General features: G+C 45.1%; 4 protein-coding genes and 1 pseudogene across 4 annotated transcripts; 3 read left to right on the forward strand and 2 right to left on the reverse strand.

Annotated features, from left to right (window-relative positions):
* The first annotated feature begins 4,707 nt into the window (after positions 1-4,707).
* LOC109754756 (protein TORMOZ EMBRYO DEFECTIVE) lies at positions 4,708-11,218 on the forward strand. Its single transcript, XM_020313659.4, has 14 exons — positions 4,708-5,167; positions 6,084-6,266; positions 6,605-6,754; positions 7,071-7,276; positions 7,367-7,652; positions 7,725-7,859; positions 7,977-8,095; positions 8,606-8,762; positions 8,849-9,095; positions 9,182-9,258; positions 9,746-9,865; positions 10,192-10,322; positions 10,392-10,566; positions 10,669-11,218. Exons 1-14 carry the CDS (start codon positions 4,832-4,834, stop codon positions 11,008-11,010), a joined length of 2,664 nt encoding a protein of 887 aa, XP_020169248.1. The 5' UTR covers positions 4,708-4,831; the 3' UTR covers positions 11,011-11,218.
* Positions 11,219-18,105: 6,887 nt separating this feature from the next.
* LOC109754747 (uncharacterized membrane protein At4g09580) lies at positions 18,106-20,927 on the forward strand. The gene is made up of 4 exons (XM_020313652.4): positions 18,106-18,523; positions 19,607-19,877; positions 20,063-20,233; positions 20,341-20,927. Exons 1-4 carry the CDS (start codon positions 18,363-18,365, stop codon positions 20,500-20,502), a joined length of 765 nt encoding a protein of 254 aa, XP_020169241.1. The 5' UTR covers positions 18,106-18,362; the 3' UTR covers positions 20,503-20,927.
* A 429-nt stretch (positions 20,928-21,356) lies between these two features.
* LOC109754766 (uncharacterized) lies at positions 21,357-24,436 on the forward strand. Its single transcript, XM_020313666.4, has 11 exons — positions 21,357-21,512; positions 21,887-21,935; positions 22,145-22,264; positions 22,352-22,446; positions 22,625-22,830; positions 22,968-23,156; positions 23,230-23,436; positions 23,580-23,733; positions 23,847-23,910; positions 23,997-24,074; positions 24,168-24,436. The coding sequence occupies exons 1-11, from the start codon at positions 21,456-21,458 to the stop codon at positions 24,245-24,247; spliced, it is 1,299 nt and encodes a 432-aa protein (XP_020169255.1). The 5' UTR covers positions 21,357-21,455; the 3' UTR covers positions 24,248-24,436.
* A 929-nt stretch (positions 24,437-25,365) lies between these two features.
* Positions 25,366-28,298, reverse strand: LOC109754755 (uncharacterized; annotated as a pseudogene).
* Positions 28,299-28,320: 22 nt separating this feature from the next.
* Positions 28,321-31,680, reverse strand: LOC109754763 (uncharacterized). Its single transcript, XM_020313665.4, has 3 exons — positions 31,313-31,680; positions 30,786-31,089; positions 28,321-30,701 (listed from the first exon to the last, which is right to left on the reverse strand). Exons 1-3 carry the CDS (start codon positions 31,330-31,332, stop codon positions 28,638-28,640), a joined length of 2,388 nt encoding a protein of 795 aa, XP_020169254.1. The 5' UTR covers positions 31,333-31,680; the 3' UTR covers positions 28,321-28,637.
* Positions 31,681-70,774: the final 39,094 nt, after the last annotated feature.

Genomic DNA, 70,774 nt, shown 5'->3' on the forward strand with positions numbered 1-70,774 from the left:
TGCAAAAGCATGTTAATCTACAAAAATCATGTAAAAATTCCCGCCGCACATCCAATCTGGCTTCATATCAACAACACTAACTCTACTACACAGACAATGCCCTATCCATACTACATCGACGACATCCACACCTACACCGCGACCGCTCTCCTATAATGTCGCCGAACTACCTACACCGACGACCACTCTCCAACAAACCAGCCATCTCCCTCCTTGTCGCGCTGTCGTCGCCACCGTGGTGGATATGCCACCCCTATAGATTGAGCCGCCCCAGGGAGAACCGCCATGAATGCCTAAAATCGCCCAAAAATGTAGGAGAAAGGGGAGGGGGATCTCCGATCCATACCTGCTGGAGTCGACGCCGGCCACCGCCGAACCAGTCGTCATTGCCACCGCGGTGGATATGCCCGGCAACCCAACGCCCTGCGCCATCGCCCCCGCCGCCCTCCCAAATCCAGAAGCGTCGCCCTCCGAGAGACATGAGTCAACTGAGCTGGCCAGTTGCATAAATGCTTGTCCAGAAACAACGGCTCTGTTTCAAAAACGAACACGCATGCCGCGGAAGCGGGGACGCTCTCGCCCGTCTGATCAACAGACGATCCGATGGACGCGGAGCTGGCGGACGCGCGCGCGTGATCGGTCGGCTGAAGGTAACCTTTTCCCATCTTATAAGCACCTCTGAAAGCCTGCACCGCCAAATCTTCGAGGTTGAGGAAGTCAACATCGTAATACAAAAAAGTGCGAGAACTCATCCGAAACCTATGAATTGAATCTGGGTGGCACTACAGAAAACATAACTATCCCAGCTTAAGGGAAAGAAATTTCAGGGTCGAGAAGAATGTCACCTTTTTCCTTTTGAGAACACGAAGAATGTCACCCATGTGGGCTTCCAGTTCATGGTTCGGCTATCTTTCGGCGCTGGCTAGATCGGAAGTAAATTTCACGGGCTTTATATACATCGCCAGGGCTACATCTCGCCTACTTCGAGAACGAAGAACAACTCACTTCTGGCGCTAATGCTAGCAGGCCAGCCCAATAGTGTGTATAACATACTGAACATTTGTCACATGCACACTATCTTTTTCAGATACACTTTGGACATTTTTTTCGAATACATACCGAACATTTGTCTAATGCACACGAGGTTATTACTCAAAGGCCACATGAAGTGGAATACAAAAGGGATCATGGGACTGGTGATACCCCTCCAAAAAGAATTTTGTCTAATGCACACTAAACATTCTTTATATACAAGTTAAACATTTCTTAAATACACGCTGAGAATTTTTTCGAATATATATTGAAAATGTATCAAATGAACATTGAACATTTTCAAATGCACAATGAACTTTTTTTAACACACATTGAACATTTTCACAAAAAGCTATGAAGAATTTTTTTAAGTCTCGGGAACATTTTTTAAAATGTCACAAACACTTCTTAATGGTACACTTTTCCAAAATTACACGAAAAAAAATCAAAATTGTATAAAGACTCTTCAAAATTTCACAAACATATTCTTTAAATGAAACCTTTTTTTGAATTAAATGAACATTTTTTACAAATTATGCAAACATTTTTTTACATTACACCAACATTTTTAGTTATAAATATTAAGTTTTGATAAACAAAAATTAAAGGAAAAAGGAAAGCAAAAAACATAAGGGGACAAAAAGATGAAGAAACGAATCCTCTACAGGGCCGGCCCACTAAGAGCTCCTTCAGACTAGACACGCCCTACTACATACATACACCGAAATCACTAATTAAAGGGTATTCCTTACAAAGGTCGCTCCCATATTCTCTGGTGCTCACAAGTGTTACATGTATGTCACTTATCGTAATTGGGAGCTTCTCTTTTTTCGTACATTTGTTTTTGAAAAACGTTTTATCTCTTAAGTTATGCATCCAAATCATGAACCGTTTTGACAATTGGATGTCTCGCGTCGAGATCTTTCAAAACTAAATCTCATGTTGGTAGGTTTCAATGAGTTTTTTCCCTCACAAAAAAGTTGGAATAAAAAATAGAAATAAAAACAAAACCAAAAAATAAAACCAAAAACAGGAAAAAGTGAAACGAAAAAAAGGGTAACCCGAAAGCATAGTTGTGCTTTTTTCACATTTTTTGGAAGTGCAGTTGTGCTTTTCCCTTTTCAAAAAGCAGAGATATTCTTCTATATTTAGATCATATTATATAGCTATTTCACAGGTTTTATTTACATACCTCAGTCATGTTATTTGTCTAGCCTTCAATCAGAATAGCCTCTCCACCGGTTCTGAAGATTCTTTCGGCATCAATGTGCTTTTGGAATCTTCCTATGAAACAAATAACATTCTGGAACAGTTTACGACAGAACAGGCCTCAGTAGAAAGCGAGCTTTTTTCGCGTATAGCCACCTCGAAGCCCAATTAGCGCATGGGCTGCCCCCTCAACTCAACCCTGACGAGTACACAAACTTGGTCAGGGAGCATTTAGACGGTGCAGTTAGTATTGACCACTACCACCAAGTCCATAATTCACAAATTGATGAATTCTCGCGGAAGCACAACCTATGTTTTCACCTTTTTAGGAAGCATAGCAGTGCTTCTTGTAGAAGCACGGGTTGTACTTCTTTTTCGGAGAAGCTACATCTTTTCTATTTTCGGTAAAGCACATGATGTATTTTTCCTTTTTCGGAAGCACAGTTGTGCTTTCTTCTGTTCGCGTAGCATGAATGTGCTTCTCGTGGAAGCACATGATGTATTTCTGGCGGAATACCACGGCTACCCGAGAAGAAAAGAAAAGAAAGGAAAAGAAAAATGGTCAAAACCTAGGGAAACCAAAAAAAAAAGGAAAGCAGGAAAAAATCCGATATAGGGATAAGAAAACTATGAGGGTGCACCACTGCGCAACACATGACGGAGTTTGGGCGCGGCACATGACATGCTCCAAAGCCCCCAAAATGACTTCTGCGGGAGGGAACCCGTGCTCCCTACACACATAGTGCTTCTATTCCCCAACCTGTGCGGGGGAAACAAGAAAAGGCGCACCCATCCGCACACTTTTAGGCAGCCCACTGCGTGGTTGGGCGCCCATGTTTTTTTCAGTTACATTTTCTTTCGCTTTTTATTTGTTTTAAAAAAACATTCGTGCTTTCATTTTTTAAATGTTCATGAATTTGAATATTCACAAATTTTGGCCTTTTTTCCTTTTTCTGGAAAACAAAATGTTCATAAATTCAAAAACCAATCATATTAAAAAATGCTGTGAGTTTGGAAAAAATGTTAGTGAATTGGAACAATGTTCACGAATTTTATAAAACTTTCATGAATTTAAAAAATGTTTGAAAATTCAAAAAAATCAAAAATGCTAGTGAGTAATGTTCATGACTTTTAAAATATGTTCTCATGTTAAAAAACTGTTCATGAAGTTCAAAATATGGTTGTAAGTTCGAAAAAAGTTCACTAATTCAAAAAAATGTGCTGAAGTTGAAAAAATGTCGATGAACCTCATGTTTTGGCGAATTCCAAAAAGGCGGCTGCTACAAATCATCCGACTTATTTCCAGTGAAAATCAGTCGGGTGTGTATCCGCCCGATCTGCCCCGTGAAGCCGTTAGATGGGTCAACACACAATCGCTTTCTTCTCTTCCACATTCAGCAGAACGCAAACATCATGCACAGAAGCCGCCGTAGCACCGTCATTCCGTCGCAGCACCCAGCTCGGCACCGACCGATTTGTTGCTCCTGCCTGCATCATCGCCCTGCCGCGCAGCACCGCCAAACTCGCCGCCGTCGAGTGCTGCGTTGAAGCAAGGGTGGCCACCGGTGACTGTTGTGTTGTAGCACGGGCGGCCGTCGTCGAGTGCTGCGTTGAAGCAAGGGCGACCGCCGGCGAGTGATGCGTTGAAGCACGGGCGGCCACCGACAAGTGTTGCGTTGAAGCAAGGGCTGCCACGGCGAGTGCTGCGTTGAAGCAAGGGCGGCCGCCGGCGAGTGCTGCGTTGAAGCAAGGGCTGCCGCCGGCGAGTGTTGCGTTGCAGCAAGAATCCGTCGCTGCCGCCGCCGAGATCCAGTGGTTGCATCGACTTGCTCGGCAACTCCAACCGCAGTAGACGGTACTAACGATGCGGCCGCTCCCACCTTTGCAGCGCCGGTCATGGCTGCGTCGCCGGCAAGCTATGCGGTTGCAACGTCGGCAACATCAGACGCCGTTTCGCGCGAATGCAGCAGGCCACGGTGTGTTGCGGCCGCCAGTTGCAGCACCCCCGGTGAGTTTCTCCGGCCACGAGCGGCTCACCCGGAGGCCTTGTAAGCGACGACGAGATTCAAGAGATAAGTCTGGAACGGTTTGTGGTCAAGCGTGTGGTGTACGGGAAGAAAAGAGTTGTGTGGTGAGTGCTTCTCAGTTTGGATAAGGATGAGGGGTTGGGAGCTGTGATGCGCGGGCCCGCAAGGACGCGTGGCGAGCGTTAGACGCGGCTTACGATCGTAATAGATCAGCCGGATGATTTCAACACTTCTCCTTCCAAAAATGTTCAAGCATCTAAACAATATCCTTGAATTTCAGAAAATGCGGGGAATTGGATCGGCCCACACACACACACCCCGCTTACGTGAGCCCAGAATATTTTTTGCTCAAAACAAAATTAAACGTGAGCGGTGAGCCCAACAGGGGGCCACGGCCCTCAACGTCGCTGCGTCAGGGACCCACGTGTCGGAGAGTGCGCGACGCCGGCTTCTCTCCTCCCCACAAACGCACTGCCGCCACTCGAGCTCTTAAACCCTTCTCCCCCCTTCTCGCGCCGCCGCCGCCGCCACCGCAAAACCCTAGCTCCGACGACCCCGCCGCCATGGCTCTGTCGCAGGGGCCCAAGAAGAACTACCGCTGCGACCGCTCTCTGCAGCAGTTCTACACGGGCGGGCCATTCGCCGTCGGGCGCGGCCCCCGCGGCGAAGGCGAGGGCGAGGGCGACGCCGAGTCGTTCCTCGCGTGCGCCTGCGGCAGCGAGCTGCGCGTGGTGTCGGCCGCCGACGCCTCCGCCATAGGGGAGCCCATCGACGGCGACTCCGAGGCCGTCACGGGGATCGCTCTCTCCCCCGACTCCCGCCTCCTCTTCGCTGCTGGCCACAGCAAGCTTATTAGGGTCTGGGACCTCGCGTCCCGCACCTGCATCCGCAGCTGGAAGGTACTTTTCTGATCTTCATGTGTTCTGTGGCACTTAACTGTGCTGCCTCCTGTCTGAAATGTTGCATTCTAATGCTAATCGCATCCTAATGCCTACTACAGTATTAAGGAGCTCCTCGCTCCCAATTTCATATCCGTGAAACTAATAAGACAGGTAGCTCAGGCGCAATTTTTTGCGCATGTGGAATCGAGCATAGTGTATCAATTTTATGCGCATGTGAAATTGAGCATACGCTGGCACTCTTGTGTGCATATGAATTCAAATAGGGTGGTGAGTGAATAGATGCCCGATCACCTTCTCAGACATCTCACGAATCAGGAGATACTAACGCGCCATGGAAAATCAGGAAACAGCAGTGGACCAACCTATGCTCTCCACCCGAGATATTCACACAAAACTGGTAGCTTGCTCCAGGAATTCTAAAAGCTGCACCTTCTTATGGAAACACATAATAGTTAGTTCTAGAAAATTTACCTAGCTTGTGTTCTTGGAAGTGTTAAAAAAATGTTGCAAGCATAGGTGCTAGACTCTCAGGGAGCTTCACCTCCTGATACCTGACAATCTGTTAATTGATGCTTTGCATCACAGTGTTATAAGGCATGCATATTAATATGATAAATCTAGCTTTTGCTACATCTTGCATGAATAGCTTTGCATCAATTCCTGTTTCATAGTGGTGACGGCAGTGATAGAATGGAGGATTTTCATATATACTCCCTCCGTAAAGAAATATAAGAGCGTTTAGATCACTAAAGTAGTAATCTAAACGCTCTTATATTCCTTTACAGAGGGAGTAAATGTTAACATCTTCCACAACTATAAAATGTTTCATTTCTGTATATTAGTACTGCCTTCTTTTTGTTCCTCAATATTGACATTCAAGGTATGCTCATTTGTTTTTTGTTATGTCGTACAGGGACATGATGGTCCTGTTATGGCCATGGCATGCCATGCCTCAGGTGGGTTGCTTGCAACTGCTGGAGCAGACAAGAAGGTGTGCGTGTGGGATGTGGATGGTGGATTTTGCACACATTTCTTTAGAGGTCATACAGGTGTTGTGACAACCATAATGTTCCACAAAGATCCAAAGCGCCTTCTGGTGAGTGTGATTTTGGAGATACATTACTTAAGTGATCAATTGATATCGAACTTTTTTGCTGTTGGTGCAAGTAACTCAGTATTAGCCCCACTGAGCTGTTGTTGGTTTTAGTGATATACTCCCTCCGTTCTAAATATAAGTCCTTTTAGAGATTCCAATGCGGACTACATACGGAGCAAAATGAGTGAATCTCCATTCTAAAATATGTCTATATACATCCGTATGTAGTCCTTATTGAAATCTCTAAAAAGACTTATATTTAGAAACGGAGGGAGTATTCCTTTTATTTCTCTATGTATTCGCGGTATTTACAGCCTCATTATTTTCTCGATGTCTAGTTATTTTCAGGAAGTGATGATGGCACAGTGCGCGTTTGGAACCTTGAAAGCAAAAAATGCATTGCTGTGCTTAACGCACATTTTTCAACAGTGACTTCGTTGGCATTATCAGAAGATGGGCTAACATTGCTCAGTGCAGGGAGGGATAAGGTATAGCGGAAGGATTGAAATCTGGCTTAAATTCTGTACTAGCTTATACTTTGATGGTGCATGAGTACCATTGGTTTTTCATTGCTAGACACTGGAAAGGCTGGGGTTTGAAATTGATTGTGACAGTCATAAAATAGGATGATCTTCATGTCCTCATGGGGGGATGGGGCTAGTTACGATCATGCTTTTTATTTGTCTAGACTAGATACTTTTGCATGGCTAGCATTCCGATATTTATCAGTATATAAATTGTAAATTTGCAATGCACATTTCTGTCCTGAGCTACCAACAATTTGAGTGAATGAAACGTCTGTAGGTTGTGAATGTGTGGGATCTTCGGAAGTACGCCTCAAAGAAGACAATACCAGCATATGAAATGATAGAAGGTGTTTCCTTCATTGGACCAGGGAGCGGCATCTTGGCTTGTTTGGGTGTCGAAGCGGCAAAGTTGAAGGAAAAAACGGATGGTTATTTTCTTACGGTTGGTGAACGTGGAATCGTACGCATATGGTGCTTGGAAAGGTACATTGATTTTACATATGCAGTTCTTAAATACTTCATTCATGTCCATCTGGAATGCATTTCTCAATTGCTTTTCTGGTCATTCTACAGCGCTGTCTGCGTGTTTGAGCAGCAGTCATCTGATGTAACCATCAACTCAGAAAACGAGGAATCTAGAAGGGGCTTTACAGCTACTACTATGTTGCCAGATGATCAAGGAATTCTATGTGTCACTGCTGATCAACAATTTTTGTTCTATTCTTGTACAAGAACTGATGAAGGAACTTTCCAGTTAAACCTATATAAGCGTCTAATAGGTTATAATGACGAGATTCTTGATTTGAAGTTTGTTGGGGAAGAGGAACAATATCTTGCCGTAGCCACTAACTTGGAGCAGGTGCGTGAATAATTTTATATTACAGTTCTTGTGGATTTAACCAATTTCTCACACCATTTTCTCCATTTGCAGGTCCGTGTTTATGATGTTGCATCAATGTCATGTTCTTATGTGCTGGCGGGCCACACTGAAATTGTTGTTTGCCTTGATACTTGTGTCTCTGCTTCTGGGAAGACACTTGTTGTAACTGGGAGCAAAGATAATACTGTAAGTGTGATTTCCTGCCTAAAGATACTGCTGAATTAACATACATTTTTTGTGGGTTAACTGTTATTACTCCTTTGTCATTTTTCCATTTTGGATGTAACATTTGGTATCTCACAGGTAAGATTGTGGGATATGGAAAAGAGAAGCTGTATTGGTACTGGTAAAGGCCATCTAGGAGCTATTGGTTGTGTCGCTTTCTCAAAGAAGTCGAAGAACTTTTTTGTTAGTGGCAGCAGGTTAGTTTGAAAATCATAACTGTTCCATTTCAGAGCTGATTGATATTCAATTCCTCAGTGATTAATCGTGACTCTTTTTCTAGACGTATAGTTATCTGACAGTCTTGAGAACTGTTGAGATGCCATGTTTTGGTTGGGTTTTGCATGTCTATGGGCGGGTGGGTGTTCTAAGGAAATTGACTTTGCCTTTTGGTATCGAGTTATTGTATGTAGCAGTGTAGGCATTGAACTGCCCAATTAGTCAACTGGCCAAGGGAATGTATGTAGGCAACTCGAGACCGTCTTGGTGATTCGTCATCGGTTCTAGAGAACCTCACTAGTTTTACTTGTGGATGCAAAACATGTCGAAGTGAACCAATGCTCAAGTCTAAATTCTGGAATGAGTGGAACTATTGAACACTTTCAGTCTTTCTTCACCACAGTTTCTTACAAGAATGATACTTCCCTTGTCCATTTCCCTATATCCGTTATTGCTAATGTTCTTCTAAAATAAGTTTGCCTTATTATTAGTGACCGAACCATCAAGGTTTGGACCTGGGATGATACACTCATTGATGCTGGCGGTGAAGTTCCTCTCAAAGCAAAGGCTGGTGTAGCTGCACATGATAAAGATATTAATTCTCTGTCTGTCTCACCTAATGACGGCCTTGTTTGCAGTGGTTCGGAGGTGAGATTGAGTATATGCTACTTATCTTGAAGGCTCTTTTGACTTGCCTCATTGAACTGTCGGATCTCATTACCATGATTCTGTAGGACCGAACTGCAAGCATATGGAAACTCCCTAACCTAGTGTCCTCTGTTGTCCTTAAAGGGCATAAAAGGGGCATTTGGTCAGTTGAGTTTTCCCCTGTTGAACAATGTGTCATAACATCATCTGGCGACAAAACTGTCAAAATATGGCATGTTGCTGATGGCTCATGCCTGAAGACATTTGAGGGTCATACGTCAAGTGTTTTAAGAGCTTCATTCCTTTCACGTGGAACTCAGTTTGTTTCTTGTGGTAATAAGAAATAAGCACGTTTTATTATTATTATTTGGGTGTTGGGTCGTGGTACTGACTCCCTTGTTGTGATGTCCTTACTGTAGGAAGCGATGGTCTAGTGAAGCTATGGACGATAAAAACGAATGAGTGCATTGCTACGTATGACAAGCACGATGGGAAGGTATGCTATCTAGCTCTGCTTTATTTATCATCTGTAATCTGAGCTCGGTAGATCATCCACATTTTATGATATTGTAATAACATAGTTATGTTGAAGCAGCTGAAACACTATGCTGAACTGCTGTTACCGGTTTTTAAGAGAGTTTAATAATGAACCTGACTTGTGTTCAGTCAAACAGAAACTGCCGGTATTCTGTTTCATTAGAGAGCAGTGTGATAATGTGCAGTTTGGCTGTGCGATTCATCAGCCTCGATATTTGCTATCAGTTTTTGTTAATTTGCGACTTGCTTAGCTTTATTAATCAGTTCATCTGTGGACAAAATGTATGATTTCATGAGAATTTTCTAATATCCACTTTACTATCTAACATAAACTTTAGAAAGTTAGTTAATTAGTAAATTCTGTACTATTTTTAGGCAATACATGTATTTTTCGCTTGCTGTATGCTTAGTAAGGACTCCCCAACTGACTGTCAGTTATTCAACAGGTTTGGGCACTGGCTGTTGGCAAGAAAACTGAAATGCTTGCTACTGGCGGAACCGATTCTGATCTTAACCTTTGGCACGATTGCACGATGGAAGATAAGCAGGAGGATTTCCTTAAGAAGGCAAGTGCAATATTCTACTATACTTCCAGGATAAAAAGCTTTGCATGCGAGATGCTTGTCTTTGTATATTTCTTTGGCAAACAGCACCGAATACATTTTTCTTTCTTCCTGAGTATAACAACACTGGAAACATGATCTTTGGTTCTTATAAATGGACGTAACCTTGAATCCAATAAACACTTGCAGTCAGTGGTTTGGTAATTAGATGTAGTTACCATATTCTTGAGTTTTGATGGATGCCATTTTTCGTACATGTTTCCTTCTGCGAGTGCCTATGCCTCCTTGGATCTATGTACAATGCTTATCTGCATTCACCATTGTTTCAGGAGGAGGAAGTTTTAAGAGGCCAGGAATTGGAAAATGCAGTGTCAGATTCAGACTATACAAGAGCAATACAACTCGCATTTGAGCTTAGAAGACCACGCAGGCTTCTTGAGTTATTCTCACAGCTTTGCAGGTACTCATCTTTAAAGGAGGTCACTTTGCTTTTCTTGTATATAAATTTGATATATTGTTGTCTGTGCAGGAAAGCTGATCCAGAGGACCCTATAGAAAAAGCCCTTCTTGGTCTCCCAAAGGAAGGGCTTCGCGTGCTTCTTGAGTATATACGGGAATGGAATACAAAGCCCAAGTTCTGTCATGTTGCGCAGTTTGTGCTTTTTCGGGTGTTGAGGAGCTTGCCTCCCACTGATATCCTGGAGGTACTTACCTTTTTTCTTTTCAAAGAGTTGTATTGAAGAGCATGCTGATAATCTGTGACAAACTGTTACCCTTTTCCTGAGACGTCTCATTTGTTTGTGCAGATAAAAGGCATCAGCGAGCTCCTTGAGGGCCTCATCCCATATTCGCAAAGACACTTCAGCAGAGTCGATAGACTTGTACGCAGCACATTTTTGTTGGACTACACCTTGACTCGGATGTCTGTCGTAGACCCAGACGTAGATGCGGGCACAACCAAAGATGTTACAAACGACTCGTCAATGGACAATGTTGAGATCGCGCCGACGGAGCCTGCACTAGAGACACCGGAAAAGCCGGGCAAGAAGAGAAAATCCAGCAAAACAAGCCAATCAAGCAAGAAAAGTAGCAAGAAGGTGAAGGCTTCTTCTAACGGCGACAGTAAAGCTGTTTCTGTCGAGGTGTAAACAGTTAACACTGACCGGGTCTCTCTTCGCGCCACCGATTTTGTAGCTGCTGTTGTATCTGCCGAATCATATTTGTTTTGCATCGTGACAGACACTGTACAGAATGTATTCTTTGGCGAGTCGAGAAGACATGCTTGCTTCAGGCATGTACGAGCGATCTGTTTCAGTTTTCTGATGGAGTCCACAGCTGAGCTTTTAGTTTCAGAAATTGTTGCAGGCCATCTTATCCGCTGGGTTGGTTCGCCTCCACGGAGGCAGTGCGTGCCCCAGTCATAAAGTCGCTTGCTCCACTTGCAATTGTTGGATCTGCGATCTGGACGCCGTTATGCATGCTTCATAATTCCTGTCCTAGTCACCTTTTGTGGCTGAGTGTGGATTGAGGTGGAAGTGGAGCAATTGTGTCCCACGTTTTGCAAGTTCTGATATAAAATTCCATAGCAGTTGTGTAACGTAGACCTTTGGGGGGGAAGCATCTGTCATCGCCTTTTGGTTCCCCGGTCACGAGTTTAATCGCCGGTAAAACGGTGGTGCTTTCAGTTCGGCAGCAGGAGTTGCTGATGCTGCCAGAATAAGGGTATTGTTGTGCGAATTTCACAGGACTTCGAGAGAAGCTGCTTCTGAGCCTATCAACGTCCGGTGTGATTCAGGAATGTGACGTTTAGATATGCCAGACAACAACCGATGGTCCCTCCTGCTTCATAAACACTCAACGTCGCCAGCTTAACCCCAAAGATAGGTTCTTCCACCGGCAATTCAGCATATGCCATCCGGGGTCTTTCACCGGAAAAGGAGAGCGCGTTCCATTCGGGATGCTTGGACGTTATGTCAAGCCGACGACGTAGCTTACAAAGATGTGCAACTGTTGAGCCTAGTTTGTCCATGTTACCCTACGTAAAATGAACATAGATCGCACCAAAGGAGATGCGATTTGTGTGGCATACAGGAATCCCCTGCTCAACGAACCAAGAAACACCACATGTGACATGCCCACACGAGATATGGGGTCTCAAATCCGAATTTGCTTCCATTAAAAGGAAAATTTGAACTTGAAAACACAAGTTAATTACACGAAACCACCACACTAAGGGCTGGGTTTGCAGAAACCACCGGTTCACGAATTTGTGACAAATAGCCCCCCTATATTGGTAATCTCGTTACATAAAATACTTATCAGCAGGTTATGGCGTTTTGATGACGTTTACGACAGGTGGATCCCGCTTTTGCAGATGTGGAGTAACATCTATCCCCGGACAACGTTAGACGGCAACACAGGAGACGAGCCGTTCTTGTCCCCCTTCCTTTCCCCTTCCTTTCCCCTTCCCTCTCCGCGTCTCACCTCATTTCATCTTCTCTCTCTCTCTCTCTCTCTCTCTCTCTCTCTACTATGGCGACGACGAAACCTACCAGAGACCCTGAGCCACCGAAAGAGGTTTGCGGGAGCTCGAACCCTACCCAGCTGGCACAGGCCCGGAGGCCGCAACTGTCGCTATAATACGTGGTGTCATGTGCTCTACCTCAGGCGGTCAAGGCGACTCCTACGGGGAGCCACCACTTGGCCTTGGCATTCGGCGGCTGCGAGTGTTTGTATTTGAAAACCTAGCCCTATCCGCGTGCCTGATGTCGATTTGCATTCTAGGGTTAGGGTTCAACCAAATTGGGGGAAATTTATGGATTTTTTTTAATTACCTGGTAGTACACACCTTGTAAAGTATATGAACCTTCGAAGTATTTATCCCATCTGAAAAACATCACCTCATATACTCCCTCCGTTCAAAAATACTTGTCATCGAAGTGGATAAAAAGGGATGTATCTAGAAGTAAAATACGTCTAGATACATCTCCATTTATCCATTTTAATGACAAGTATTTCCGGACGGAGGGAGTATCAAATAAATAAATGAGTTATTACAATCGTTCATTACAGACTTCACCACACAGGGTGGAACATTATTAACAAGGACACCATCTGATCTATTATCAAAGCTAAACTTTGCAATTTGATGAGTCACCACGTTGGCCAATCGATTAATATTGGAAACTTTAAAATTATTTATAAGCTTTGATATACTCATCACTTCTTCAAATCGACCAGAGAGGACCTGTCGAATTCTGCATTTGCAAGAGCTGCAGCCACAAAAACACAACCAATCTCTAAAATAATGGGATTGTGGGGAGTGATACCTATACAAAGGCATGCAAGGCAAAACAGAAATTCCGCTTCCTCCACACTTGTACAATGTCCAATAAAATCCCACGAGGAGATGATGACCTTACCATACGCGTCCCTGAGCATCATCCCAGCACTTGCAGCGCTAATGCTCTCCACGAAGTTTGCGTCGACATTGACCTTGATGTAATCAGAAGGTAGGGGTTGCCAGTTCACCTGAGTCTTCAAATGAGCAGGATCATTTTTTAATTCCTACAACGCTGCTTTACCTTTACTATTCAAATCCATCACAAGACAGGAGTGACATGATACAAATGACGACCAGTAATTAGATACAAAGCTAGCGGAGGCTAAAATGGATTCCTTTCCTTTACAAAAAATCAAATCATTTCTCAAATGTGACGCGTGCCAAAAAAATGAAAATAATTTGTTCGTACAACGTTGAGCTCAACTGGTCCAAAAGAATTATCCCAGTTTTCTCGTTTCTCATTCACCATGAAAAAACATCACACATTTTTACTTCAAACTGATTTCTACAATATTCATATCACACTTCAGATCAGATCTCATAAAGTGTATGTAACATATTGAATATGATGTACATCAGATATGTTGTGTGGCCCTGTGAACAACACCAAAAATATGACAAATAGGTTCAACCATTTCCCATTCATGATTTAATAAAATAAACTAGTAATTTTAATATTCTTATTTAAAGGCCTCAAATCAAAAGACATTGATGAATTAAGCATTGGATAAGTAGAGGTCCATTTTTGTAGAACATCAATTGATTGTTGGTTTTACAAACTAGTCATACCTACACATGCATTGACTGTATTGTATAGCTTATTTATTATAAAATTATGAGAAATTTATAAATTGTTATAAAACAAAAACTTGTTGAATTTTACATGAGTATGTGTTAAACCAAATGCGTTTTGCGACATAGTACTCCGTCCGTGTTAGCTTGCAAAAACATCTTATATTATGGAACAGAGTGAGTATATGATAAGAGAGATGAGAGAAATATTTAAAACAAGGAAATGTCTCCATGTTTTCATCATTTTTGGTACAAGCATTTTAGAGACTTTATTCTTAATTAAAATTTAAGATATGAGAGCATGCGTTTATTTAGTGATTAAAAATGGAGCATTATGAAATTGCTTGACTGGCAAACATATACTTCCCGCCTAGTTGGCATAAAATGATTTCTGCTCTTCGATGTTACTTATTCGTAAAAGGTTGTAACGAATTTATATCTTACCTAGAGACAACTTAGTAGAGAATCTTACATGATTGGAGTTGTCTAGACTATGTACAGATATTGTGCCCATTGGAAGCTGTATGGAGAGTGAGAAAATGTGATGTGGCAATAAATATCTTCGTTTCACATCTATGCTAAATATGGGTGTTGTTTTTATTTCTATTCTCTAGTTGACAGACTGAATTTGATTTAAAACATCTTCAAACTGTAGATATTTTTTTGACTCGCTGTTTTTTTTTTTCAAAAACAAAAGAAAGACAATTTATTAGGGTTGTTATCATACGCCGTTCTTTGACCATGTGCCTTCATCGTGTTTGTTTATCTATTTTTGACTGGGTTTTGCTTTATTTGCATGCGTTGGCCATGTAAAATGAACACAAATCACAAATAGAAATTTTGCATACTCCCTCTGTCCGGAAATTCTTATCGAAGAAATGGATAAGCATGGATGTACGTACAAATAAAACACGTATAGATATATTCATTTCTCCGACAAGTATTTCCCTTGGCACAACGCAGATCTCAAACTTGGAGTTTTTTCGCAGGCTCTATTTGCAATGCAAAGAGTGGTCCACCGCCCGTCCGCACATGAGACATGACGGCCACGTGAAGGACGGTAAAAAGAAATTCCCTGACCACCGTGGAGATCCATGGACGGTCCAATGTCACGCAAAGGGAGGAGGAGCCGGCCCTGACACGAACCACTACAAAACTCCCCTGCGACTCGACACGCTCTCCAACGGTTGGTCCGTCCTCGGTGCAATGTGTCTATGTACAGTGTATCTGGTCTTACCGGCACTAGGCCATGTGAGGGCATGGCATCGAGAGCTCGCCGTCATGACCCACAAACAAAAAGCCTGTGCCCTGTGCACTATTCTACTCCTCCACCATTCTCCAACCAAACGGCCATCCTAATCAATGTCAGACAGCCTAATTATCATACGGAAAACAGTTGGTGCTCCTAAAACCCACGGAGTATCAGAGATTGATTTCGTGGAGTAGCTGGTAAACCTGTAACTGTAAACTCCTCTGGTTGGTTAAAGGCGACGGTTTCACAGGACGCGTTTTAAACATGACCCGTCCATAATTCATCATAATCTAATGCTAAAGCCGCGGTGTGTGACAGCTTTGGGATTTGACTGCCTCGCTGTAGACGAAGCCGACTGAAATATCCCTTCGTACGTACGCAACGGGTTTCACGTTGGCCGGATTGATTTGGGCGCGCCGTTAGCACGCCAGCTCGGCCGTACCTCGCACAAGACAGGACAGACAAACGTGGCTACCTGTACAAACCCCGTGCCATGCGGCTGTGCCACCCCCCTTCTCCGACGATTCAGCTCCACCGATCGTCCCTTCCCTTGCTTGCTTGCTTGTCTTATCTCTTCCATCGGAACAGCTAAACAAACATCTCCATCTGTAAAAAAGAGGAGGAGCGCGTGGGTTTAGATCAGTCTGACCGTATGGCGAGTTTGACCACAACCATGTGCGTACCAGTGGGGCGATCGCTAGTTTAACATGTTGCTTTTCTTTTTACCGGCCACTGGTTCAACAATTGCAGCTATATGATCTACCGTGTTATTATTAGTCTTCCAAAGCTCCTTTTTTTTTTGCGAGTAAGACTTGTAAGCTTAATCCAAAGCTTTATTCGCACTCAATGCTGGTGGGTCTCTCTCGGCTCTCATTTTAGGCATAGATATCTGCTGCACCTGCACAGCATAGTTTGACCCCCGTATCTCTCACCTCCCATTTAGGTGTAGAATACGTATCTCCCTCCCAAAAAAGAAGGTGTAGGTATCTCGTTTGGTCCATCTCAGCTTTACTGAAGGGGTCATACATGTACCGTTCCATCACAAGGGAGGGATCCTATGGAAGAGGTCCCGTTTGTTTCCCAGTTTGTTATGGTTGAGCTGCAGCCTGAATCCCGATCTATTCCGATCGTGCCGCACCACACCACATGCGCAGTGGAATTCTGTCCCGTTGTATATTTATACTAGTACTAATACTAAAACAAACCGGGAAATGTCAGTGGCAGTTAGCGGTTAGCGGAGTGCGTGATGGGTGCGCGCGGGGGTGGTGCTGGTGGGTGCCTGCAAGCCAACACGTTACACATGGGGAGGCCGGTGCAACGGGCCAAGCGAGATTTTGAACAGAAACAGACGGGCACCACCAGACCCCAGTGGAGGAGAGAAAAAAAAAGCCTATATCTCCATGTGCTGTGATCTTGGAGGCACTAATTCAGGCCAACTACAACTGTCAGCCCATGAGCGAGAGGAAAAAAGAAGTCGAGAAAAGATCCGGTCTCGCGGTCAGAGGTACAGGACACAAGATGCGCCGGGCGGTATCAGTTAACGTCTCACGTCTACGTAGCACGGCCGCGAATGCAATGTTATGTACTAGTACTTGAGGCACGGTACCGGCGAGTCTTTCCGTTGCTGTTGGGAACCACTGGTAGTAGTACAAGAAGATTCATGGAGCACAGCACCTCCTCACTAACTCCGCAATTAGTTAGCGCCATCACGGGTCACGCCATGAGCGTGAGTGAGAGAGAGGGAGAGCGGGCGCGCGCGCATGACACGCACCTAACATCATATTCATACGATGATCGATCTCCGTCGCCGGTGGCAAGCGAGACCTCACATCAGATTCCGAGACGCCACCACAAGAACCAGACCACCTCACCGGTCGCCGGTGGTCTCATCGTGTCGTGGGCGCACGCACGACCCCCGTCCCCAGCGGAGCCACCCAGCCGAGGACAAACACGCGCACCGTCGCTTCCACACCACTGCTCGTCGGCGAGGGACACCGAGGCAGGCAGACGTATTGATGTGTAAACAAGATTGAAATCCGCGTTAAAAAATGGAAACGAAGGCCAACGTGCTCGCCGTTTAAATTTTTGTAGGGTAAATGTCACATCAAATCTCTCTATTCGGATCCCAGCTACTACTAACCTAGTTTAAGGCCAGTTAGGAGCACGGCGACACGTAGCATAGGGCGGAGCAAGCAACGCAGGAAAGCACAAACACTCACTTTGCTGTTTTACAGCTCCCCGAGACAACACACACACACACGGCGCGCCCTCTACAAAACGCACGATAAACAAGTGGGAAACAAAAGCCAGCTCAAAAAAGAAGAGAGTGGGGAAAAACAAAAAGTAAACCAAGCGAGACCGGCCTAAATATGCAGTGCCCGACACGCCACAAGCCAAAGGAAACCTGGCCTAAAAAGCATGTTTATTATCCAGCGCAAAAGAACACATGTTTATTTATACTTCAAAAACAAAAAGAAACAGCGAACCAACCTGCGGTTCGATGATTAGAGAGACAGTGGTATCGCCAGCCCATTAGGGTTGAAGTCCTGGTGCTCGCATAATTCCGATTTATTTCAGAATTTTCGGCGATGCGTTTTCAGTGGGAGCAGACGTTCCCGTCGACGACGAGACGCCTACGATGACTTCGTAAATCTTAAGATGATGTGCCGGCTCAGTCTTTCGAAGGTGCTCATAAGGATACGGTATGCGTGTGTGCGTTTATAGGGATGAGTGTATCCGCGTATGTATGAGTGCTTGCGTCCCTACTGCGTTAAAAGAAAGAAACATGTTTATCGTCACGCCAACGCACAGCAAATTGTTCAAGTTATTACAGAGAGAAGAGAGGAGGGCTAAATCAGCAGAGAAAAGGGAGAGAATATTCCAATCCTTTTCCTCTCTCTCTCTCCCCCCTCCCCTTCCCGTTCCCTCCTCCGCCATATAAACTTGTCCTGGAAAGGGAGCCGGCGAGAGAGGAGAGAAAGGAAGGAAAGGGAGCCGAAGAAAGCTCTCCCCCCCTCCCCGAATTCCATCCTATTTCTTCTGCCCCTCTCCTCGCCTCGCCCGGACCCCGGCCGGCCGGATTCCCGCAGGAGGAGGAGGAGGAGGAGGTGGGGATGGGGAGGGAGGACAGGTTCCCGGTCTGGGAGGCCGCGCTCGGCGCCGGGGTCGCCGCCGTCTTCGCCGCGGGCCTCGTCGGGGTCTACCTCTCCATGCCGGACTCCGACTACAGCTTCCTCAAGTTGCCCCGCAACCTCCACGAACTACAAATCCTCACGTAATAATCATCATCCTCTTCCTCCTTCATTTCTTGTTTCGGTTGGTGCGTCGTCGGTTGCGTCAGGGAAGACCTCCCGTCCTTTTCGGGCAATCGCATGCCACAAGTTTCCCCATTCGCGTACTTTTCGTGGCTTCATCATTTTGTCGCCCGTCTTCCTCTATGTTTGGAGGAGAAGAGGCGATTCGATTTGCGTTCCCTTAATTGTTTTGCCTAGAGCGCGTCGGTCGGTTTATGCGGATCTGCCGATGAGTAGATTTGCAGATTTCTTATGCCATTGCGTTCTGCGCGGAGATTTTTGGGGTAGGTTTTCAATGCAGAAACCATCTGCTTTCCATGGATCCAAGCCATCGTGAATGGAACAGTTTATCGATGCTAGTTTATGGTGGGGGGTGGGGGGGTGGAATTAGTGGTTGTTGTCTCTTTGATTTGGTAACGACCTCAGCCTTGGTTTGGTAGGCGAGAAGGAGGGCATGGATCTGGTTAAAAAAATATCCAGTTCATGTTGCATCTTTGCTAAATTTGGGAATATATGAACTGCCGTTTTATTTCAAACTGACTTCCAAATTTGGGAATATAGGGCCTTGAAACAGCAGCTCGGATTAATGTTTTATCTTGTTAGTCTAACATAACAGTATAGAGCTGAAATTAAAGCCTGCATTTCCAATACCAATCTAGCATGGTTCCCTGGACTAACTTATAATAATGAAAGAAATCTAACACATTGTTTTCTTGATGAAGTAAGCAATCATTTATTTTATTTTTTCTCAAATTACCATGTCACTTTCTTGCCACTTTGCCAGCTATTGCCGAGATATGCATTGGACCTGGTCCTGGCATGTTTCATGTGCCTTCTGTTTAGTATTGATAATCACCACACGTAACATGTATCTGTCGCAGACGTGTGAGCTATCTGCACGCTTTACAGTTATGCAATGCACGTCGCGTTATGATTCCATTGCTATTGTGATTATTTGCTTAAGCTGAAAAGCATGTGCACTGGGAGTGTCCAATTGCTTGTGCTGCGTGCTGACGATGGAATTTTTCCCCTCAGTTTCTAACCATCAAATGGTTTCTTTGCAGTGGCCATCTTGAGAACTATACCAGTGACTACACCGTACAGGTGTTGATAGGCTACTGTGCTGTGTACATTTTCATGCAGACCTTCATGATCCCAGGGACAATATTCATGTCATTGCTTGCTGGTGCTCTATTCGGGCAACTCCGGGGTGTGGCTCTGGTTGTCTTTGCTGCCTCAGCTGGTGCTTCTTCATGCTTTTTCCTGTCGAAGCTGATTGGAAAACCGCTGGTGTTCGTGCTGTGGCCAGACAAGCTCACATTCTTCCAGAAGCAGGTAATAAGTTCAGCACCAATATTAGTCAATGTGGTTTTTTTTCAACACTGTGTAGTTTCATAACATCTTAAATTTCTGTGGGGATGCCTAAAGATAATTTGAATCACTCTACTCTTTGATTTAAGATCCTTTAGAACTGTGTAGTAACTCGTAGCTGAAAATGGGTGATTTCTCTGCATTTCCAGGTTGCCAAAAGAAGAGAAAAGCTGTTGAATTACATGCTTTTCCTCAGGGTCACCCCAACACTGCCAAATACCTTCATCAACTTGGCCTCGCCCATTGTTGATGTGCCCTTCCATACCTTCTTACTGGCAACTCTTATCGGTCTCATCCCAGCAGCCTACGTGACCGTGAGGGTAAGTTCCTTGCTTCAGATACAATGCATGTCCATATACTGCCCTTGAGTGCGTACAATGTTTGTGCTAACTTCAATCCCACTGCATGCTTCATTTCTTGTATCCAGGCTGGGATTGCTCTGGGAGAGTTAACATCGCTCAGCGACCTGTACGACACCCAGTCAGTAGCTCTGCTGTTCTTGATCGGCGTGGTCTCGGTCACACCAGCATTGTTGAGCAAGGACGAGGCGCAAGACACGGCACCAGAAATCGCAGCAGGCGCCTCATGAACACCAAAGAGGAGTCACCTAGCCCACCTGTACATACCAAGGCACAGCATGCGGCGGCTTCATTGGATTTGGGCCTACAGGCCTTGTGAGGTGGATGACACATGGTTTGCGAGTTCACATGACGACACAGCAGCACGGCGGGACCTTGGACCCAAGTCCGCCTATCACCCGCGTGCCGGAGATGTGCGTTGCCGTGAGAACACTGTTTCAATTCATGGCCACCCCCCACATTGTTTGTTATGAATGAATCTGGGAAGCACAATGCCCATCCACAGGCAAGATGCTTCGGATGTGTAGACAAGTAGTGTGTGTGCCGTTCGTCAGCCTGCGATGCTGTTTATTTAGATGGAACTGGCAGCTAGTCCAAATCCTTGTATATATATTGACCAGATTCATTCAATCCATATTCAGTGGTTCAATGACAATTTGTCTGTTGCTGTGCCGTTCCCCTTTCTTGCTTCTTATGTGTAGCTTGATTTTTCTGAGCCAAGGACACTTTCAGATTTTTCTATCTTAGCTGTTCAATCTGCTCGCCAGTTTATGTCACATGTGACCATTAGTAATCATGATCTTTTTCAGGGAAACACCATGATGGTCTTTCTTTTTCTTTGATTTTAGAGGACAGCATGATGAACTTGATGGATAGTGTCAATTTTTCTTGAAAGTGAGTGTCAAATTTTGGACCAGCTTTTTCTCAGAGAAGAGTTTTCAGGTGAATTTTTACGTCGGTTTTTTTTTTGGAGAGGTGAATTTTTAGGTCAGCTAAGGTCAGATATTTGGACGGGCCAAAATGGGGTTGTAAGGCCCAGATAATATTTAAGATGGGCTTTAACTGGCCTTGGCCCATGTAGTGGCCACCATCCCCGCCGTCGTCTCCACTCTGTCAGAGACCAGGAGGAGCACGCACGGACGCGCCGCAAGCCGCCAAGCGCCCAAGCCGGAGAGCGAAGCACATGCTGGGCCTTCTCCGCCGCCGCGCCGCATCCTCGCCGGCGGCGAGCCTCCAGCTAGTGAGTCCAGCTTCTTTTCTGCTGTTTGTGTTCCGCTGTCTACCAACCGCTCTGTTTGCCCCGCCTCGTGTACTGCTTTGGCGGATTGGGGAAGTAGTTGGCCGCGAGAAAAATCGAAGGATCCAGACGCACGCTGCGTTGCTGTAGAAGTAGAACCCAGACCTAGGTAGGAGCGGATGTACGATTCAGTAGAGAAATAGCCTCGTTGGAGCGACCGAAGAGGGGTTTAGAGTCTCGATTAGTGTGGGATTTTAATGAGGATTTTCTATAAAATGCGAACTTGTAGTTCATGGAAATATATTACAATTGTTTTCTGGTTGCGATTGTACTTTTGGGTGACCCTGTCGTCATAATTTGGCCTCTGAAATGTGCAGTTCCAGTGCTGTTACCATCGAAGCAGTGAGAGACTATTGCCTTGCCGAGGTAAGCTTGGCTCTGGCCGTTCCGTACTGCTCTCTCCGTAGTTCCTAGCTATGAGTGTGGAGTCCTAATTTCTAATCACTGCTGACCAAAAACAAAAAATTATGCTGTGCAAGATCATACCATCCTAGTTCAGTTACGCTGCTCATTCCAATAAGACCATAAATTACAAGTTTGCACATCTTTCACCTACTCTGCATTGCACAGAAAAGACCAGGAAGTCTCATATGGTCTCAATTGGGCTATTGCTGCGAGAGGTGTTGTCGTAAAAGATAAGGTCTTCTACAACTTGGAGCCGTCTGAGCTTCAGAAAAGTGGCACTGCTTACGCAGGTATATGCAAAATCAAGTTACAGTGTCTATATAGACAGTTGATGCTGCACAGATGTATAACTTGGTACCTGTTTTTGGAGCATGCAGAGCGTTTGTCTGGTACTCCACTTCATGTCAAAGGAAATGTTATCGGTGGGTTCCCTGAAATTTCAGGAGCTCAATTTGCAAAGCTTCTGAAACAGGTAGGTTATTTATTTATTATTTTACTCTCCATGGCTTTGTAACACAATGATTGTCATGAACTGACGGAAATTCAGAAGCACCATTGGCCTCATTTTGTCAGCTGACAGAATTTTAACTTACTACTTTCCAGTTGAGCTTCAGTGTCAATGTGTTTGATTGTCTGTTTGCTTCTGTTAGGTGACCTTTCACCTTTCATCCATCTCAAGTCTTTATGTCCAAGATGGTGCCATTGGTTCATCTGCAGAATGTGATGCAAAGGTCCGTGTTATAAGTGACAACCCCTCTGCCATCATGTCACTCTCCAATATCCTTCAGAAAATACCAGATCGTGCGATTTCCCACGACACATGCCCTTTAACTATATATGTTGCCAGTTCCATCAGGTAATTTGTCTTTTTAGTTCTTCTACGCATGTTGTAACTTGTGCATGCATTCAAGTTGCCACCAAGAGCTCAGTGCATTAACTGTAGTTGGCCATAACATAAGACTGATGTCTTTCTTGTTGAGCATTGCTTAACAGTACCAACGTCAGGAATGCTCTAGGTTCAGGGACACAATATGCTAATGGAGTTGCAGTGGCAGACATAGAGCGCTCATCACTTATCCTATGTGGTAAAGCATTTGCTGATTCCGCTATGCTAAAAGATGCTCTTACCGCTTTGGCTGCCCCTATACTGTCTGCAAGAGGAGGCCTCCCTGTCCCTGGCTGGTAGAGTCTGCTTGATATTTCTTTTTACCTTTTCCCTAAATATGTTATTCATCTTCCATACTGTGTGTATCAGGCTTCTGTCTTCTGGCGGTTCTATCGTACTGCTGTTTGCTCCAGTGGAGGTCATCAAGTCCTGCTCCGAAATTCAGGATGTTCTTGTGTCTACTGATAGCGGTGTAGTTATCTGTTCAAAACAATCTAGTGTGCTTTTCCCAACAAAGTCAAGACCACCACAGTTGTTTACCAAACCAGCTACAGTGGTTGTTGTATCATCTGATAGGTAATGGAGAGCATGTGCTTCATGGGTACAAGTAGCAAGTTAACAGCATTTAATGATGTGTGTTTCTGGATGGTTAAAATGAGAAGGAATGAGACATTATATCTACTGTGCTAACAATAAGTTACCTTCTTCTGTACTTTCAGCACTGATGCCCTACCATTAGTATCAAAGCTCTCTCCAGGTCAGGCAGCTTACCATTTCTTAGCTGGATATGAGGATGGTAAATTCATCCCAGCTTACAACAGGGCCCCCTCTCCTTTTGACCAGCTTGCCCTCGCGAATTCCTTATTTTTGCATGTATGTTGCATAATTTCCTTGCTTTTCCTCTCTAGCCTTTATTACATCACTTGTTGGTTTAGTATGAACGTGAGAACGTCAAATCTGAGAAAGTTGAGTCTCTACCCTTGCAGTTGAAAAAAGACAAGACACCAACTTATCTGATCAATGCCAAGAGCTCCGGAAAGCAAATTGATGGTACAATTTACATTCAGCGTGCCCTTCATTTATTATTCTGTTTGACTTTCTGGAACGGAGGACACTTCAGACACTATGAATTACAGGCAAGGACTTGATGAGACTAATCGAGCTGGCGCAATCTAACGGCATGCCAGACAGCACCAAACCTGAGGACACTAGAGGTAAATAGCTGTTATGGCACCAAACATATAGTCAACACCAACCATGCAGTGTGCTTGTTTTCTGTCGTTGAAGTACATGGCGTTTGATTGCAGTGGCTGAACTCAAGGGGAAGTACAGGGGCTTTATATCCAGCAAGTTTGGCAAATGTTTACCCGAGGAGTTCTCATTCTGATAGATACAAGTGTTAACCTAATGCAGTGTAGGGTAGTTTTACGCCGGGCCCTAGATAGGCTTTGCATTCTAAATTGAGCTGAGATAGCTCCCCAATCTCCTTCGTGAACAAGAAATGCATCATTAGCTTTGTCTCCTCTTGGTGTTGGGATGCAGAGCTGCTGTGCCTTCATAATAAATAAACTCATTAGCAAGCTGTGTACAAGCAGTCACTAGTTTTGTAGGTACATTCCAGACCTCCAGTTTGCTTCTCAGTGTGGCTAATTTTCGTGTTTTGACCCTTTTCCGAAACCTATTCGACATCTGACCCTAGTCTGATAAAATTTCAAGATCTAACCCTTTTTGCTACCGCCAGGGTCCATGGCGGTAGGGTCTAACAGCCTACCGCCAAGGTCCCTGGCGGTAGGGTTGCATGCCCTACCGCCAAGTGTTGAACGCAGTACGTGCTCGTGCCTACCGCCAAGCACCTTGGCGGTAGGGTTGTACAGGCTACCGCCAGTTCGTTTGGCGGTAGGGATGTTTCCTACCGCCAAGGTCTCTGGCGGTAGGTTGTTATACCCTACCGCCATGGACCCTGGCGGTAGCAAAAGGGTCAGATCTCAAAAAAAATTCAAACTAGGGTCAGATGTCGAATAGGTTTCAGAAAAGGGTTAAAACATGAAATTTTGCCTCTCAGTGTACCTCTGGCTTCAGTTTTCCTCTCATGTGTTGTTCACCTTGCTGTGGGCGTGGAGACGCCTCACACCAGTAGTTCATGGCCCCAGCAAGCGTCGTGAGCTCCTGTTGTTGCAGTACGAAGGTGAGGCCAACTCCACCGCGCGATCCCAAACGGACGTCCGTTTTGTCCGGTTTCTGTCCGTTTGGGTAGGGCAATGGGGTCGTGTCCGGGCCTGTCCTGGGATGCGGTGGCCGTGCGCCCAGCGCGCGGCCGCATCCGTTTGCCCCATCCTGTTCGTCAGGGCAAAAAATGCCCATATTTTCATCAAAACTAGTTTTCCAACCCAAATATTTGTCTGAAAATTAAAATAGTTTTACAACCCAATTGAAATTGTCTTTAATAAAATAGTTTTACAACCAAATCGAAATTGTCTTGACTGAACATAAAATGGACCAATATATCTATTGGTTGCCAATGTGATCCCACACGTGCTCAACCAAGTCATTTTGAAGATTCAAATGAGTGTGCCAATCACGCATCTCACGGTGGAATTGGGCAAACTGTTCAAATGTGGCCGGGTCTTGGTGCAGGGGCTCAATATTTTCACCTTGATAATCAAATCCTTGTTCGAAGATACTCTCATTACGCTCGTCCTCGACGATCATGTTGTGCATGATCACACAAGCAGTCATCACCTTCATCCCATGACAGTGCAGGGTTTCGAACGATACCCCACCGGGATTGAAGCACACCAAAAGCACGTTCCACATCCTTTCTAACACTCTCTTGCATTTGGGCAAATCTCTTTCTCTTCTCATCTTGGGGTTTCGAGATTGTCTTCACAAAAGTTGACCACTGAGGATATATACCATCTGCTAGATAGTATCCCTTGTTGTACTGGTGGCCGTTGATCTCAAAGTTGACAGGTGGGGAGTGGCCTTCTGCAAGCCTCGCGAAGACTGGAGAACGCTGCAGCACGTTGATATCATTGTGAGAACCTGCCATGCCGAAGAAAGAATGCCATATCCAAAGATCCTGCGATGCCACCGCTTCTAATATGACAGTGCACCCGTTGACATGCCCCTTGTACTGGCCCTGCCAAGCAAATGGACAGTTCTTCCACTCCCAGTGCATACAATCTATGCTACCAAGCATGCCTGGAAAGCCTCTAGCTGCATTGGTCGCCAACAATCTCTCTGTATCAGCGACACTTGGCTGCCTCAAGTACTCTGGGCCAAACACCTCGATCACAGCCTGGCAAAACTTGTACATTGACATCAGACATGTTGTCTCACTCATACGCACATACTCATCCACCAGATCGCCTGGAATTCCATATGCAAGCATGCGGATGGCCGCGGTGCATTTCTGGTACGAGGAGAATCCAAGCTTGCCAAGGGCATCCGTCTTGCACTCGAAGTATGGGTCATGAGCAACCACTCCCTCTCGGATACGATTGAACACATGCCTTGCCATTCGAAAACGGCGACGGAATTTATCCAGCTTGAAGAACGGGGTGTTGGCAAAGTAATCGACATAGAGCAGGGCGTGGCCTCTCTCCCTGTTGCGGTTCAGGTTGGGAGCACGGCCAGGGACTGACCCCTGTACCGAGGAAGCTGCCGTTCAATGTGGTCGTGAACGACCAGTGCAGCCACCACAAGATCTTCATCATCCGACGACGAATCGTCCGATGAACAAAGGAAGTGATGGAAGAAAAACTCGTCTCCACTGTCCATACCTTTGTGGGCAAAATGCCGAACACCTTGCGGTCGTGGTGGCGAAGAGGCCGCGATGATCACCTCGACGCAACAGGGGTGGTTGCTGGCCGGTTACTGGCCGCTTTGGAGCTCTCGTCGGAAGCTGCGGAGGCCGCCGTGGTACGTCGCCGGCGGTCGTGTCCCCTCTGCGGCCGGCAAAGACGGCGACGGCCAAACCTCCGATTGACGGCCAAAACTACGGCCAAAGCGCGGGCGTGGTGGCGGCCATGTCGAGACGTGGTTTGGTAGGGACGGCCGAAGGCTGCGCGGTGAGGAGGCGGCCGGAGAATAGCGGCGGCGCCGGCGGCAGGGCGGGGCGGGAGAGAGAGGGTGGAAGCGTTGGGAGCGGAGGGACTGCTAGTGTCCCCGACAGGCGGGCCACGGGGGGACAAGGGCGTGCGTCCAGGCCGTCCGCGCGCGTCCGTTTCATCCCAAACCGAGCGCAAGTTTGGGCCGGGAATGGGTCGAAAATGGACGGAATCCGGACATTTGTCCGTTTGAGGCCGCGCGCTGGGCCGCGCTATTCGTCCGTTTTACTTCAAACGGACGGGCCGGACAGGATAGGGTCGCGATGTGGAGTTGGCCTGAGTGCGGCGTCTCAAGGACGCAGAGGCCGGTGCCTGCCACTCCGGGACACATGCCATGTAGCAGGAATATTGAGCCCTGCTCCTCTGTTGATCATGCAGATTACAGAGATGTCAGGGCTTTCACATGGTTTCTCAGCGAGGACTGATGCTGCGCTGCGGTCCCCTTCCGGTTCGCCTCTTTATCTTACCTCCATCCATTCACAAGACAACAAGCGGAGCAATAGACGCCGCTCCCAATTTTCAGACGTGCACAGGCATATCATCACTGCACGTATTTGGCCGTTTATAGTATTTTGGCATATGCTGGGTGACTGAAAATCAAACTGGCATGGCGGGCGGCGAGAGGTGCTCGTTGTAAGTACGTACATTGCAGTAGGCCTCATGTTCTTGTGCTGCATGTACAACACTCTGTCGCTGCCACATTACAGTCACTCCTTTGGCACACATTAACTGAACCAAAAGCACGTTGCATATCAATTCTGCTGTACATACACAACACATTGCCTACTAATTTGGTGGGCCTGTGTTGACCTGGAAGGCTGGAACAGTAGGGGCCTTTGTACTGAGTGGCCATCCTTCAGAGACAGGCTAGCCCCCCCAAGGTACCACTACTACCACCCATCTGGAGCCAATAATTTGCGAGTGCATTTTGTCATGGAAAGTCCATCGCTCCACCATAGGACCTACAGTAGAACTCCAACATGTACTACATCTTTGTGAGTTGTGAGTCACATGAACGATGCATAATGCATGCATCATAGTGCAGCCTCCCCTCTTGTGCGGGCCTTTTTAGCCCGGGTGGTTGGGAGAAATGTGGAGGAACAGCAAAAGGATTAGCTGGAGTGGAGCAAACCCCATTATTTGATTGATGAGCAACAGCCTCATCAGAAGCCATACCACTCCTGGCTGGCTCACATGCTTTGGTCCTCTTCCATCAGATGGCACAGCAGCTTTTGCCCCATTGCCACCATCATCATTCTGTGACATCAGGTCAACAAGAACATGCATGGGAGGGAGCACCATATGATGACTCTCCTTCAAATCACCCATGCTCAAAGAATTTCCTTCAACAAAAACAGAAAAAAACTGCATTGATTTGGAAATCTCTGTTCCATGTACAACACCATTACCCAGGGCATATGTATGAATAAATACAATCACTATGACTACAACATGAATCATCATCACTGAACTTACACAAATGCAAGAAACAAACGCATGGCTGTAAATACAATCGGCCGGCTCTTTTGTATTCTCTGAAACACCCAACACTTGCTTTACCATGATGACAGACTCAGAAAACTAGGGGCATGGGTGGGTGGCTAGTCAAAGAAAGGAGATGTCACATAGCATACAACGAAGGAACAACATAAGACTGGTGATCTTGTGCTAATTTGAGCTCTTTTTCTTCAGTAAGCCGCTAAATTTAAATTTCTTCTTCTTTTGCTGCTGCTGTTTGGTTGGCGATGTGATGCCGTTGTTCATCTTTGCGGACTGCAACCCGTTGCTGTCGAGGGTGGAGTCTCCCTTGTTGGACTCCAGATCGACTTCAGACTCGCCGTCGTTCTCCTTCTCCTTGGATGAGTCGTAGTCGGTGACCTTGCTGTTCTCCCACATCTTGGCAACCACCACGACCGGTTCGTCATCCACACCGCCACCATTCTCGTTATCTTCTTCCTTGTTGCCACCATTTGTCGTTCCATTCGGCACTAGATAAGAGAGCTCTTTTATCTTCTCCGAAGCAGCTGATTCCTTTGCCTGCAAGTCCTCATTCTCCTCTTGTATGTTCTGTAACTCGTTCTCTTTGTCTAATAGTTTGTCCTTCAGTTGACGGGTCTCGGCCTTGGCTTCCTCACTGGCCTTGTTGGCTTCAACTAGCTGAGCCTCGAGATGATTCATCTTCTCCAACAGCTCGGTATTTTCAGCTTCTTTTTCATTCACCACGGCCAAGTACTTGTCCATTTGAGCTTTGATAGTGACGATCTCTTCTTCCGACTTCCTAATGGAGTTGACAAAACTTAGCTCTTTGGACTGCCATTCCTCAGACACGTTCTTAGCTTCTGCCTCCATTCTCTCAACGGACTTCTTGAGGCAAACTTTCTCATAGTTTACTTCATCGAGCATCACCTCATAGCTCTCCTTGGCATTCTGCAGACTATTGTTGAGTTCCTCTACTTGTGCCCGAGCATGCTCGATCTCTTCCTGTTTGATGAGGTATTTCTCCTGCGCCTCTCTGGATTCAGCTGACATCTCGTGCAAGGCAGAGGCCAGACCCTCCATTGCCTTCTTAACCTTCTCAACTTCATCTTTGCTAGCTTCTAGCTCCTTGGCTAGCTCGTTCTTTTGTTCAGTCAGGGCCGCGATTTCTGAACTTGCAAGCTGGTCATTGTTCAGCGCCTCTGCTTTCTCATCTTCTACTGCCTGTAGCTTCAACCTTAGCTCTTCGATCTCTGCAATTAGGTCGGCTGCATCTTTCTCTGCAGCATCAAGACGTTCACTTGTCACGTCAATTTCTTCCTTGAGCCTGGTCACCTCATCCTCCAAGGATCCGACGTTGTCATGAAGTACAGCAGCTTCAGATTCTTTGTCTTTAAGCAAAGTGCTTGTTTCATCTAATTCTTCCATCACTGAATCCAAAGACTTGCCTTTCAAAATGAGTGACTGGTCGGCTTCCTCCAATTGGAACTCCAACAGCTGCACCTTCTTCTTGAGTTGATCAGCTAACTCATCTGACTTTGAGCATTCCTTCTTGGCATTAGCAACATCAACTCTAAGCTGTTCAACCACACCCTCCAATTCAATCACCTTCTTCTCAGCTAGCTTTGCTTTCTCCAGTTCAAGCTTCAACACAGAATTCTCTGCCTCAAGCTTCCCAATTTTGTCAGCAGCTTCCCTCGACTTGCTCTCCACCTCGGAATCAAGCAGCCCCTTCAGGCGCTCCACCTCGGCATTGAGGAGCTCAATTTTATGAGTATTCACCTCGCAAGCCCTCATGGCATCATCTGCCTGGCTAAGCGCCCAGTTCTTGGCATCAATTGCATCGGCCAGCTCATACCTTGCCTTCTCAAGCTGCTCCACCGTCGAATGCAGCGCGGCTGCGTCAGCCTCCTGCTGGCTCTGCATGCTCTTCAGCTTCCTCCGCAGCTCATCTTCCACGCCGTGCGCAGAATCATCATTGCTCGCCTGCTCCGGTTCCATGGAACGGACCTTCTGGATCTCCACGGTCCTGCTCTGCACATCGAGCGCCTCCTTGAGCTTCGCATTGGCCTCATCGGCCACCTTCTTGGCGCACTCGAGCTCCTCCAGAACTTTGCCCTTCTCTTCCTCCTTCTCCACCAGCTGACCCATGGCCTTCTTGAGCGCCTCTTGGACGGCATCAAGTTGCGCCTGGAGCTCCTGGGACGGCTTCGCGGCCTGCGGCTCCGGACACGGCTTTCCAGCCTTCCCCTGCTTCTGCAAGCCAACCAAACCACTACTAAGATTCCACTAAAAGCATGAAGCTTTGTGCATCACAAGCAGAGGAGGAATCGAGCGTACCTCTGGAGGGGGAGGGGTGGTGGCGGTGATCCGGGTTGGGGTGGCGCCCTTGGGCGACTTGCGGTCGGCGGACCTGGGAGACTTGTCGGCCGTACGCGGCGCGCTCGGCGGCGTGCCATGGGCGGCATTCGCCTTGGGGACCGCCGGCTTCCGCGGCCTGTCGCCCTTGGGTGTCGGCGGCGTCTCGCCCCTGGGTGTCGGTGGCGTGCCCTTGCCGTTGCTCTTGGCCTCCGGCTTGCCGCTCGGCTTGCTGCCGACCTTCCCCTCCGGCTTGCCGTCGCCCTTGGCGTCGGCCAGGCCAGATCTGCTCAGCAAAAAAGGCAAAAAAACACCATCAGATCAAGAATTTGGCAGCTCCGTCCCCAACCACCAAGATCCGAACCAGATCTATGCTATGCTCCAGGAAACCAAGCAAGCATGCCACCAAGAACCACCTCTGCGTGCCCATCCCCACCCATCACTCCAAAATAAAGAAGGCTGATAAAAGAATGGTTGCAGAATGCAGAGAGCGTCGGCGGATGACTCACTTGCTCCTGGCGCCCAGCATTGTGGACTCCCTGCCGCCGCCGCCGCTGCTCCGGCTGCTACCCGGCGCGTCCAACCACGAGGCCCGCTCAGCGAGCGCGAAGTCGGAGGAGGTAGGAGTGGTGGGTGAGTGGTAGGGGGAGGCGGTGTTTTCTCTCCTTGGTGGGCGGTTATGGCAGGCAGAGTAGCTCCGTCTGCGGCTTGTAGAAGAACAAGGAGGAGTGGAGGGGGGAGGAGGGGAGGGGAGGCCAGGTGGGGCTGCGGAATTTCACTCGATGCAGACAAGGGAAAAAAGAGAGGAGGGGAGAGGAAAAAGCAGGGAGGAGAGGTTTTGATCAGTGTCTCTTGTGGGGCAGTTCCCGCTCGCATTAACCTTTCCAGCTTTGCTGCCTCTGTTTTTATCGGAGGGAGGTGAAGTGAAGGACAAGGCAGCGCGCAGGAGTGAGACGGGTTAATCCGCATGTTTAATTACTCCTAAGTACGACTGGCAGTAGTGTCATTCCCGTCATGATCACCGCGCCAGCCAGCTCGCTTGCTTTACCACCCTACCCCGAGGCTGAGGTTGAGGCTGCGGCTGCGGCATCACTTTCGCTAACCACCTCCCCGTTCTAATTCTATTCTGTGGAACCTCATAAAGCGGAGCGGCAGCCAATTCTTTCCCTTTTTTTTCCTTTTTTGGTGCGTGTGCGTGGGCGGAGATGAGGAAAATAAAGCCGCATAAATGTCATCCCTTGTTTTTATTCGCCTATTAGAGCATCTACAGCCGGACCTCTTAAACCCGTCTCATACGCCCGGCGGGCCGTTCGGTCACTGTCCGGTCACTTTTTTTAACCCAGACGGGCTCCTTAAACGGGCCTCAAACGCCCGGACTGACCGGCACCCCATATCCAGCCCAAATATGGGGCGGATATGGAGGCGTCAGGGCATGCCCGTCACGTCGGTCTGATGGCGGGGTCCCATGCTAAAGCGCCAGGAAACCTGGCGGTTCGACGGACGTCGTGTCCATCGCTACGGTGTGAACGCCGCGTGGCGCTGCTCCGGTTCGCCGCCCAAGGCCAAATCCGGCTATTTAAGCCGGCCGGCATCCTGCAACCCTAACCCATCCACCTCCCCCCCTCTCTGCCGCCGCCAGTCCTAGCACATCCACCTCCTCCCTCTCCCGCTCCGGCGCTCTACCCCTGGTCCGACGCTCCGCCCACGCTCCGGCACTCCGCCATGGTCCAGAGCAAGATCACCTACTACGCCATGCTGACGCCGGAGCGCCGCGCCGAGGTCCAACAGGAGATCCGGGCAAGGCAAGCCGCGCGCGCTGCCTCCGGACTCGCCGGAGCCAGAGGAGGAGGAGCAGTCGGGGGGAAGAGGAGGATATGGCTTCGATGGAGATGGAGGAGGCGGAGCCGGAGCAGCAGTTGCCGGGCTTCAACATGGAGCAGGCGGAAGCGGAGTTCGTCGTCGCCCAAGCAGAGGAGATGGCGGAGCAGCAGGTCATCCTGGAGTCCATCCAGGATGAGCCCTATGTGGAGGCCAACAGGGCGTTCCTCCGGCGGTCGAGGAGGAGTCCGACGTGCTCTTCGCCGAACTCGACGCGAAAATAGAGGCGGAGGAGGCCGGAGGAGCCTGAGCTGCAACTGCTGCCGAAGCTGGGCACGGAGATCGTCGACATCTCCGGCGACTAGTAGCTAGGTGATTGACGTAGTACGTAGGTTTCTTTCAGTTTGCATGCTTTTATATGGATTTGAGAATCTAGTATGAAATCTTCGGCTGCAACTGTGAAAATTTGTGGGGTGCCCGATAAGTGCCCGCGAATGCGCACGCGCTTGAGGGGTCGAATTTGCTATGTCCGGCTGTAGATGCTCTTAGTGGTGCTCTTTTTATCATTGTTTTTTAAACCTTTATATATAAAGTGTAGTATGGTCCCTGTTGCTCGGAGAATTGACGTTGTCATTCGACAGAGAAACGCATGAAAGGTGGGAGTAGTATACTCAAACCGGGCTCGCTCTTGTTTTATTTTCCCAGCTTTTCATGAGACATCACTTGTCTATGTGGCCTACGCTATTGCGTAGTGTGGCTTTGCTGGCGAGACGTGACGCTTGAACCTCAACCGCGACTCATCCTCTCCGCTCAGTGACCCAAATGCGTGCGGCAGTTCCATTTAGGTGATCACCCGGTGCAATTTCGGACGCACGCACTCGTGCCATGCGAGCGTCGGAAGGGGAAACGGACGGTGATAGCTTTGCAGGCGATCGCCGAGTCGGTGCGTCGCCTTGCGCTTCCCGGCGGGTGCGGGTTTCCGGGAAACTCGTGGAGCGCACAAGCGCGGCCGCGGCGCAGCAAGGAAGGAACCGACACCCTCCTATGCGCGCTGCCGCTGCGTGCGTGATCGGGAAGCTGGATTTGTTTGTTTAAGCACGCGCCTTTCACGATGGATGGGAGGACTCCTGCGACGACAGGGACGGGGACATGGGCACGTCGCGGCGGTGCGGTGCGGTCTAGTCGCGGGATAACTCGCTTTGGAATTTGGCCACGGCGTGGTGTTGCGCGGTGGAGGGAGGGCTCGGGAGTCGGGAGATGCCGTCGTAGTAACTCGTTTAAAGTTGTCAACAGCTTGCGTCCGGAGTAAAACAGCCGCTCCGCCTCCGCATGTTTAGACTACCCACAGTAAAAGTAACATAGATAGTAACATCACATATATCTAGATAAAGTGGATGATGTGGCAAGCAATAAATGAAGAAGGTGGGCAAAATAGTAACATAGCTAGTTAGGCCTTCTTTGGTTCATAGGGTAGGAAAATCGTAGGAATAGGAAAGTCATAGGAAATGAGATGACATGTATATCAAATCCTATGAGTAGGAATAGAAAAGGAGATACCCTTTGATTTACATCATATGATTTTTTTTCATTGAATCTAGGCTAATGTTTATTTTCTTATGAAATATGGAGGATAGGAAGAATTTCTCCATAGGAATAGGATTTCATTCCTACAAACCAAAGGACTCTAAAGGAATTTTTCCTATAGAAATCATATCCTATGAAATTTTTACAAGATTCCTCTAAACCAAAGGAGGCCTTACTAGTAGTATGAGTAACATCACACATATCAAGACAAGATGTGTCTATAGCCTAATAAATAAAGTGTTGTATATTACCACACATATGTTACTCCCCACTATAGAGGTAATAACATAGACTAGTAACATGCATACTAGTACTAGTACAATAAAACAATTACTACTCCTCGATGACAAATCGATGTCGTGTTGTGTTGTGGCCGAAATGTTACACGCAATCATCCGCTTCAATTATAGCATGTGATTAGCGAAAACAATGCTATCACTTCCACAATTTTCTCGGTAGACAAGCATCCTAGAGGTGGCGTTTTGTAGAACCTTTTTGCTGCTTCGACATGACATTTTAGGTCATGTCGTTCTTTCAGCAACTTAGGGATTGACATCATGTTGTGGCAGAGAGCGATCCTTCTCCAAATCATTTTTTTTTCGAGAAAAATTTCAATCTATTCATCTTCAATCATGATAGTACAATGAACACTAGAAACAAAAATCTCTAAAAAAACACACACTAGAAATAAAAAAATACATGTAGATCTGTAGACCACCTAGCCACGACAAAAAATACTGAAACGAGCCGAAGGCGCGCCGCAATCATCGCCCCTCCCTCGCGGAGCCGGATAAAACTTGTTGTAATAGACAGTCGGGAAGTCATGGTGCTAAGGCCCCATAGGACCAACAGAATAACAACCGCTGACGATGAAGAGTAGCGTAGTTCAGAAAATTCAACCTAAATACACAAGAACAAAGATGAACGACGAACAGATCCGAGCAAGCCCACCAAAGACAGATCTGCCGGAGACACAGCTCCACACGCCCACCGACGATGCTAGAAGCACCACCGGAACGGGGCATAGGTGGGAAGAACCTTATCCCATCTTCAGGGAGCAGCCGCCATCTCGTCTTCCTGAGCAGGACACAAACCCTAACAAAACTCAAAGATAGATTTAAAAACGAAGCCCTCCCACCGGCGAGGGTCGGGATCTACACCGCTCCCATGGCCCTAAGGCCACCGGAGACGAGGCGGACCGCCGGCGGCTCCGGCGGGAGGCAAAGAAACCCTAGCTTTTTAGGGGAGGCGACGACTATAGGAAACTAGGGCTTACGATCTCCGATTCAATTTAATACTGATAAAAATATACCTCCTCCCACATTTTGTACGTATAATTTAGTGTGGTCAGTTAATATAGACCGCAGGGAGTATTGTCTTTTATATTAAAGAAGAAACGTAAACCGGAAGTCCTCTATATCAACTAAGGCCAACTCCACTGTGGGTTACCAAAGTGGCCCCAAATGTTCGGATCAAACATGGCAGACATTCTTTGCTATCCAACGACGGTCACCAAAAATTGTTTGGACCTTTCTGGATGTCCGAAATTGAACAAACGGAACCAAACTAGACATAGGTGAGGTTTGCAGGCATCCGGAATTCGGCCACGTATGACTAACGAGCCCGCCCAAAATACCCACCCGTAGCCTCCTCCCTCCACCCTGTCTCTTCCCCCTGTGCTATTTTTTCGCTACATCGATGATTGACGCTCCTGCTGTACCACCCCGTTTGGAGCCCAGGCCTTGACGAACCTCTTCCGTTTCACTCAAACGACTTTCCGCAATAGACTCCGCTGTCACTCCATCTCGGATCCGGCCGCCGCTAAGGTATCCTTCGTTCCCTGCTGACGACGTCCATGGCGAACACCACGCTCAATAAGTGTTTGGTCAAATGCCATTGCCAAAAAAAGTGACGTTCTAGTTGTTTACTTTGAAGCAAACACAGTGGGTTCTGATGAGGAGTACTCCTACAACGAGTTCATGGAGTCATCTTCGTCGGTTGAGGAGGAATACTATGATGAAACGGCGATGGTGAGGCTGGTTCTTGCAGACTCGGTGCGTGTCGAGGAGCATGTTCTCAACTACAAGGATTCAACTATTGGGTGGAGATTTTCATCTAGTCAGAGAAGCTAAGGATAAATCCAATGGTAAAGCTAACAATATTTGGGCATTCTTGTCCAATGATTGGGTGAATAAATGGTCTTTGATGATTGTTTTTGCTAATAGAGCTTTTAGCTAGAGTAATAATCAAAGAAACCATATTTTTACTGTTATTGATGGAGTTTTTCTCTTCCACTAATTGGGATTGCCATTTCCCATTATCTACTCTACATGCCTTGCATCGGGTTGATAGTGATCATGCCCCACTCATTTCGGATTCTAGGGTTAATAAGAATATTATAGATAAACCTTTTAGGTTTGAGAAATGGTGGTTGAAGCATCTTGGTTTTAAGAATCTTGTTCAACAAATTTTGGTCTACTCCTTCCCTTCACTCTTCTACTATTGATACTTGCAATTTAGAGTCAGTTTATTTAGGAAGAAAGTGAAAGGTTGGGGGTATTAATTTGGGAAAATCTTGTTTCTGCGACTCTAGCTTTTGCCAATTTTCCTTATGCCACTTTAAAATTTGACATTTCACTTTTTGCCACTGTTAGCTTTTGACAATGTATCACAATTTCCATTCCGTGGCAAACGCAAAAAAATTACAATTTCACCTTTGCCACTCTTGGCTTTTGACAATGTATCACAATTGCTACTCTAATTCTTTTGCTTTTGCCCGAGAATGGCAATTGGGATACAATTTCAAAAGCTACAAGTGGCAAAAGTGAAATGTCCAATTTAGTGGCATAAGGAAAATTGGCAAAAGCTAGAGTGGCACAAACAAAATTTCCTTATAAATTTAGAAGCTTTGATTAAGAAGAAGAAAAGGCTTTGCTGTCAGAGTTCGATATTTTGGTTGTTTTTCTAAACAAAAACTCTTGACTTATGATGAGTGACAAAGGGATATATATTCAAGATGAACTTAAAGATATTTGAAAAAAAGACTGCCACATCGCAGAGATCTAGAACTACGCAAATTTAGGGGGGGGGGGTAAGAAATACTAAGCTACGGGCAACTAGAGAAGAAGAAGTAATCACCTTTTTTGCTGATTGGAGGTGATGGGCCTGTGTCCTCTACCATACATATGTTGCATGTTGCCACTAAGTATTATAAAACCCTTTTTGGTTTCAAACCCAAACCTGACATACATCTAGGCGATCATTTTCGGTCTATTGATGATTTTGCTTATTTGGGAGAGTTTGGAAAAACCTTTTGTGAGGAAGAAATTAAAAATGCTATTATGTGATCATACTCTAGTGGAGCTCCTGACCCTGATGGGTTATCGTTCCTCTTTATCAAAAATTCTGGGACGTCAACACGATTTTATGGCTATTGTGAAGGATTTTGAAAATTGAGTCATAGACGTTTCTAGACTGAATTATGCTATTATTACTCTAATCCCTAAAGAATGTGATGCTAAAGAAATGAAGAACTTTAGGCCTACCAGCTTAAGTAATAACTCTGTCAAGATTTTTAGTAAAGTTATGACTAACTGAATCACTCTCATCTCTGAGAGGATCTTATCCCCTTGCCAAACCAATTTTATTAGAGGCAGATATAAATCTTGAGTGTTTTCACTACCCATGAAACAATTCATTAGCTTCATCAATCTAATAAAACTGGTGTTATCCTTAAAATGAACTATGAGAAAGCTTATGACAGGGTGAACTGGACTTCCTTGTGGAGATGCTTACCTCTCAAGGGCTTTTTAATAAGTAGATTCGTAGGATTAAGGGTATTATTCAACATGACTCCTTTTGTGTTAGGCTGAATGATATGTATGACCCTTTTTTGTGGGCGGCAAATGGTTAAAAAAGGAGACCCCCTTTCCTCAATTCTTTTTAACCTGGTAGCTTATGTGTTTTCTTGTATGCTTACTAAGCTGCCAATGTTGGTATAATATCTGGTGTTCATCCTAATATTCTTCCTGATGGTATGGTCAGCTTACAATATGCTAATGATACCATTCTTTTTGTTGAACCTAGTTTGAATAATGCTCATCATGTGAAATGGTTGTTGTCATGTTTTGACAATCTATCTGGCATGAGAATTAATTTTAAAGTGTGATTTACTTATTGTCCATGTGGATGCTGCTGCTGCTAAAATTCTTGCTCAAATCTTTTGTTGTAAGAGAAGCTACTTTCCTATTAACTATCTAGGTGTTCCTCTTCACTATAGTAAGCTATGTAGAGACGATATCTGGCCAATTATTGATAAAATTATTAAAAGAATTTGCAGTTGGAGAGGAAAGTTAGTCCCTACGAGGATAAGCTTGTTTTACTTTGCACTTTCATTGCTAATATTTGAAGGATATATGCCCTAGAGGCAATAATAAAGTTGTTATTTATATTTCCTTATATCATGATAAATGTTTATTATTCATGCTATAATTGTATTAACCGGAAACTTAGTACATGTGTGAATACATAGACAAACAGAGTGTCCCTAGTATGCCTCTACTTGACTAGTTCGTTAATCAAGTATGGTTAAGTTTCCCGACCATAGACATGTGTTGTCATTTGATGAACGAGATCACATCATTAGAGAATGATGTGATGGACAAGACCCATCCGTTAGCTTAGCATTAATGATCGTTTAGTTTTATTGCTATTGCTTTCATCATGACTTATACATGTTCCTCTGACTATGAGATTATGCAACTCCCGAATACCAGAGGACCTTGTGTGCTATCAAACGTCACAACATAACTGGGTGATTATAAAGATGCTCTACAGGTGTCTTCGATGGTGTTTGTTGAGATGGCATAGATCGAGATTAGGATTTGTCACTCCAAGTATCAGAGAGGTATCTCTGGGCCCTCTCGGTAATGCACATCACTATAAGCCTTGCAAGCAATGTGACTAATAAGTTAGTTGCAGGATGATGCATTACGGAACGAGTAAACAGACTTTCCGGTAACGAGATTGAACTAGGTATGATGATACCGACGATCGAATCTCGGGCAATTAACATACCGATGACAAAAGGAACAACGTATGTTGTAATGCGGTTTGACCGATAAAGATCTTCGTAGAATATGTAGGAGCTAATATGAGTATCCAGGTTCCGCTATTGGTTATTGACCGTAGATGTGTCTCGGTCATGTCTACATAGTTCTCGAACCCGTAGGGTCCGCACGCTTAACGTTCGATGACGATTTGTATTATGAGTTATGTGATTTGATGACCGAAGTTTGTTCGGAGTCCCGGATGAGATCACGGACATGACGGGGAGTCTCGAAATGGTCGAGAGGTAAAGATTCATATATTGGAAGGTTACATTCGGACACCGGAATGGTTCGGGTTGTTTCGGAGTACCGGGGGTTACCGGAACCCCCCCGGAAGTTCATGGGCCTTCATGGGCCTTAGTGGAAAGGAGAGGAGGGCCACAAGGGAGGGCCCCCCCATGGTCAGTCCGAATTGGACTAGGGAGTGGGGCGGCGCCCCCTCTTTCTCCTTCCCTCTCTCTCCCTCTCCTGGAAGGAAGGAGACTCCAACTAGGATTGGGAATCCTAGTTGGACTCCCCATGGCGCGCGCCCCCTTTGGCCGGCCTCCTCCTCCTCCCCTCCTTTATATACGTGGGAGGGGGCACCCCAAAGACACACCAAATCTTCTCTTAGCCGTGTGCGGTGCCCCCGCCCACAGGTTACACATCTCGGTTATATCGTCGTAGTGCTTAGGCTAAGCCCTGCGCCGGTAACTTCATCATCACCGTCACCACGCCGTCATGCTGACGGAACTCTCCCTCGTCCTCAACTGGATCAAGAGATCAAGGGACGTCATCGAGCTGAACGTGTGCTGAACGCGGAGGTGCCGTACGTTCGGTGCTTGGATCAGTTGGATCGCGAAGACGTTCGACTACATCAACCGCGTTACTAAACGCTTCCGCTATCGGTCTACGAGGGTACGTGGACACACTCTCCCGCTCGTTGCTATGCATCTCCTAGATAGATCTTGCGTGATCGTAGGTATTTTTTTTTGAAATATTGCGTTCCCCAACAGTGGTATCAGAGCCAGGTCTATGCGTAGATGTTATATGCATGAGTAGAACACAAAGAGTTGTGGGCGATAATAGTCATACTGCTTACCAGCAACGTCTTATTTTGATTCGACGGTATTGTTGAATGAAGCGGCCCGGACCGACATTACATGACCGTGTTCATCAGACTGGTTCTACCGACGTGCTTCGCACACAGGTGGCTAGTGGGTGTCAGTTTCTCCAACTTTAGTTGAATCGAGTTTGACTACGCCCGGTCCTTGTTGAAGGTTAAAACAACACACTTGATGAAAAATCGTTGTGGTTTTGATGCGTAGGTAAGAACGGTTCTTGCTAGAAGCCCGTAGCAGCCACGTAAAACTTGCAACAACAAAGTAGAGGACGTCTAACTTGTTTTTGTAGGGCATGTTGTGATGTGATATGGTCAAGACATGATGCTATATTTTATTGTATGAGATGATCATGTTTTGTAACCGTTATCGGCAACTGGCAGGAGCCTTATGGTTGTCGCTTTATTGTATGAAATGCAATCGCCATGTAATTGCTTTACTTTATCACTAACCAGTAGCGATAGTCGTGCAAGCAATAGTTGGCGAGACGACAACGATGCTATGATGGAGTTCAAGGTGTCAAGCAGGTGACGATGGAGATCATGACGGTGCTTTGGAGATGGAGATCAAAGGCACAAGATGATGATGGCCATATCATGTCACATATTTTGATTGCATGTGATGTTTATCTTTTATGCGGCTACCTCTTGAGCATGCGTTGGTTTTCCCTTGAAGAGGAAAGGGTGATTCAGCAAAGTAGCGTAAGTATTTCCCTCAGTTTTTGAGAACCAAGGTATCAATCCAGTACACGCAAGTCACCTAGTACCTGCACAAACAATCAAGAACCTTGCAACCAACGCGATAAAGGGGTTGTCAATCCCTTCACGGTCACTCGCAAAAGTGAGATCTAATAAAGATAGTAAAGTAAATATTTTTGGTATTTTTGTTGTATAGATTAGAAAGTAAAGATTGCAAAATAAACGGCGACAGAAATTGGCAAGTTGACGGGAAACTAATATGATGTAAAATAGACCCGGGGGGCATAGGTTTCATGATAGCATATATTACGGTGGGTGAACAAATTACTGTCGAGCAATTGATAGAAAAGCGCATAGTTATAAGAATATCTATGCATTGATCATGAATATAGGCATCACGTCCATGTCAAGTAGACCGAAACGATTCTGCATGTACTACTATTACTCCACACATCGACCGCTATCCAGCATGCATCTAGAGTATTAAGTTCATAAGAACAGAGTAACGCATTAGACAAGATGACATGATGTAGAGGGATAAACTCAAGCAATATGATATAAACCCCATCTTTTTATCCTCGATGGCAACAATACAATACGTGCCTTGCTGCCCCTACTGTCACTGGGAAAGGACACCGCAAGATTGAACCCAAAGCTAAGCACTTCTCCCATTGCAAGAAAGATCAATCTAGTAGGCCAAACTAAACCGATAATTCGAAGAGACTTGCAAAGATATCAAATCATGCATATAAGAATTCAGAGAAGAACCAAATATTATTCATAGATAATCTTGATCATAAATCCACAATTCATCGGATCTCATCAAACACACCGCAAAAGAGTATTACTTCGAATAGATACCCAAGAACATCGAGGAGAACTTTGTATTGAGAACCAAAGAGAGAGAAGAAGCCATCTAGATAATAACTATGGACCCGAAGGTCTGTGGTAAACTACTCACGCTTCATCGGAGAGGCTATGGTGTTGGTGTAGAAGCCCTCCGCGATCGATTCCCCCTCCGGCAGATCACCGGAAAAGTCCCCAAGATGGGATCTCACGGGTACAGAAGGTTGTGGTGGTGGAAAAGTGGTTTCGTGGCTTCCCCTGGTGTTTTTAGGGTATAAGAGTATATATAGGCGAAAGAAGTACGTCGGTGGAGCTTCGTGGGGCCCATGAGGGTGGGGGGCGTGCCTACCCCCTGGGCGCGCCCTCCTGCCTTGTGGCCGCCTCGCGGAGTTCCAGACTTCAACTCCAAGTCTTCTGGATTGCGTTTGTTCCAAGAAAGATCATCGCGAAGGTTTCATTCCGTTTGGATTCCGTTTGGTATTCCTTTTCTGCAAAACACTGAAATAGGCAAAGAAACATAAACTGGCACTGGGCCTTCGGTTAATAGGTTAGTCAAAAAATAATATAAAAGAGCACATTAAAGCCCATTAAACATCCAAAACAGATAATATAATAGCATGGAACAATCAAAAATTATAGATACGTTGGAGACGTATCAAGCATCCCCAAGCTTAGTTCCTGCTCGTCCTCGAGTAGGTAAATGATAAAAACAGAATTTTTGATGTGGAATGCTACCTAACATAATTTTCAATGTAATTCTCTTTATTGTGGCATGAGTGTTCAGATCCATAAGATTCAAAATAAAAGTTTAATATTGACATAAAAATAATAATACTTCAAGCATACTAATAAAGCAATCATGTCTTCTCAAAATAACATGGCCAAAGAAAGTTACCCCTACAAAATCATATAGTCTGGCTATGCTCTATCTTCATCACACAAAGTATTTAATCATGCAGAACCCTGATCACAAGTCAAGCAATTGTTTCATACTTTTCATGTTCTCAAACCTTTTCAGTCTTCACGCAATACATGAGCGTGAGCCATGGACATAGCACTATAGGTGGAATAGAATGGTGGTTGTGGAGAAGACAAAAAGGAGAAGATAGTCTCACATCAACTAGGCGTATCAACGGGCTATGGAGATGCCCATCAATAGATATCAATGTGAGTGAGTAGGGATTGCCATGCAACGGATGCACTAGAGCTATAAGTGTATGAAAGGTCAACAAAAGAAACTAAGTGGGTGTGCATCCAACTTGCTTGCTCACGAAGACCTAGGGCAATTTGATGAAGCCCATCATTGGAATATACAAGGCAAGTTCTATAATGTAAAATTCCCACTAGTATAAAAGTGACAACATAGGAGACTCTCTATCATGAAGATCATGGTGCTACTTTGAAGAACAAGTGTGGTAAAAGGATAGTAGCATTGTCCCTTCTCTCTTTTTCTCTCATTTTTTTATTTGGGCCTTTCTCTTTTTTTATGGCCTCTTTTTTTCGTCCGGAGTCTCATCCCGACTTGTGGGGGAATCATAGTCTCCATCATCCTTTCCTCACTGGGACAATGCTCTAATAATGATGACCATCACACTTTTATTTACTTGCAACTCAAGAATTACAACTCAACACTTAGAAAAAAAATATGACTCTATGTGAATGCCTCTGGCGGTGTACCGGGATGTGCAATTATTCAAGATTGACATGTATGAAAAATTATGAACGGTGGCTTTGCCACAAATACGATGTGAACTACATGATCATGCAAAGCAATATGACAATGATGGAGCGTGTCATAATAAACGGAACGGTGGAAAGTTGCATGGCAATATATCTCGGAATGGCTATGGAAATGCCATAATAGGTAGGTATGGTGGCTGTTTTGAGGAAGGTATATGGTGGGTGTATGATACCGGCGAAAGGTGCGCGGTATTAGAGAGGCTAGCAATGGTGGAAGGGTGAGGGCGCGTATAATCCATGGACTCAACATTAGTCATAAAGAACTCACATACTTATTGCAAAAATCTATTAGTTATCAAAAAGAAGTACTACGCCCATGCTCCTAGGGGGATAGATTGGTAGGAAAAGACCATCGCTCGTCCCCGACCGCCACTCATAAGGAAGACAATCAATAAATAAATCATGCTCCGACTTCATCACATAACGGTTCACCTACGTGCATGCTACGGGAATCACAAACTTTAACACAAGTATCTCTCAAATTCACAACTACTCAACTAGCATGACTCTAGTATCACCATCTTCATATCTCAAAACAATCATAATGAATCAAACTTCTCATAGTATTCAATGTACTTTATATGATAGTTTTTATTATACCCATCTTGGATGCTCATCATATTAGGACTAATTTTATAGCCAAAGCAAATTACCATGCTGTTCTAAAAGACTCTCAAAATAATATAAGTGAAGCATGAGATATCAATAATTTCTATAAAATAAAACCACCACCGCGCTCTAAAAAGATATAAGTGAAGCACTAGAGCAAAATTATCTAGCTCAAAAGATATAAGTGAAGCACATAGAGTATTCTAATAAATTTCGATTCATGCGTGTCTCTCCAAAAGGTGTGTGCAGCAAGGATGATTTTGGTAAACTAAAAAGCAAAGACTCAAATCATACAAGACGCTCCAACACATATCATGTGGTGAATAAAAATATAGCCTCAAGTAAAGTTACCGATAGACGAAGACGAAAGAGGGGATGCCTTCCGGGGCATCCCCAAGCTTAGGCTTTTGGTTGTCCTTGAATTTTACCTTGGGGTGCCTTGGGCATCCCCAAGCTTAGGCTCTTGCCACTCCTTATTCCAAAATCCATCAAATCTTTACTCAAAACTTGAAAACTTCACAACACAAAACTTAAACAGAAAATCTCATGAGCTCCGTTAGTATAAGAAAATAAACCACCACTTTAAGGTACTGTATGAACTCATTCTTTATTTATATTTGTGTTAAACCTACTGTATTCCAACTTCTCTATGGTTCATACCCCCGGATACTACTCATAGATTCATCAAAATAAGCAAACAACACACGAAAAACAGAATCTGTCAAAACAGAACAGTCTGTAGCAATCTGTATCAAACGAATACTTATGGAACCCCAAAAATTCTGAAATAAATTGGTGGACGTGAGGAATATGTCTATTAATCATCTGCAAAAATAATCAACCTAAAATCACTCTCCAGTAAAAAATGACATCTAATCTCGTGAGCGCAAAAGTTTCTGTTTTTTACAGCAAAGACTTCATCCATGTCTTCCCAAAGGTTCTACTTGGCACAAACACTAATTAAAACATAAACCACATCTAAACAGAGGCTAGATGAATTATTTATTACTAAACAGGAACAAAAAGCAAGGAACAAAAATAAAATTGGGTTGCCTCCCAACAAGCGCTATCGTTTAACACCCCTAGCTAGGCATAAACACAAGAATAGATCTAGGTATTGCCATAATAATGATAGGGCAAATCATGAAAACTCATCTCATATTCCCTACGTTCAGCAGCAAGCTTTCTCTGCGGCAGGCAAAAGTAATCAAAAGGGCTAAATTTAATGGGACAAAAGTCCCCAAGATTAAGCTCGGGAGGTATTGGTTCCTCCTTTGGCCCCTCATATTGCACAACCAATTCATCATTATAAGCATTCTTTTGGCAAAAAGTCATGAGCCTTTGTTCAAGAGAAAAACCTAACCCATTGTTCTGAATAGCAAAATTATCATTAAGTTCGGAAATCCTATCAACTAGAACATCGGTAGGAACCTTCTTTCTAAGGTTTTCATTATAAGCAACATGATCTAAAGATCATAAATGCATTATGTCTTCTTGATTAAAAAGGATAGCTTCTATGGGAGGACGGCCAGCATCCACCCTATAATGCGCAAAAATTTCATTGGCCTCTTTCATTATAAATCTGAACTCATGTGCTAAAAAGATAGTAGCTGCTCGCTTAACAGAAGAATGCTCAATATTGGAAAATTCTAGAAAAATCCTTTGTATGCAAGGATGCATATGAATAAATTTTCTTTCAAGTTCAACTACGAGCAAAGATATAGCATCTGCAAGACTATTAGTTCTATGTAGAATAGACCCACCCATAGTGGGCAGAGCACCGGCACAAGTAAAGAAATCTTGAATAACTCCTTTTCCAATAATATTACCACTACCAATCCGAAACTTTTTAGTGTGTAAAATAGTAGGTTCTTCATGAGGATTATCAAAAGCATCAAAGTTTCCCCCGTTGTTACTATTATCTTTTTCAATGATAACCTCCCCAGTTTCAGACATGATGGCAACAAACCGCACTAAAAATGAACACACAAAAAGCAAGCGAAAAGAGGCGAACGGGAGAGAGGCGAAGAAAAGGCAAAGGGTTTTCGAAAATCGTTTTAGAAGTGGGGGAGAGGAAAACGAGAGGCGAATGGCAAATAATGTAATTCGAGGGAGAAGAGTTTATGATGGGTACTTGGTATGTCTTGACTTGAGCGTAGATCTCCCCGGCAACGGCACCAGAAATGGCTAGTTGACGGGAGATCAAATCTTGACTTGACTTGGCGCAAATCTCCCCGGCAACAGCGCCAGAAATCCTTCTTGCTACCTCTTGAGCATGCATTGGTTTTCCCTTGAAGAGGAAAGGGTGATGCAGCAAAGTAGCGTAAGTATTTCCCTCAGTTTTTGAGAACCAAGGTATCAATCCAGTAGGAGATTACACACAAGTCACCTAGTACCTGCACAAACAATCAAGAACCTTGCAACCAACGCGATAAAGGGGTTGTCAATCCTTCACGGTCACTCGCAAAAGTGAGATCTAATAAAGATAGTAAAGTAAATATTTTTGGTATTTTTGTTGTATAGATTGGAAAGTAAAGATTGCAAAATAAACGGCGACAGAAATTGGCAAGTTGACGGGAAACTAATATGATGTAAAATAGACCCGGGGGCCATAGGTTTCACTAGTGGCTTCTCTCATGATAGCATATATTACGGTAGGTGAACAAATTACTGTCGAGCAATTGATAGAAAAGCGCATAGTTATGAGAATATCTAGGCAATGATCATGAATATAGGCATCACGTCTGTGTCAAGTAGACCAAAACGATTCTGCATCTACTACTATTACTCCACACATCGACCGCTATCCAGCATGCATCTAGAGTTTTGCACACGCTGAATACTCGGGTTAAACTTGACGAGCCTAGCATATGCAGATATGGCCTCGGAACACTGAGACCGGAAGGTCGAGCGTGAATCATATAGTAGATATGATCAACATAGTGATGTTCACCATTGAAAACTACTCCATCTCACATGATGATCGGACATGGTTTAGTTGATATGGATCATGTGATCATTTAGATGACTAGAGGGATGTCTATCTAAGTGTGAGTTCTTAAGTAATATGATTAATTAAACTTTAATTTATGATGAACTTAGTACCTGATAGTATTTTGCATGTCTATGTTGTTGTAGATCAATGGCCCGTGCTACTGTTCGTTTGAATTTTAATGCGTTCCTAGAGAAAGCTAAGTTGAAAGATGATGGTAGCAACTACAAGGACTGGGTCCATAATTTGAGGATTATCCTCATTGCTGCACAGAAGAATTACGTCCTGGAAGCACCGCTAGGTGCAAGATCCGCTGCAGGAGCAACTCCGGACGTTATGAACATCTGGTAGAGCAAAGCTGATGACTACTCGATAGTTAAGTGTGCCATGCTTTACGGCTTAGAATCGGGACTTCAACGAAGTTTTGAACGTCATGGAGCATATGAGATGTTCTAGGAGTTGAAGTTAATATTTCAAGCAAATGCCCGGTTTGAGAGATATGAAGTCTCCAATAAGTTCTACAACTGCAAGATGGAGGAGAATAGTTCTGTCAGTGAACATATACTCAGAATGTCTGGGTACCACAACCACTTGACTCAACTGGGAGTTAATCTTCTTGTTGATAGTGTCAACGACAGAGTTCTTCAATCACTGCCACCAAGCTACAAAAGCTTCATGATGAACTATAATATGCAAGGGATGGATAAGACAATACCCGAGCTCTTCGCAATGCTAAAGGCTGCGGAGGTAGAAATCAAGAAGGAGCATCAAGTGTTTATGGTTAACAAGACCAATAGTTTCAAGAAAAAGGGCAAAATGAAGAAGGGGAACTTCAAGAAGAACGGCAAGCAAGTTGCTGCTCAAGTGAAGAAGCCCAAGTCTGGACCTAAGCCTGTGACTGAGTGCTTCTACTGCAAAGGGACTGGTCACTGGAAGCAGAACTGCCCCAAGTATTTGGCGGATAAGAAGGATGGCAAAGTGAAAGGTATATTTGATATACATGTTATTGATGTGTACCTTACTAATGCTCGTAGTAGTGCTTGGGTATTTGATACTGGTTCTGTTGCTCATATTTGCAACTCGAAACAGGGGCTACGGATTAAACGAAGATTGGGTAAGGACGAGGTGACGATGCGCGTGGGAAATGGTTCCAAAGTCGATGTGATCGCCGTTGGCACGCTACCTCTACATCTACCTTCGGGATTAGTTTTATACCTGAATAATTGTTATTTGGTGCCAGCGTTAAGCATGAACATTATATCTGCATCTTGTTTGATGCGAGACGGTTATTCATTTAAATCAGAGAATAATGGTTGTTCTATTTATATGAGTAATATCTTTTTTGGTCATGCACCCTTGATGAGTGGTCTATTTTTGTTGAATCTCGATTGTAGTGATACACATATTCATAATATTGAAGCCAAAAGATGCAAGGTTAATAATCATAGTGCAACTTATTTGTGGTACTGCCGTTTAGGTCATATTGGTGTAAAGCGCATGAAGAAACTCCATGCCGATGGGCTTTTGGAATCACTTGATTATGAATCACTTGATGCTTGCGAACCATGCCTCATGGGCAAGATGACTAAGACTCCGTTCTCCGGAACAATGGAGCAGGCAATAGACTTGTTGAAAATAATACATACTGATGTATGCGGTCCGACGAGTGTTGAGGCTCGCGGCGGGTATCGTTATTTTCTGACCTTCACAGATGATTTGAGCAGATATGGGTATATCTACTTGATGAAGCATAAGTCTGAAACATTTGAAAAGTTCAAAGAATTTCAGAGTGAAGTAGAAAATCATCGTAACAAGAAAATAAAGTTTCTACGATCTGATCGTGGAGGTGAATATTTGTGTGATGAGTTTGGTCTTCATTTGAAACAGTGCGGAATAGTTTCACAACTCACGCCACCTGGAACACCACAGCGTAATGGTGTGTCCGAACATCGTAACCGTACTTTATTGGATATGGTGCGATCTATGATGTCTCTTACTGATTTACCGCTATCATTTTGGGGTTATGCTTTAGAGACGGCTGCATTCACGTTAAATAGGGCACCATCTAAATCCGTTGAGACGACACCATATGAACTGTGGTTTGGCAAGAAACCCAAGTTGTCGTTTCTTAAAGTTTGCGGCTGCGATGCTTATGTGAAAAAACTTCTACCTGATAAGCTCAAACCCAAATCAGAGAAATGTGTCTTCATAGGATGCCCAAAGGAAACTGTTGGGTACACCTTCTATCACAGTTCCGAAGGCAAGATATTCGTTGCTAAGAATGGATCCTTTCTAGAGAAGGAGTTTCTCTCGAAAGAAGCGAGTGGGAGGAAAGTAGAACTTGATGAGGTAATTGTACCTCCTCCCGAATTGGAAAGTAGTTCATCACAGAAATCAGTTCCAGTGATTCCTACACCAATTAGAGAGGAAGCTAATGATCATGAAACTTCAGATCAAGTTACTACTGAACCTCGTAGGTCAACCAGAGTAAGATCCACACCAGTGTGGTACGGTAATCCTGTTCTGGAGGTCATGTTACTTGACCATGACAAACCTACAAACTATGAGGAAGCGATGATGAGCCCAGATTCCGCGAAATGGCTTGAGGCCAAGAAATCTGAGATGGGATCCATGTATGAGAACAAAGTGTGGACTTTGGTTGACTTGCCCGTTGATCGGCAAGCCATAGAGAATAAATGGATCTTCAAGAAGAAGACTGACGCTGACGATAATGTTACTGTCTACAAAGCTCGACTTGTTGCGAAAGGTTTTCGACAAGTTCAAGGAGTTGACTACGATGAGACCTTCTCACCCGTAGCGATGCTTAAGTCTGTCCGAATCATGTTAGCAATTGCCGCATTTTATGATTATGAAATTTGGCAAATGGATGTAAAAACTGCATTCCTTAATGGATATCTTAAAGAAGAGTTGTATATGATGCAACCAGAAGGTTTTGTCGATCCTAAAGGTGCTAACAAAGTGTGCAAGCTCCAGTGATCCATTTATGGACTGGTGCAAGCCTCTCAGAGTTGGAATATACGCTTTGATAGTGTGATCAAAGCATATGGTTTGATACAGACTTTTGGAGAAGCCTGTATTTAAAAGAAAGTGAGTGGGAGCTCTGTACCATTTCTGATATTATATGTGGATGACATATTGTTGATCGGAAATGATACTGAATTTCTGAATAGCATAAAAGGATACTTGAATAAGAATTTTTCAATGAAAGACCTCGGTGAAGCTGCTTATATATTGGGCATCAAGATCTATAGAGATAGATCAAGACGCTTAATTGGACTTTCACAAAGCACATACCTTGATAAAGTTTTGAAGAAGTTCAAAATGGATCAGTCAAAGAAAGGGTTCTTGCCTGTGTTACAAGGTGTGAAGTTGAGTCAGACTCAATGCCCGACCACTTCAGAAGATAGAGAGAAAATGAAAGTCATTTCCTATGCCTCAGCCATAGGTTCTATCATGTATGCAATGATGTGTACCAGACCTGATGTGTGCCTTGCTATTAGTTTAACAGGGAGGTACCAAAGTAATCTAGGAGTGGATCACTGGACAGCGGTCAAGAACATCTTGAAATACCTGAAAAGGACTAAGGATATGTTTATCGTTTATGGAGGTGGCAAAGAGCTCGTCGTAAATGGTTACGTCGATGCAAGTTTTGACTCTGATCCGGATGACTCTAAGTCGCAAACCGGATACGTATTTATATTGAATGGTGGAGCTGTCAGTTGGTGCAGTTCCAAGCAGAGCGTTGTGGCGGGATCTACGTGTGAAGCGGAGTACATAGCTGCTTCGGAAGCAGCAAATGAAGGAGTTCATATCCGATCTAGGTGTAATACCTAGTGCATCGGGACCAATGAAAAACTTTTGTGACAATACTGGAGCAATAGCCTTGGCGAAGGAATCCAGATTTCCGAAGAGAACCAAACACATCAAGAGACGCTTCAATTCCATCCACGATCTAGTCAAGGAGGGAGACATAGAAGTTTGCAAAATACATACGGATCTGAATGTCGCAGACCCATTGACTAAGCCTCTTCCACGAGCAAAACATGATCAGCATCAAGACTCCATGGGTGTTAGAATCATTACTATGTAATATAGATTATTGACTCTAGTGCAAGAGGGAGACTAAAGGAAATATGCCCTAGAGGCAATAATAAAGTTGTTATTTATATTTCCTTATATCATGATAAATGTTTATTATTCATGCTATAATTGTATTAACCGGAAACTTAGGACATGTGTGAATGCATAGACAAACAGAGTGTCCCTAGTATGCCTCTACTTGACTAGCTCGTTAATCAAAGATGGTTAAGTTTCCTGACCATAGACATGTGTTGTCATTTGATGAATGGGATCACATCATTAGAGAATGATGTGATGGACAAGACCCATCCATTAGCTTAGCACTAATGATCGTTTAGTTTTATTGCTATTGCTTTCGTCATGACTTATACATGTTCCTTTGACTATGAGATTATGCAACTCCCGAATACCGGAGGAACACCTTGTGTGCTATCAAACATCACAATGTAACTGGGTGATTATAAAGATGCTCTACAGGTGTCTAAGATGGTGTTTGTTGAGTTGGCATAGATCGAGATTAGGATTTGTCACTCCAAGTATCGAATAGGTATCTCTGGGCCCTCTCGGTAATGCACATCACTATAAGCCTTGCAAGCAATGTGACTAATAAGTTAGTTGCGGGCTGATGCATTACGGAACGAGTAAAGAGACTTGCCGATAACGAGATTGAACTAGGTATGATGATACCGATGATCGAATCTCGGGCAAGTAACATACCGATGACAAACGGAACAACGTATGTTGTTATGCGGTTTGACCGATAAAGATCTTCATAGAATATGTAGGAGCCAATATGTGCATCCAGGTTCCGCTATTGGTTATTAACCGGAGATGTGTCTCAGTCATGTCTACATAGTTCTCGAACCCGTAGGGTCTGCACACTTAACGTTCGATGATGATTTGTATTATGAGTTATGTGATTTGATGACCGAAGTTTGTTCGGAGTCCCGGATGAGATTACAGACATGACGAGGAGTCTCGAAATGGTCGAGAGGTAAAGATTCATATATTGGAAGGTTACATTCGGACACCGGAATGGTTCGGATGAGTTTCGGAGTACCGGGGGTTACCGGACCCCCCTCGGGAAGTTCATGGGCCTTCATGGGCCTTAGTGGAAAGGAGAGGAGGGCCACAAGGGAGGCCGCCCCCATGGCCAGTCCGAATTGGACTAGGGAGGGGGTGGCGCCCCCTCTTTCCTTTTCCTCTCTTCCTCCTTCCCTCTCTCTCCCTCTCCTGGAAGGAAGGGGACTCCAACTAGGATTGGGAATCCTAGTTGGACTCCCCATGGCGCGCGCCCCCTTTGGCCGGCCTCCTCCTCCTCTCCTCCTTTATATACGTGGGAGGGGGGCACCCCAAAGACACATCAAATATTCTCTTAGCCGTGTGCGGTAACCCCCTCCACGGTTACACACCTCGGTCATATCGTCGTAGTGCTTAGGCGAAGCCCTGTGCCGGTAACTTCATCATCACGGTCACCACGCCGTCGTGCTGACGGAAGTCTCCCTCATCCTCAACTGGATCAAGAGATCGAGGGACATCATCAAGCTGAACATATGCTGAACACGGAGGTGCCGTTGTAGGATCGAAAGTATGTCTAGAGGGGGGTGATTAGACTACTTGACCAAATAAAAATCTAGCCTTTTGCCAATTTTAGTTCTTGGCAGATTTTAGCAACTTAGCACAAATCAAGTAATCAACCTACACATGCAATTCTAAGAGTATAGCAGCGGAAAGTAAAACAATTGCACATGAAGGTAAAGGGAGGAGTTTGAGGGAGCAAACGCAATGTAGACACGAAGATTTTTTATCCGTGGTTCCGATAGGTGGTGCTATCGTACATCCACGTTGATGGAGACTTCAACCCACGAAGGGTAATGGTTGCGCGAGTCCACGGAGGGCTCCACCCACGAAGGGTCCACGAAGAAGCAACCTTGTCTATCCCACCATGGCCGTCGCCCACGAAGGACTTGCCTCACTAGGGTAGATCTTCACGAAGTAGGCGATCTCCTTGCCCGTACAAACTCCTTGGTTCAACTCCACAATCTTGACGGAGGCTCCCAAGTGACACCTCACCAATCTAGGAGACACCACTCTCCAAAAGGTGATAGATGGTGTGTTGATGATGAACTCCTTGCTCTTGTGCTTCAAATGATAGTCTCCCCAACACTCAACTCTCTCTCATAGGATTGGATTTGGTGGAAAGATGATTTGAGTGGAAAGCAACTTGGGGAAGGCTAGAGATCAAGATTTATGTGGTTGGAATGGAATATCTTGACCTCAACACAAGTGTAGGTGGTTCTCTCTCAGAAAATGTATGTTGAAAGTGTAGGCATGTTCTGATGGCTCTCTCCATGAATGAAGAGTGGGTGGAGGGGTATATATAGCCTCCACACAAAATCTAACTGTTACACACAAATCACCAAACTCGGTGGGACCGAATTATAAAACTCGGTTAGACCGACTTAGTTCAAAATGTGCACGTTAGGATTTTTGGTGGGACCGACATGTCAACTCGATGGGACCGATGTCGTTAGGGTTAGGGCATAACGTAATCTCGGTGAGACCGATTACACAAACTCGGTGGGACCGATTTGGTAATAGATAAACACAGAGTTGGTTAGGCAAACTCGGTGGGACCGATTCACTCATCTCGGTTAGACCGAAACGTTACGAAGGGGAAACAGAGAGTTTGCATTGCAATCTCGGTGGGACCGATCGCTCATATCGGTTGGACCGAAACATTACGAAGGGAAACAAAGAGGTTGCAATCCCATCTCGGTGAGACCGAGATCCCTATCGGTGAGACCGAAGTGACTAGGGTTTGTGGCAGTGGCTATGACAAGTGAACTCGGTGGCGCCGGATAGAAGATTTCGGTGGGGCCAAGTTTGACTTTTGGTTTGGGACATATGTGGATATGAGAAAGTGGTTGAGGGTTTTTGGAGCATATCACTAAGCATTTTGAGCAAGAAACTCATTAAGCAACACCTCACCCCCTTTTAATAGTATTGGCTTTTCCTATGGACTCAATGTGATCTTGGATCACTAAAAGTAAAATGTAGAGTCTTGTGCTTTGAGCTTGAGCCAATCTTTTGTCCTTAGCATTTTGAGGGGTCCACTTTCTAATCCATGCCATGCCAATCATTGAGCTTTCCTGAAATATTTATCTTAAAATAGCATTAGCTCAATGAGCTATATGTTGTTAGGAATTACCAAAACCACCCAGGGATAGTTGCACTTTCAATCTCCCCCTTTTTGGTAATTGATGACAACATATAGATCAAAGATTCGACAAATGATAGTAAGATTGAAATACATCGTCGCTTTGAGAAGTATGTGATAAGCAAGAGCTCCCCCTAAATTTGTGCATTATTTGAGATTTGCTTTTGAATGCAAATGCACAATCGATTAGGATCATGGGTTACTCTTCCATGTCACATACATCTTGGTGGAGCGCTCAAAATGATAGAAATTAAAAGCATGCACTCATCACCAAGCAAGTGAATGATCATATATGAGATATAAAAGATAGTATCATCCAAACAAGCATTAAGGTAGCAAATGATCAATCACATGATCAAACAAGTATCTCACACAAGCACACAAACAGAAAGTTCAACCAAAGGCAAAGAAGCAAAACACTCTCTCGAAGCCTATGATCTATACATATTTCTCCCCCTTTGGCAACAAGTTACCAAAAAGTTCAAATATGCATAGTGTCGTGGTTTTGTCACGGCAGATGTCCTTAGTGTCAGGACTTAGTTGCGAGGCCAACGCATCTATGTGGTAGCTTGAGAGGGGTTGAGCGGAATCGAGAGACGCAACACAAGACAAGGATTTAGAGAGCTTCGGGCCCCGGGAAACATCATCCGGTAATAACCCTACATGCTGTTTGAGGCTAGATCTCATTACGCTCATGAGGGAGTCGCCGTAAACCGGATCTCCTCTAATTGTGTCTAGCCCTAGAGATGATTGATTTTTTTCTGTCCCTCTTTGGGGAGCCCTGCCCCTCTTTATATATGTTGAAGGGGTGGGTTACATGTGGAGTCCTATTAGGATTAGGACTAGTCTATCTGTAATACAAACTGGATACAAGTCCGGGCCTTTAACTCCTTGTAAGGTAATATTCTTCACGCCTTTCCTCTTAAACCGGCCCACCATTAATATAAACCGGCCCTCTGGGCTCTGGGCCTTGTCATCCGTCTGTCCCGCCCGCCTGGTCACCAGTGAATTATAATGTCTAGGCAGGTTGCTTGTAAACCGCCAGGTCAGGGCGGGTCGCCAGTGAATCCCCAAGTGTCAGCAGGATCTCAAATAAACTGCCAAGTCCGGCCGGGTTATACTTCCGGCCGGTTTACGCCGCGGGGTATATCCCCGACATTAGCCCCCAAGTTTAGCTTGGATTTATCCATGGTAAACTTATGCTGCAAAATAAACACAAGAACAAATTTGACAGGTTGTGCTCCGGGTTAAGAATTCATGTAAGCCGGCACCTGATCATCCTTAAATCCTTGTCATTCCTCCTTCAAGAAAATCCAGGTCAATAACCAGCTTCATACTTAAATTGCTGACGTTGGTTTCTCACAGAAAAATATTGTGAAGAATAATCCACTTGAGTCGGCTTCCAAAGCACCGGCTTAAGAAATATTGGTCTTGAAATACTCATCTGATATTCAGCCGGTTTGAAGATGTAAAACTTGCCGGTTTAATATTACCAAAATTGCCGGTTTGTGAATACCGATGGCACCGAGTCATAATTGTTGCCGTCACCGGGTCATAATTATTGATGACACCGGGTCTATATGGCTTGCTCAAAACAGAGAATTTGAAAATATTTCTCCGATAATAATATAATACCTGTAGCCCCCAAGTCTTGAGCAGAACAAAGTGATGGCTTAAGACTTGCTTCAATATAAATACTGCCACTCTGAAGAAATCCATGTTCATCTTAGTAAAAACTGAATACTCCATATATGCAGCCCCCAAGTGCCGGGTTGTCTTGCTTGCAGCAACCTGGGACTTGAAATTGCCTTATGCTCATAAAAACTTCAACCAGTGTAGCCCCCAAGGGCCGGGTCATTATGCAATAATGAGCAGGGACTTTGTAAATATAATCATGTAAACTTGAGCAGTGATGTGTAGCCCCCAAGGGCCGGCTTAGTAAGATAATACTGAGCTGGGACTTGATATATACTTCAATGAAAATAACATCTTATGATGTAACTCCATCATGGGGCTTGAACCCACGTCCATAAGGTTAAGAGCTTTGTGCTTTACCAACTGAGGAGTAGACCCATCAATATAACGGATTAAGACTTGTGTACCTTGAATTGTTGACAGGAGCAATTGGTAGCCCCCAATGGCCGGCTCATTATGATGTCATGAGTCGGGTCTTCAATAAGGCCAAAAAATGACTTTGCATTAGCCCCCAAGTGTCATGGTGCATGCTTGCAGCAACATGAGACTTGCATATTTGATATAATCTCAACTTATATAATGTAACCCCCAAGTGCCGGGTTGTCAGCCTGCAGCGACTCGGGACTATTCCTTCAATTGTAGAATAAATTATATCCATTGATAATAGCCATCGCGCTGAAGCGACTTTGAAAACCTCAATCATAATACTGGTTATTGATAACCATAATAAAATCCAGCCATGTTGGCTATTCAAGATAATATAATCCGGTATGACAACCTTATTCATTCAATATCATAATGAAAATTCAGCCAAGTTTGGCTATTTGAATAATATAACCCAATGATTTATAAGCGCATGATTCCAATGGCGCAATCCAAATATATACGAGTGACTTATAGTCCAAAGCCAGGCCGGGTTAACAAACACCGGATAATTTCTCATCATATACTGGCGACTTATCGTCTTAAAGCCAGGCCGGTTTAATAAACGCCGGTGATTTATAATCATGCTTTATTCAACCTGTTTCTGCATATAACAAGTTTAAAGTCTCCTGGCGGTTTACCGCCGGACGGGTCATAATGCCCAACATATAACCCGGATTTATAACCAAGGCTGCATTTAAAAATAATCAAATATGAAATATATCATACCTGTGACATTGAATCACATCGTTGGTTTACCAACTTTTTGTAGTAAGGGTGATAACCCAAATCTTGAGTATTGATAACTCAAACCATGTTATGCTGGTATATAATAAGTGATGCCGGGTTGTGATAACCACCGGTTCATACAGATGCCTTATAATCAGGCCGGGCCATGGGACGCCGGTTTAGCTCAAAACTTTAATAAGGGAGAAACAAAAAACTGATCAATAAAACCCAGAGGAAAACTTGTAGTCGAGGCTTTTCAAGGGCTGGCAGGCCCAAATGCGAGGCTTTTCATGGGATGCCAGGCCACTGAGTTAAACCATTTTACAAAGCCTTTTAAGATGGTCCTCCATCTTTAACCAATCGCCGGTCTATCATTGACAAGTTCAGGGCTTATCCGATTGACTTGTCAAGTTGGCGGGTCATACCAGGCTTACCTGGGCGGAGTGACTTACTTAATGAAGGCAGGTTAACCCGGGGTGCCTATGTTTGAGTTGTTCTTGACAACACTCTTTGGCCCCCATGTAATGGCATTGCGCCAGCCAAAAGGTGTAGCTATGGTTTGTACACAACCAAGCCCCCCAGTGACTTACTGTCGTGGCTTTTGAGCCAGCCAAGTGGTGTAGCTATGGTTCAAACATGACCAAGCCCCCCAGTGACTTTCTTTCGTGGCCTTGAGCCAGCCAAGAGGTGTAGCTATGGTTCAAATATGACCAAGCCCCCAAATGACCATTGAAGCAGGGTACCTATGTTTGAGTTGTGCTTTGCAACAGACTCTCTTTGGTCCCTTTAATTTTTTCTGAGAAATAAATCCTTCTTGAACCGGGATTTTGAACCGGATATTGAGAGCTTCAAAGCTTTGTGGGAGACATCTTTCCCTTGAACCGGACTTTAAACCGGAATCTTCATTTTCAGCCGGAAATTTTCTGACGGCCTTTAAACTTTCATCAATATAACAGTAGCCTCCAGGACCGGGTTATTTTTCCCTCCATCGTCCCGGGGTTCTTGAATTTTCTGAAACTGGCAAGATTTGCTGAATCATGTCATCGTAGCCCCCGAGTCTCAAAGGTGACTCGAGGAGTTGGCTTGAGACTCTCCATATTTGACTGTGATGTAAACCGGCATAACTTGTATATCATTGGTGTTGATAGCACGATGTGAATCCACAGAAGGTTGAGGTGACTGCGGCGGGTTATAAACGATCCCGCATGAGCCGTGTCAGCAACTCGGCCAATGGTTCCTTCCAATTGGTGATTTGAAGTTAACCAAAACTGTAGTGGCGGCGACTTGTGTGCCTGCTCATTGAGCCATCCAGTGCAAATGGCGGTTGATGATAATTTGCCTCCATTTTGAAAGAAAACCGGGCTACCCAAGCTGTGACTTGTTCATACTCAATAAACAGCTCATGCAGACTGGTGCGGCCCGGTATGTTGATGTAGACCAGGCCGCGGGCGACGGACGACCTGTGCACGCTTTATTGGGTAATTCGCACGGTCCTGTCGAGTTGATGCAGACTGGACCACGATATAAACCGGCATGGGTTATCCAATAGCTCAGCGATATAATAATCCCTTTTTGCAGTAGACAATTTGTCCTGCATTGGAAAACTTACAAGCCAGGGTAATTGCTCTTTTTAAAGAAAGCAATACATAATATGAAAATATAATGGATGGATTTCACCTGATATGTTAAGCCAGAAAATATCCACCATGGAGTTTAATGATCACCACGGTGAAGCTGAAATCAATCATGGGCGAGCCGGCCATGCGATTAGACAGATGAATCGGTCGCGGCGTTGTAAACCGGTGTGGACGGTGAGAGTCTGCACCGGTGTTGTAAGCCGGCACGGACGGGCGAGTCGGCCGTGTGTTGAGGTAGACCGGACTACGGGGGGCGGCGGCTTGCACGCATGTCTGTCGAGCAGCGTGGCATGGACGAATGCTAGTGCATGCACTCCGTATCCGAGGTATAATGGCATAAAAAATTTGTCCTGTATAAAAATATTACAGGGCAGAGTAATTGTTCTTTGACGAAAAACAATAAGTGTTTAATAGATAAATTTAGATGGATATCACCTAATTTGTTCGGACGACGGATGATCCGTTTATCGCAACAGAGGTGGCTCAGGCAGACCAGCGATTCAATATAGTTCCGGCGGCTCAGGCAGACCGGTGACTTAATATAACCCCGGCGGCTCAAAACGGCAAGGGCGGCTCAAAACGGCTCCGGCGGGTTGATGTAGATTAAGCTGCACGGGCGGCGACTTGCGCACACTTGTTCCATCAGTAAGCGGGCGCAGACGCCGGTGCGTGATGGTGCTGACGCACACTTCATAGGCACAACATGACACCACCTTTGCTGCACATAAAAATATATATACCAAAGTACTTGTTCTTTGATGAAAACCAATATATTTAATAAAATAAACTTGGATGGATATCACCTGGCATTTTTTGTCAAACAGACAGAGGCGGAGTAGACCAAGTTTCAACACGCGAAGCCAGCAGTAGGTCGGCCTAGGCGATCAGCATGAGCAGCAGTAGTAAACGGGCAGTGAGCCGGCATGGGCGACCAGCATGAGCAGCAGCAGTTGATGTGACATTATGTAGAGACAGAGATGCCCACATGCACTTTGGATATTGGGCGGCACAGCGAAGCAGCAGTGAGCCGGCGCCGGCTGGAGCAAGCCAGGTTGTGGCTGCGACGGTTCGAGGGCATAGCTGTAGTTGAGGAGGCCTGCGGAAGCGCAGCCGTCGACAGTAGAAACGCGGGGACTCGCAGCACCGTAGAGTGAAGGACAACAACTTGTGGCGATGCCGGTGAGTCGGCAGGAGGAGCAGTTGGGGCGGCTCAAAGGAGGACTGAGGCGGCGCTTTTTATGCAGTGGTTCAACAGGTCATGTGTAAGGTAGATGCGAGGCCACGGGCAGGGCTGGCGGCTTGAAGACAGGCGTCGTCCGCGGCGGCTCAGCTCGGAGGCAGAAGCGCCCGCTATCGGGGCCGGCTCATAGGTGACGTTGGTCAGGTTCTGTGGCGTCTCAGGCAGGCAGACCACGGATCGGTACGAATCCGTGCGGGGGCGACTCGGCGGAGGCGATGGGTTGGATGCAAACGTGGACCGAAGCAAATCCGAACTGTGGTTGGCTCCGTGTCCGGGTCGTGGGCTGTTCCCTTTTTCTATTTTTGACAGTAGTTGATCTGAATATCTCCAGCGGCTACTCTTCATGGTGGTAACCGTGCATGTGCTTGCTTCAGCCAACGCATATGCACTAATAATACAGTTGACCCTTGTTTTGTTCCTCACTCCACGTGAACAATAACACACTTTTTACAAGAAGTACTAGTACTACTACCGATCAATTGTAGCAGTACCTTTGGGACTTGACTCCAGCCCACTCACGCGTGTCTTGATATGGATCGGTACGACGTGACATATGGTGGCTGTATTTGAACTCCTGTCGGACTCGGCGACGCGTGGCAGCAGCAGATCAAAACAAACCCCTAGGTCACGTACTATGATTACGAGATAACTTTTCCCTGATTTGAGTTGTCTCGCCGCAAAATTTTTCCATCTTAAGCGACGAATTTGGAAAGACAACTTTTTGCTGTTGTCGCTGGATTTTTTTCTTCTTTCCGATCTTGTCCGATGAACTCAGAGCTGATGTAAATCCTTTTGTGTAGACTCTTCTTCATCTGAACAATCATGAGTTTCTCGAACCCTAGAAAAGATCCCTCCAAGAACTCAACACCACAGTGTGCAGGCCCCACGGTGGGCGCCAACTGTCGTGGTTTTGTCACGGCAGATGTTCTTAGTGTCAGGACTTAGTCGCAAGGCCAACGCATCTATGTGGTAGCTTGAGAGGGGTTGAACGGAATCGAGAGACGCAACACAAGACAAGGATTTAGACAGCTTCGGGCCCCGGGAAACATCATCCGGTAATAACCTTACATGCTGTTTGAGGCTAGATCTCATTACGCTCGTGAGGGAGTCGCCGTAAATCGGCTCTCCTCTAATTGTGTCTAGCCCTAGAGATGATTGATTGTTTCCTGTCCCTCTTTGGGGAGCCCTGCCCCTCCTTATATATGTTGAAGGGGCGGGTTACATGTGGAGTCCTATTAGGATTAGGACTAGTCTATCTGTAATACAAACCGGATACAAGTCCGGGCCTTTAACTCCTTGTAAGGTAATATTCTTCACGCCTTTCCTCTTAAACCGGCCCACCATTAATATAAACCGGCCCTCTGGGCTCTGGGCCTTGTCATCCGTCTGTCCCGCCCGCCTGGTCACCAGTGAATTATAATGTCCAGGCAGGTTGCTTGTAAACCACCAGGTCAGGGCGGGTCGCCAGTGAATCGCCAAGTGTCAGCAGGATCTCAAATAAACTGCCAAGTCCGGCCGGGTTATACTTCCGGCCGGGTTATACTTCCGGCCGGTTTACGCCGCGGGGTATATCCCTGACACATAGTGCTATGCGTCTCTCAGGCTTGGTCTTCGTGAGGTGGTGTAGAGAGAACTCCAAGGACGAAGGCATCTGTGGATGTAGTTGGAGCTGGTGGAGTGGCTGCTGGAGGTGGCACTGGAGCTGTAGCTACTGGTGCTGATGCGGTAGCTCTAGAATCTCTCACTGATACTGCAGCAGACCTCTGTCCTCTAGGCACTCGCTCAAATGCATCAGTAGTTGCCTTGCCTCTCTTCTCTTTTGCTTCCTCCTGAAGCTGCTCAACTGCTGTCTGAATCTCAGTTACCTTCAGATCAAGATCATAAAATTTGGTTTCTATGATCCTCTCCAAGCTCTCCTGGTTTTGAGTCAGGGCGGCCAAGCCTTTCTCAATCCTCAGTGTAGACTGGATCAGATATGCAAGTTGATCTTGCTTGCTCTTCAGGAAAACTTGAGATGCCTCTTCAACACTTGGCATCTTGGCAGCGTTCTCAGCCTTTGCTTTGGCTCTCTTCTCCTGTGCTTGAACTGATGATGGTTCCTCCTCATTCATCACTACAGTAATGTTGTCCTCAAATTCAGGATATAAGGGTAGATGCTCCTTATCCAACATATAAGTTCCTGTGCCCATCTTTGAGTTGATGAGCTCCTGAATGTGTGGAGCATACCCACAGCTTCTCTTCTAGTCAGCTGCTGTCCTCTTGATTGTCTCTACAATCAAACTCATGACCTTTAACTTTTGAGGGATATCAAAAAGCTGTAGCAGGTTCATAGAATGCCCTCTGATCATCTTGTGATCTCCTGACTTGGGTAGCAGTGTGTGCCTTAGGATCTAGTTGATGGTAGGCAGACCAGACAACAAATAGTGTACAGATCCAAGCTTATGTGTCTCCAAAGCTTTATCTGGGATCTCCTTGTACATGTTTGCCATAGAGTTGTGGTCTTTCTTCTTGGTGGCATACACATCCAAGTCACCTTCTTGTTCTTCAGGGGCATTTATCAGCTTGGCCCACTCCTCAACTATGGATTGGTACCTTGTACCCTCAAACATCCATACTATCCTTCCATCTCGGTAAAAGTGAGCAGTGGAGTAAAACTGCATGATCAGCTCATCATTCCATTTTGTGAGCTTCTGAGCAACAAATTTGTCAACTCGACATGCTTTGAAGCTGTCATGTACTCCTGGATAGTGATTTTCATTTCCCTTGATGTACTCCCAGTCAACCCATCTCATGTCACAAACAATGGGCTTCTTGTCAAGCAAAATAGTTTCATAGAAGTCTTGTTGTTCCTTTGTGTGAAACCTGTAGTCAACTGCAGTCCTTCTCCTCACAGCATAGGGATCAGACTATCTCCACCATCTCAGTCCAGCATCTTTTCTGATGTGCATGTCTTCAGCTACTAGATGAGCATCATTATGATCAGGAATCTTGGGCTTCAACTTCCTCAAAACAAGTGAATCATCTTCTTCTTCTTCAGCTTGAGGCACTGGGGCCTTGTTCTTTTCCTCAGCAGGTATACTCCTGGTGTTCCTCTTGGGTTTTGGGGGCTTCTGAGCTGGAGCTTTGGGAGCAGACTTGGGCTTTGATGGAGCAGCCCCTGCCTTTATAGCATCTCCCATAAGCTTTTGTGACTTTGGTGCTAGTGCAGCATCCTCTTCCTCTTCCTCTTCTTCTTCAGATGGATCTCTCATCATGGAGGGCTTGCCACTGACTCTGGCAATGGTCTTCTTTGACCCTTTCTTTCCTCTTCTTGCCCTCACCACCTTCTTTGGGTTCAAGTATGAACTCCATTGTCTCTTGAGTGGAGGCTCTGGCCTTAGACATAGGAATTCTTCTTGCTGGTGCCTTTTATTCAACCCTGGCTTATTTGCAACAGCTGTGCCATACTCCTTTTTCAGCACCTTCTTTTTGGAGCTTACTTCCTCCTCAGTGGCAACATAATCCTCATCCTCAGATTCTGAGGTTCTCTTCTACCTAGATCTGGTGGCTGCCTTTGGCAAGTTGCTTGGAGTGCTCTTGCTGCCATCATCAGAAGTGCTTGAGGGATCAGAACCCTCACTCATATGCACCTGCTCTTCAGACCTGTTTTGACTGTCACTCTGATCAGACATCTCTGCAAATTTACTAACAGCAGACCCTGTGAATAGATATAGATGAGGTAGAGTGGATAGTCATCACAAAGTGCAGAGTTTTTGCAAACCAGATGACTTAAAAACTTAATTTTAGTTCTTCACAGAAAGCATTTCAGATCTACCGATTTGTAAAATCGGTGATACCGAAGCAGCTTTCGGAACCTAAACTAGTGAACTCGGTCAGACCGAGTCACAGTTCGGTGGCTGAGACTGCTAGGGTTTCACAGAGAATCGAACTCGGTCACACCGATTCGCAGTTTTCGGTCAGACCGAAAATCGCATGTGTAATGGCCTAAGCCAAATCGGTGAGACCGATTTCTACAACTCGGTCGATCCGAGATGAATTCGGCGGAGACCTAACCCTAAATTTTCAAATCAAATCTAACCTAAGGAATGTTTTCAGTGGATAGAGTGTTTGCATACGTGGTGATGATCATGGTAGAACAATGTGCTACGAATCAGAGGTAAAAGAATAGCACAAAGGATCGAACTCATACCCTAGTTCGGCGGAGTTCGCTACGGCGGCAACGGAGGGGCAGAATTACGTTGACGGCGATGGAAACCAGTGGCGGGAGGTCGCTGGCGGCGAGAAGACGATCCGGAGACCCGAGGCGGCAGAGCAGGATACGCGCGGGCTGAGAGGTTTCGAAGAAATTTCCAAAATCTCACCCGTGGATAAATATATCCCGACCTGTCGGTGTGACCGAGTGGAACAACTCGACGGCACCGAGATGCAGAATCGAAAGCGATTTCTGCAACTCGGTGTGACCAAAAAGTTCAAATCGGTTGTAGCAAGATTGAAAACCTAGATCAACTTAGTGATATCGGTGTGACCGAAATGGATGATTCGGACAGACCGAAATGCACAAAGAGGTTTTGGAAGTTTAAGAGTATGACGAATCGGGGACTCCGAGTGCTCCTCACACAGAGTGGTTCGAATCCGGCTTGATCAAACTTTGTGATGTTGCATGAATAGAGTTTGAGACGAGAAAATCATAGATAGCTAGAGGGAGTTCTTAGGCATTCTTGTCCATCCATTTGGCAAAAGAGAATAAGCCAAACAATCAAAGCAACAAATGGATGTCCTCGAATGAGTAAAATATGCATCCAACATGCTCACACAATAAAATGACAAATGAAATATGTGAAAAAGCATGCACAAACATTCTAGCATCTATCAAGCAAATTGGCGATGACTAGGTCATCTACATATGAGTATATTGACTTAGGAGTCAAATGAGAACATTTGATCATAGGTCATACTCATCGTTTAAGCACAAGTGGGGTTGCCACTTTTACATAAAGCATTGTTGTGCTCACATCATTAGAGTTGCTTTAGCTCAGTTGATTAGAGTAAAGCTCCCCCTAGATGTGATATCCCCCCTACGAGGGATGAACTAACCTTGGGTTTTGTCGATGATGACTTCATGTAGGTGTTGAACATGTGGGTGCTCAATGTTGATGTAGATCATTCGGAGCAATCCTTTGGAGCGAGTTGCACTTTCAATACCTACACGGGTTAGTCCCACAAGGAACAAACAAGGATATCCATAGACAAAGAGTGATGTTCACATAGGATGATGTCCATGAAAGCATTAGGTTACCTTGTCCCTTGTCTTACCAACAAGAGGGTTTGTGACTCCTTGAACTAGTGCAAGATATGGAAGTTGTTTGCACTTGTCCTTGCCAAAATGATAAGAGTGAAGTATGTTGGCGGAGTCACCCTCAAGAACTCTCTAGTTCTTCTTCTTCGGGATCCACACCATCTTGATGGGAATCCTTGGAGTTGTAGTCGTACTTGATGAAGTGGAACTTGATGTAGTCTTGGGAACCCACTTGACCAAGGCCTTAGGTGCTTCTTCAAATGCATCAATCTCCTCTTGAAGCTTGTCCTTGCCTTTTAGCTTGTGGTCTTGTGGTGGAAGATCATCTTGAGCTTGTGTTCCTTGGAAAGAAGTAGGATCATACTTCTCTTGTTGAGGAACAAACTTCGTCTTGGGGTATTGATTTTCTTCCCACTCAACTCCATTGGCATTGAACTTTCGTTCAAAACCAACACCTTGATTCTTCCAGTGTCTTCCTTGCTTGCGTACAATTTCCTCAAATTGCTTACTTCCGGCAAGACTCTTGTATACTCCTTTCTCTATAATTCCCTTCAATAAGCTATTTTCTTGCTCAAGTTTAACTTGGCTAAGAGAATCATTAGTGGAATAAAGAGAACTACTAGAGGCAACAACATTGGATTTAGCATGATTGTTGTTACTACTAGAGGAAGAATCTTTCTTGTTCTTGTTGCTAGATTTAACTTGTGGCATGTAAGTAGACAAGCGTAAACGCTTGGCAATGTAAGAAGAACTTTTCTTGCGAAGATCATCATTGATTGCTTTTAAGAACTCATGCTCTTTCTCAAGGTTGAGCTTTTCAAAGCGTAGCTTCTCATGAGTCTTTAAAAGTTCTCGATGATCTTCCAAGCTAGTTTCATGAGCTAACTTAAGAGTGTTTAGTTCTTTAGTTATACGCTCAATCTCCTTCTTATCATCGTCATTCGTTTTATCTTGATTATCATGATTAATAGCAAGTTCATCATAGTTTTCATAAATAGAGTTGTCAACAAGTAAATCATCATCTCCTAGCAAATCATCTTCATCACTATTGAAATCAACATACTCGGGGTGTGTTACCTTTGGACCTTTAGCCATGAAGCATCTTCCAAATTCCTTAATTTGGTGAGTCAAATGTGTTGTAGGAGTTGGTTGACACAAGTCCTAGATCGGCAACACCTTCATCTTGAGTATATTCGGAGTCGGAGTGATAACTTCTTTCGGAGTGATTGTCGGAGTCGGAGCCGGATACCCATTCAACAACATGAGCTTGATGTCTTCTTTTTGTGTAGCTCTTTGATGATTTGTCCTTCCTCTCCAAATCCTTGCTTCTCCGAGAGGGTCTTCGTTCATAACGATCATCTCTACTCCTTCTTTCTCTTGGCGGTGATTCTTGTCTTCTACTTCTTCTTTTGGGAGAATCTTCTCTTCTTTTGTAGGGAGCCGTACACTCATTGGAGTAGTGTCCGGGTCTTCCACAATTATAGCAATTTCGTTCACGACTTGAAGATCTCTTGTCATTGTAGGACCTTGACTTGGAGCTTCTTTCCTTGCTTCTACTCTTGTAGAATTTGTTGAAGTTCTTCACCATTAGGCTCAATTCTTCATTGAAGGTTTGTTTCTCACTTGATGATGTGGGAGCTTCACATGAGGCTTTGTAAGCACCACTTGAATTGTTGTGGAGCTCTTCCTTATCCTTAAGTGACATCTCATGAGCAACAATTCTTCCAATGACTTCCGTTGGCTTGAGATCTTTGTAATTGGGCATCATTTGGATCAATGTGCACACGGTATCATATTTTCCATCCAAGGCTCTTAGGATCTTCTTGATGATGAATCTATCGGTCATCTCTTCACTTCCTAAGCCGGCAATCTCATTTGTGATGAGAGCAAGCCTAGAGTACATTTCAGCGACACCTTCACCATCCTTCATTTTGAACTTGTCAAGTTGACTTTGAAGCACATCCAATTTGGATTCCTTGACGGAGTCGTTACCTTCGTGCATATCAATCAAAGTATCCCAAATTTCCTTTGCATTCTCGACAGCTGATTTTGTTGAATTCTTCGGGTCACAATCCGTTGAAGAGAATATCACAAGCTTGAGCATTGTATTGCAGCATCTTTAACTCTTTCGCGGTAGCTTCACGGTTCGGTTCTCTCCCATCAAAGAATTCACCTTGCAAGCGAATACACACAGTAGCCCAAACGGCGGGGTTATGTCCAAGAATATGCATTTTCATCTTATGCTTCCAACTAGCAAAATTAGTACCATCAAAGTAAGGACCTCTACGGTGGTAATTCCCCTCGCTAGACGCCATACTCTCCTAGGTTGTGAAACCAAGGCTATGATCACCAGAAGCTAAGGAAATCAAAGCAAATGGAGACCAAAGCTCTAATACCACTTGTAGGATCGAAAGTATGTCTAGAGGGGGGGGGGGTAATTAGACTACTTGACCAAATAAAAATCTAGCCTTTTCCCAATTTTAGTTCTTGGCGGATTTTAGCAACTTAGCACAAATCAAGTAATCAACCTACGCATGCAATTCTAAGAGTATAGCAGCGGAAAGTAAAACAATTGCACATGAAGGTAAAGGGAGGAGTTTGAGGGAGCAAACGCAATGTAGACACGCAGATTTTTTATCCGTGGTTCCGATAGGTGGTGCTATCGTACATCCACGTTGATGGAGACTTCAACCCACGAAGGGTAACGGTTGTGCGAGTCCACGGAGGGCTCCACCCACGAAGGGTCCACGAAGAAGCAACCTTGTCTATCCCACCATGGCCGTCGCCCACGAAGGACTTGCCTCACTAGGGTAGATCTTCACGAAGTAGGCGATCTCCTTGCCCGTACAAACTCCTTGGTTCAACTCCACAATCTTGACGGAGGCTCCCAAGTGACACCTAACCAATCTAGGAGACACCACTCTCCAAAAGGTAATAGATGGTGTGTTGATGATGAACTCCTTGCTCTTGTGCTTCAAATGATAGTCTCCCCAACACTCAACTCTCTCTCATAGGATTGGATTTGGTGGAAAGATGATTTGAGTGGAAAGCAACTTGGGGAAGGCTAGAGATCAAGATTTATGTGGTTGGAATGGAATATCTTGACCTCAACACAAGTGTAGGTGGTTCTCTCTCAGAAAATGTATGTTGACAGTGTAGGCATGTTCTGATGGCTCTCTCCACGAATGAAGAGTGGGTGGAGGGGTATATATAGCCTCCACACAAAATCTAACCGTTACACACAAATCACCAAACTCGGTGGGACCGATTTATAAAACTCGGTTAGACCGACTTAGTTCAAAATGTGAACGTTAGGATTTTTGGTGGGACCGACATGTCAACTCGGTGGGACCGATGTCGTTAGGGTTAAGGCATAACGTAATATCGGTGGTACCAATTACACAAACTCGGTGGGACCGATTTTGGTAATAGACAAACAGAGAGTTGGTCAGGCAAAATCGGTGGGACCGATTCGCTGATCTCGGTTAGACCGAAACGTTACGAAGGGGAAACAGAGAGTTTGCATTGCAATCTCGGTGGGACCGATCGCTCATCTCGGTTGGACTGAAACGTTACGAAGGGAAACAGAGAGGTTGCAATCCCATCTCGGTGAGACCGAAGTGACTAGGGTTTGTGGCAGTGGCTATGACAAGTGAACTCGGTGGCGCCGGATAGAAGATTTTGGTGGGGCCAAGTTTGACTTTTGGTTTGGGACATATGTGGATATGAGAAAGTGGTTGAGGGTTTTTGGAGCATATCACTAAGCATTTTGAGCAAAAAACTCATTAAGCAACACCTCACCCCCTTTTAATAGTATTGGCTTTTCCTATGGACTCAATGTGATCTTGGATCACTAAAAGTAAAATGTAGAGTCTTGTGCTTTGAGCTTGAGCCAATCTTTTGTCCTTAGCATTTTGAGGGGTCCACTTTCTAATCCATGCCATGCCAATCATTGAGCTTTCCTGAAATATTTATCTTAAAATAGCATTAGCTCAATGAGCTATATGTTGTTAGGAATTACCAAAACCACCCAGGGATAGTTGCACTTTTAGCCGTACGTTCGGTGCTTGGATCGGTTGGATCGCGAAGACGCTCGACTACATCAACCGCGTTACTAAACGCTTTTGCTTTCGGTCTACGAGGGTACGTGGAAACACTCTCCCGCTCGTTGCTATGCATCTCCTAGATAGATCTTGCGTGATCGTAGGTATTTTTTTTTGAAATACTGCGTTCCCCAACAATATTCTCATGTATTTGATGTCAATTTTTAAAATCCCTAAATGGGCAATTAATGACATTATTTCCCAAATGGCTCATTTCCTTGGGGGAAATGTTGGTGTTGGTGCAATCGAGTGCTCCGAGAGTTTCAGAGATTGTTAGACAAAGACAATGAGGGGCTAATGTGTTTGCTAGTGCACATAGAGAGATCAGATTCCTGGAGTTAAGAGGAGTTTGCTATAAACTTAGAAGATTACACTACAAAAAAATACACTTCCGTGATGATACGTGTTTGTCACAGTAGGTCACGTTTTCTGTCATGCATGTACATCCATGAAAAATTTATGATAGAATCAAGATAGTCATACCTGTGCTGTCGTAGAAGTGTTCTATGAGATTACCAAAATTATCATCACGGAAGTGTCCACTTCCATGACGATAAATCGCGCGTCACAGAAGTGCTTTCGTCAAGGGTGACCGACACATGGCATCCACCGTAACGGAACGCCGTTAAGCTATCGGGTCCGGTTTTGGATCTGATAACCCGTTAACAGCCCTGACCAATGGGGATTTTCCACGTGTAAAGTCATCATTGGCTGGAGGAAACACGTGTCGGCTCACCGTTGGGACAGATGTCATCCACTCATTGGACCCAAAGCGCCTATGATACGACGACACATGGCACGGCCCAACAGAGGCCCATTCCTGTGAAAAGGCCGGCCCGTTTGACTTGGTCATAAGGTGGCGGGCCAGCCCACGGCAAGCCTGTTAACGGCATGTTCGCATATAGCCCATTTACAGCCCGCTAACCCAGGGCCCGTTTACGGCCTATCTGAATTAGGCCCAGTAGCGTCCTCTGGGCCGTCCAATATAATTCCAGCCCATTTTAACTTCCGGCCCATGTATGGCCCATGACG

Source organism: Aegilops tauschii, chromosome 2 (assembly GCF_002575655.3).
Source record: "Aegilops tauschii subsp. strangulata cultivar AL8/78 chromosome 2, Aet v6.0, whole genome shotgun sequence".
In the NCBI taxonomy this organism is placed as follows: domain Eukaryota; kingdom Viridiplantae; phylum Streptophyta; class Magnoliopsida; order Poales; family Poaceae; genus Aegilops; species Aegilops tauschii.

What these genes read in the sequence shown, in the direction of transcription:
- LOC109754747 (XM_020313652.4), top strand. Translation starts at nt 18,363, where the DNA reads ATGGGGAGGGAGGACAGGTTCCCGGTCTGGGAGGCCGCGCTCGGCGCC. An exon ending in CACGAACTACAAATCCTCAC is followed by an intron (nt 18,524 to 19,606) that starts GTAATAATCATC and finishes GTTTCTTTGCAG; the next exon opens with TGGCCATCTTGAGAACTATA. An exon ending in CAGCCTACGTGACCGTGAGG is followed by an intron (nt 20,234 to 20,340) that starts GTAAGTTCCTTG and finishes TCTTGTATCCAG; the next exon opens with GCTGGGATTGCTCTGGGAGA.
- LOC109754766 (XM_020313666.4), top strand. Translation starts at nt 21,456, where the DNA reads ATGCTGGGCCTTCTCCGCCGCCGCGCCGCATCCTCGCCGGCGGCGAGC. An exon ending in TTGCAAAGCTTCTGAAACAG is followed by an intron (nt 22,447 to 22,624) that starts GTAGGTTATTTA and finishes TGCTTCTGTTAG; the next exon opens with GTGACCTTTCACCTTTCATC. An exon ending in CAAACCTGAGGACACTAGAG is followed by an intron (nt 24,075 to 24,167) that starts GTAAATAGCTGT and finishes GTTTGATTGCAG; the next exon opens with TGGCTGAACTCAAGGGGAAG.
- LOC109754756 (XM_020313659.4), top strand. Translation starts at nt 4,832, where the DNA reads ATGGCTCTGTCGCAGGGGCCCAAGAAGAACTACCGCTGCGACCGCTCT. An exon ending in CTGGGAGCAAAGATAATACT is followed by an intron (nt 7,860 to 7,976) that starts GTAAGTGTGATT and finishes GGTATCTCACAG; the next exon opens with GTAAGATTGTGGGATATGGA. An exon ending in TTGTTTGCAGTGGTTCGGAG is followed by an intron (nt 8,763 to 8,848) that starts GTGAGATTGAGT and finishes ATGATTCTGTAG; the next exon opens with GACCGAACTGCAAGCATATG.
- LOC109754763 (XM_020313665.4), bottom strand. Translation starts at nt 31,332, where the DNA reads ATGCTGGGCGCCAGGAGCAA. An exon ending in ATGCTGGGCGCCAGGAGCAA is followed by an intron (nt 31,090 to 31,312) that starts GTGAGTCATCCG and finishes TTTGCTGAGCAG; the next exon opens with ATCTGGCCTGGCCGACGCCA. An exon ending in CCACCCCTCCCCCTCCAGAG is followed by an intron (nt 30,702 to 30,785) that starts GTACGCTCGATT and finishes GTTGGCTTGCAG; the next exon opens with AAGCAGGGGAAGGCTGGAAA.